Below are 72,089 nucleotides of genomic sequence, written 5' to 3'. Positions count from 1 at the left end.
AAAAAGGACCCATTGTTAAGTGTTCAACTGAATGGTTCCTAACAAATTTAGAAAGTCATGCAACCATTATCACATTCAGTTTTAGAAAATTTCTATCACTCTAAAATATTCCCCTCTGTCCTGTCGGTCAATCTCTGCAGCCCTACCCCAAAGTCCTGGCCACTCCTGATCTGGTTTTTGTCACTACAATGTTGAGTTTTCTGGACATTTCATACAAATAGAATCATGAAATACGAGTTCTTTTGTATCTGGTTTCTTTAATTTAGTGTGATGTTTTTGAGGTACATCTATGTGTTAACATGTAATATAATTGTGATATATTGAATTTTCATTTTCGTTTAGTGCAAAATACCTTTTCATTTTTCTTGTTATTCCTTCTTTGATGTATAAATTGTTTAGAAGTGTATTGTCTAATTTCTAAATACTTAAGGGTTTCCCAAATTTCGTTCTGTTGTTCATTCCCAGTTGTGTTTCATTCTGGTTGGAGAACATATTTTGAATAATTTTAATTCATCTTAACTTTTTTGAGAGTTGCTTCACCTAATATTTGATCTAGCTTAGAGACTATTCTGTGTGTGTTAAAGAAAAGAAAGAAAAAGAAAAGAAAAGAGAACAGAACATAAAAGAAAAGAAGAAAAGAGAACAGAACAGAAAAGAAAACAAGAAAAGAAAAGAAAGGAAAAGAAAAGAGAAAAAAGAAAAGAGAAGAAAAGAGAAGAGAAAAGAGAAGAGAGGAGAAGAGAAGAAGAGAAGAGAAGAGAAGAGAAGAGAAGAGAAGAGAAGAGAAGAGAAGAGAAGAGAAAGAAGAGAGGAGAGGAGAGGAGAGGAGAGGAGAAGAGAAAGAAGAGAAGAGAAGAGAAGAGAAGAGAAGAGAAGAGAAGAGAAGAGAAGAGAAGAGTGTTCTGCTATTACTGGATATAATCTATAAATATCAGTTAGGTCATGGCGGTTGATAGTGATGTTTATTTGTGCCACTTTCTGTCTAGTTGTATCAGATATTAAGAGTTGGATATTGAACTCTGATGCCAGCGGTTACATTGTTGATTTAGCCTTTCTTTCCTGTCAGTTTTCGCTTCATGTATTTTGGATGCTCTTCTTTTAGGTGTATAGATGTTTATGAGTATTCTATCTTCCTGATGACATATTGAAACATTTGTCACTATAGTATGTCCCTACCTCTGGTGATAAATTGTATCGTAGATTCTATTGTTTTTCTAGTATTAATATAGATGCTCCTGCTCTCTTATAGCTACTATTTGCATACTATATATACCTTTTGGTCCCTTTACGTTCAGCCTATTTGCGTCGCTGATTGAAATGTGTTTCTCTTGTAGAGTGTTGGATCTTGATTTTTTTTTTTTTTGATCCAGTCTTACAATCTCTGCTTTTTGATCAAAGTGCTTTGCTCATTCACATTTAATGGGATTATTTTTTAAAGTTTGATTTATTTATTTTGAGAGAGAGAGAAAAAGAGAGATTGGGGGAGGGGCAGAGAGAGGGAGAGAGAGAGAAATCCAGGCCGGCCCCACACTGTCAGCACAGAGCCTGATGTGGGGCTCCATGCGGGGCTCCATGTGGGGCTCCACGTGGGGCTCCAACTCCTGAACCATGAGATCATGACTTGAACTGAAGTCGGCTGCTTAACCGACTGAACCATCCAGGCGCCCTGATCTTTAATGTGATTATTGATTATTGTATTGTTGGCTAATTTGCATGAATTTTCTATTTGTCCGAATTCTGTTCCTCTTGTACTGCCTTTTATTATGTTAAAATTAATTTTTTGTACAATTATAGTTCCTGTGAATTTTTTTAGTTATTTTTAGTGGTTGTTGTAGGGATTGCAATATGCCTTTTTTATTTGTATTTATTTTTTTATATTTTTTAATGTTTATTGATTTATTTTGAGAGACAGAAAGAGAGACAGAGAGAGAGAGAGAAGGTCAGGGAGGGGAAGAGAGAGAGGGAGACAGAAACTCAAGCAGGCTCCATGCTGTCAGCACAGAACCCAATGGGGCTCAATCACACACTTCGAGAGATCATGACATGAGCTGAAATCCAGAGTCAGACGCTCAACCAACTGAGCCACCCAGGTGCCCCAACTTTTAACGTTTTTATACTCCACTTTAGGTTAATAATGACTTAATTCCAGTAAAATATAGCAACTTTGCTCCAGTATAACTCTTTTCCTTCCCATTTCTTATAGCTGTGATTGCCATACATATTACATGTATCTATGTTATAAAACCATAAAAGTAGCACCATAATTTTGTTTATGACTTTAAAAGAAATGTTTAAGTGAACAACATAGTTACATATCCTTTTATATTTATCCACATATTTTCCATGACCTATGCTCTTGACCTCTTCCCCTTGATTCGAGTTATCATTTGATGTGATTCTTTTTCAGTCTGTAGGACTTTCGTCAGTAGCCCTTCTAGAGTATTTCTGCTACTGATCAGCCACAGTTCATCTAGGAGCACCTTTATTTTTCCTTCATTTATGAAGTTTTACTGGAAACAGACTTTTTGGTTGACAAGTCTGTTTTTGTTTTGATTTGCTTTGAGGACTTCAATTTTGCCATTGCCCTACCTTCAGGTCTCCGTTGTTTTTGATAAAAAGTCAACTTTTAATTATACTGTCATTCTGTGTACAGTTTTCTTTCCATCCTTTTAAGATGTTCTCTTTCTCTTGGTCTTTCAACAGTTTAATGATGATGCGGCAGGTGTGGGTCTCTTTGAATTTATCCCCTTTGGTTTATTGAATTTGTATAGTAATTTTTTCATCCAATTTTGGAAATCGTAAGCATTTATTCTTTCAATACGTTTTCTTTCTTCTTCCTTTCTTTCCTTGGTAGGTTGGTAGTTGTCTCATAAGTCTGATCCTCTGTTCATTTTTTTTTTTCAGTCTTTTTTCTCTCTGATTTTCAGTTTGGATAATTTCTACTGTTCTGTCTTTAGGCTCACTTATTCTCACTTCTGCCATGTCAAATCTGCCATTGAGCTCATGACAATTTTTCCTTTTCAGTTATTATACTTTTCCACTGCAGAATTTCCACATGGCCCTTTTCATAGCTCCCGTTTTTTATTGCGAGCCATATTTGTAGATTCATGCATTTTTGAGCATGCATATATGGTCACACAGCTCTTTTGAGGACTTCTCTGCTAAAACAAACATCTTTACCCACTCTTAAGAACATTTTAATTCTTGTTTTTCCTGTGCTTTAGTTCTTATCTAGCAACTTTTCTGTTGTTTGGATGTTCTATAATTTTTGGCTGAAAACACCGAAATATTAGGTAATTTATTATGGCAACTCTGGATTCTGGTTATTTGCCCATGTGAGTTTTTCTTCTCTGTCTTTTGTTTTATTTTATTTTTTTTTCAAACTTGCTTGGACTATGTCTGTGTGATTATTCTCTCCCTACAGTGTCTTGTTTTGTTTTGTTTTGTTTGCTTATTATTATTTTTCTGTTTTCCTCTTACATCCTAAGGATCACCCCTATGCCTGCATAGTTGAGTGGTTAGGCGATCCTTTAGCCAGATTTTGTGCTCGAATACTTCTCACCAGTCAGGCTTCATCCTTTCCTGACAGATTGGTGTGTGACTTAGGGAGTGTATTTAAGTGTCACGCAGCCTCCGAATCGGTCAGACGCACGGAGACAGCTTACTTAGTGCCTCTATGGCTCTCTGACGTGTAAGATGTCTTGATGGTATGCCTGGCTGGTGTACCATTCTGTGGCTCACACCAGCAAAACTCCACCTTCTAGTTTATCCTTCTTGTTTCCTATTGAGTTTGCTGCTTTTATTGACGATGCCCCCCCCGCCGCCCCAGGGTGGAAATTTCACCCTGTACCAAATCAGGTTAGGCTCCCGTAGCAATAAAACTGCTCATTTTTACAACCAGTCCTGCCTTCACAGCCCTACAACCTTAACTGACCTGCGGGAAGGGGGAAACGGAACATCCTTTGGCAAGAACCCCCCGTAACCACAGACTCCACAGCTTATATCTGGAGCACAGGTTTTTCACGAAGGAATGTTTCTCTATGTGTTGTTTACTTCGGGTCATTTTCCAGAGCTCTGAGGTGGTTGTCTCTGATAATATTGTCCAATTTCAGACTTGTTTAGGGTGGAGGGAAATTGCCAGCATATCTTCACACTAGAAGTCCTCTGGCCTTGTCCACATTTACAGACATACTGATCTGGAAGCTTCGATATAGAAAACATCATATATTTACTAGTTATAACACTCAGGGTGAAGCCTATCTAACATCTGACTTTACACTCTCTCTCTGCTTGCTGTCAAATAATAGGACAATTATTTTATATATTTGAAATGACCAACAGCTATGTGATAATTTGAGTGAGAGTCTTCTAGTGCTGCAATGCCTATAAAATAAATTGTCTACCTACCTTAATAAAGCCACAGTGGTCTGGACTCTGTAGAGATGTTTAAGTCAGATCACTATTAATCAAAAAGCAGTTCCTGAGCGTTGTTGTCATTGTTGTTGTTGGTTTGTTTTGTTTTCAGTTTGATGTTCTCTGGGAGAAAGATACTGGGCCATAACTGTCCTCCTGGCGATGACCAAAAATGGAGGTATGAATGGAACACATCTTTCAAGTTCCTGTAGCGTCCCTGCTAGAAAAATATTCCTGTGTTTAACACCAGTAGCTCTGCTCTTGGGCACCTGGCAAGTGAGTAGGACTATTATTTCAGAATCTATAAGATAGGTAAGGAAGGAAATACCTCAAACAGAAAGTTCTGGACCAAATCTCTTAGCAACGCTGTTGGTGTTAAAATGGGCTCGTGTGTGTTTGTTTTCTAAAGGTTGTAAACAGAGAGAAAATCGTGACTAAGAATTGTGACAAATTTGGATGGCAGAGCCTGACAAGAGGCTTTTTTCTCTCACAGGAATGAGGAGACATTACCGTTCGGCCTTATGGTAGCAAACTGCTGGTTCTCACCAGCCTCTCAGTAAAAGGACTGACTGCAAGTTTTCTGAATTCCTTTAAGACAGATGAGGAGGACATTTATGTGAAGAAACAGAAGGATGGAGGTGCTTGCTGACAGATGGTGGCTCTTGAGGACATTGTCGGACATGATAGAGCAAGGGAGGTTGGCAGAAAAAACGGAGGTGAGGGGAGAATTTTCCCAACAATAATATAACCTGAGGGTCCGACATTTGGGAATGAGGGTCAAACTACAACAAAAAATCTTCTCTTATCCAAAGACAAGGACACATCATCACAAGAAAAAAAAAAAAAAAGCCACCGTATTTACTTAAATACAAAGTGCAGCTTTGAGGGAATCAGCAGATAACTCCAAATTAGTAACTAACCTCGTCGTCATTATCATCACATTCTTATTATGTTAGGTGAATCATTGTTTTGGAGGATTTAAAAAACCTGGTGTGACTAACCAAGTTTACTTTCACGTTTTGATATATATTGTTAATGTCGAAACACAAATGTATACCTGGAGAGGCTTCCTTCTAAGGTGATACCTCTCTACCACCTGTCTCACAATTCATTGTAGCCCTGGGGCATTTTTTGGAGTCAGCTATTTGTAGTAAAAGGGAACTAATGAATAGTGAAAATGCCACTAAAAAAAAAAAAATTAGAGTGCCTTTATCAGAAGGCACAGATGTTAACTTATCAGATGCAAGGAAAAGAAACTCTTGCTAATTGGATCCTATTTTCCCTCTGTCAGTTTCATTTAAGGAGACATTTAAATGTACACAGCTGGAATTTGGAAGTTCTCCTTAAACAAGACTACATAAAACCAAGCTGGTTTAGAGTACTTCTGCGTCTACTTCCTGTGTCTTTTTTCCCCCCCTTAGCTTGGCTCATCTGTTGGCATGAAGGTGTTAGGAACATTGGAGTAAATTATTAAGCAAACAGGAAAAAAGTGTCCAAAGGATAGGAAGCATAGGGTATTGACATCAAGCATGTACATTGTTGAATCTCCAATCACAAACTGATTCGCTCTAGGCAAGGTAGAGTTCCAAGCCAATCTCCATTTGCGGCTGATTTTTAAGAGAACGGTAAGACTTCAGACTGGAACGTGATCTTAGGTACTATTTAGCGCAACCATTCATTTCATAAGCCAGAAAATCGAAGCTCAGGCAAGTTAAATGGCCACATGAAAATCATAGAGTCGTATCGGTGACAGGCCCTCACTGGGATCAAGCTTCTCTGAGTCTCAGGTTAGTGCTGCCTTAATATATCATCTTTCCCCACGGTCAAATCGCATGAGATTAAGATGTTATTGATTCTGATCCAAATTCTAGTGTGTGTGTAGGGGGTGTTCCCTACACCAGCAAGCAACTCTTCAACACCGCTGGGTGCCCTAGAACTCAATCCTGACATTGTCTATCTATCTGGAGTTAGCATCGGATCCCACGGGCTAAGGACGCAGTGCCACAAGGCTTAAAGAAAACACCACAAAGCTTAACATTGGCCTTTAAATAAAAGCATTATGAAATTCTACATGTAATTCAAGTGCAGGCTGTATGCTTCTCTATCTCTATATTGGTAAGAAAGATGGAAAAAAAATCAAATACATGAGACAACTTTTTCCAGATGAAAACAACGGAAGTGTTAGAACTCTCAATTCAGTCACACACACATTACCTGAAGTGACTTTGTTACTCTGTTCCCCCAAATCAAATAATTTATGGTTACCCCAGCCTGCTAACTTTATTGGATACTCAATATGCCATATATCATACTGGACCTTTCAGTGACGCAGGTACCTATGACAGGAGGTTTTTCAAAGTGTTTTGTGGCCCTTCTACAACTCAGTTCATGTTTTCCTTGGCAAAATCTGATTTCCCTGCTCTGGCCACACATAACCGAATATAAACTTCCTGAGAGGAGGGGCACCTGGGAGGCTCAATCAGTTCAGCGTCTGACTCTTGATTTCAGTTCAGGTTATGATCCCAGGGTTGTGGGATCAAAATCCCCACGGGGCTCTGCACTGAGCATGGAGCTTGCTTGGGATTTTCTCTCTCCCCCACTGCCCATCCCCCACTCACACGTGTGCTCTCGCTGTCTCTCGTTCTCTCTCTCTCTCTCCAAAATTACAAAGACACTTCCTGAGAGAAGTTTAACCTAGCACAGCGCCTAGCACAGTATCTGACGCGTGTAAGTTGCTGTCTCCTTCCTTGGATTCATGTTCCCCAATTTTCATGTTCATTTTGTGATTTAAAAAATACTGTATTGGGGCACCTGGTTGGTTCAGTCGGTTGAGCCACCGACTTCGGCTCAGGTCACAATCTCACGGTTTGTGAGTTCGAGCCCTGCGTCGGGCTCTGTGCTGACAGCTCGGAGCCTGGAGCCTGCTTTGGATTCTCTGTCTCCTCTCTCTCTCTCTGTCCCTCCCCCACTCATGCTCTGTCTCTCTCTGTGTCAGAAATAAACATTAAAAAAATTTTTTTAAAATAAATAAATAAATAAAAATAAAAATAAAAAATATTGTATTCACCAGATGTGGTACTCACATGTTCATTTTTTGGACAATAATCCTAATCCCTTTATTCTTGTTTAATTATTTTTTATTTTATTTTTTAAGTTATTTTTGTGTAATACCAGGACCTTCTTGAAAATTTGCTAGGAACAATTTTGAAATTAAAAGTGAACACTCCTAGTGTAAAAAAAAATACTCTAATAATAAAGAACTTTTGAGAACTCTACTCCCAGCTCTTTTAAAAGCTAATGATTTGGTAAATACTAAATAGCTAGAACTCTGACAGAATCCTCAGGAGTAACAGTCGTCTCTAATAACTTCAGTGATGATACACAGCCAACCAATGGAAATGACTACTCTCCCACATCTCCAAAGATCGAAATGTGTACCTAGCTCAGTACCTGGACAAATATATCTGGAAATGCAAACTACCAGACTCCGGGGTTTCATTATGATTCTGAGAACAGTGACCACTGAAGGTGATGGTTTCTGTATCCAATGTGGAGAAATTGGCTCTCCTAACTAGCTTGGAGACTGGAAACTTCAAGCAGTTTTGTGTAGCAGTCAGTAAATTCCCATGATGATACAAAAGCCAGAAAATGTGCGTTAACTACCATTCTTCTGAACTGCACTGTTTATGGCTTTTAGCAGTTTCAGATGTGGGTGTTGCATATGGAATTCACTACTTTGGATGGACTGCACAACTCCAGAAATGCAGCTCAATTTCCTTCCCTACCGGTTTTATTGAGATATTATTGGCATAAAACATATGTAAGTTTAAGGTGTATGATATGATGATTAGCACATGTATATATCACAAAATCATAACCACAATAAGGTGAATTAACATCACCTCTTTACATAATTACAAGGTGTGTGTGTGTGTGTGTGTGTGTGTACGCGTTGAAAACATTTAAGTTTACTCTTTTAACAGATATCAAGGATAGGCTTATTTTGTTGATATTGTGGGTTTGGTTCAAGACCACAACAATAAAGTGAGCCAAATAATTTTTTATGATTTTCCACTGCATACAGAAGTTATGTTTACACTATACTGTAATCTACTAAGTGTGCGAAGGCATTATGTCTAAAAAATCCGTGTATACACCTTAACTAATACTTTATTGCTAAAAAATGTTAACCATCATTTGAGTTTTCATCTAGTCATATCACTGGTCACGGATCATAACAAATATAACAGTAAAGAAAAAGCTTGAAACATTGTGAGAATTACCAAAATGTGACACAGGGACACAGAGTGAACAAATGCTGTTGGGAAAATATGTACCAGTAGACTTGCTCAAAGCAGAGTTTCCAGAAACCTTCAATTTGTACAAAATGTAATATTTGGAAAGTCCAATAAAGCAAGGAACAATAAAATGAGGGTTGCCTAAGTATAGCCCAGTATTGTTAGTCACCGTGCTGGGCATCAGATCCTCAGATGCTATGTAATTTATAGCTATGAGGACGTGCCCTTTGATCAACACCTTCTGACCACGACTCTTTATTTCCATGAGGTCATCTTTTTTATATTCCACATATAAGTGAGATCATACAGTATTTTTCTTTCTCCGTCTGACTTATTTCACTTAGCATGATGTGTCAAAGTGTACATACATATCCCATATCTTATCCATCCCATCCATTGAGGGACATTTAAGTTGTTTCCAAATCTTGGGTATTGTGAATAATGCTGCAATAAACATGAGGGTGCAGACCTCTTTTCAAGACGGTGTTTTCATTTCCTCCAGATACATACCCAACAGTGGACCTGCTAGATTACACAATCGTTCTATTTTTAAACTTTGGAGGAAACTCCATGCTGTTTTCCATAAGGGTGGCCCCAACTTACATTCCGGCCAAGAGTGCACAAGTGTTCCCCTTTCTCCACAGCCTTGCCAACACTTGTTATTTCTTGCCATTTTGGCAACAGATATTCTAACAGGCGTGAGGATGTAATTCATGATGGTGTTGATTTGCATTTCTCTGATGATTAGTACCTATTGGCCATTTGGATGTCTTCTTTGGCAAAAAATGTCTATTAGACAATTTTAGTCCTTATTGCAATTAGATTGCTTGTAGTTCTTTGCTATTGAGTTGTGGGAGTCCTTTATATATGTTTGGATATTAATCCCTTATCAGGGAGGTGGTCTCCAAATATTTTCTCCCCTTCCGTAGTTGCCCTTTTATTTTGCTAAATGTTTCTTTTGCTCTGCAGATGTTTTCTGGTTTGATATAGTCCCACTTCTTTATTTTTGCTTGTGTTCCTTGCACGTTTGTCGGGCTGGTGTCTTGATTCTGGTGTCACAGAATCTACTTGGGTCACCGGAGGTGGCTCACCAGGGTGAGGGAGGGGCCTGGGTTAATAGAAGCCTGCAGGGAACCACCTACGGTTGTGAGAGTTGGCCTGGTGCTGGTTCTGGGGTCACAGTGAAGTCTGACACTCACTTTCCTCTCTTTCCCTCATGGACTAGGTGTCTCTCCTGGCCGGGTTGCCCACGCTTGGTGGGGAGGGCAATGGGAGTTGTGTGGATCTAACTTTCCTACCCTCCTCAACGCATCCTTTCTTATTTTTGTGCTTCGTCCAGGTGCTATAATCCAGCACCTGCGATCCTTGGCTTTTGTGAAGGAATCTTTATGGATAGATACTTGTTCAAATTGGTGTTTCCAGGGAAAACAAGCGTAGAAATTTCTATGTTACCATTTTGCTGACATCAGTTTTTTTTTTTATTTTTTTTATTTTTTTATTTTTTTTAACGTTTTATTTATTTTTGAGACAGGGAGAGACAAAGCATGGACAGGGAAGGGTCAGAGAGAGGGAGACACAGAATCTGAAACAGGCTCCTGGCTCTGAGCTGTCAGCACAGAGCTTGACGCGGGGCTCAAACTCACGGACCGAGAGATCATGACCTGAGCCAAAGTTGGCCGCTTAACCGACTGAGCCACCCAGGCGCCCCGAGTTTTTTTTTTTTTATTAGATTGATTTTATATTAGCTTGATTTACTAGTATCTCTGGATTACTGCTTTGAAAATAATAATATTTCTAATAATATTTTCTAAATCATATCTAAATTGTGTCATTTAAATAATAATATTTTCTAAATAATATCGAAATTATGTTATCAAATAATAATATTTCAAAGTTCTAAATACAGTAAAACCTTGGGTTGCAAGTAACTTGTTCTGCGTGCATTCCCCAAGATGAGCAAACATTTCTAATAAAGTTTAACTTGATAAACCTGCGAGGTCTTGCCATTCGAGTAGTACATGATGCCGAATGTCACATGATCACAACCGAGCCAATGGTTCTTGAAATTCGCTTTGATATACAAGTGCTTTGGATTAGAAGCATGCTTCCAGAATGAATTATGCTCGCAGACCAAGGTTTTAACTGTGTTTCATTTATCCCGTAGATATGTTTGAATACGTGGCTCTCTTCTAGCAGAAAAAGTGATGAGAACTTGGACTCACATTTCCATATCCACCCACGGTAGCTTTCCAGGCAGGTAACGTGGCAGGAGACTCAGGTTGGACTGTAGATTGGACCAATATCTCCGTAGGTGAACACAAAGTCACCCCCCGCCCCCGGCATTCAGAACGACAAAATAAACATCCCAGAGCTGGTTGCCATGAAAACACCTTTAAAACCAGTGAGCGTACATCTTAGGTAAATATTATGGTTTTACATGCAATAGGAAACTAAATGAATGAAGCTAAGGACCAGGGACAGCGTTTATATTGAACAAGGATCACTAGAGCCTCCAAGCTGTCCATTCAAGGGGGGGCCACGTGGGGTGAAGGAGGAGGAGACCGGAGGAAGTAGGTTTGGGAGAGCTTAGTACTTCTCAGGTGAGATCTCTGCGCAGGATAGCTTAGGGAGACCCCAGATAGGGTCACTGAAGCAAATGATCTCTCTTATAAATTAGACTTCAACTACTAAAAGCTGCTGAAGTGAGGGACCAGCCATGCCATTCCCTCTCCTCACCACCCCCCTCCCTCCTCTCCCCTCCAGCCTCCCTTCTCCTTCCTCCCTCAGTGGGTATAGAATTCAGTCTTTCATGGAATCGGAATGAGTTGATATAAACAATAGGAGCAAAAAACAACATCAAAAGAAATTACACCCACCATCAAACTATCTCATAATATCATTAGTGACCTAAATTAAAGCAAGATGATTGCCCCGGCAGACAACAAGCAGCCACGAAGAATACTAATAACACTGAAAGCGCATGTCGACACTCCGCCAGGAGCCAGGCGCCGCAACAGTCCTGCAATTTTTGTGCAGATCGACTGACAAACCTTTTGTCTCGAGTTTAGAAAAAGACAACCGACGAAACTCACCTGTCTGGTTTTTTGTTTTGTTTTGTTTTCTGTTTCTTGGTTTTTAGGATCCTCCTCGTTAAGGTGACAGAAGCAGAAATGGGACCCTTGAAAGGTCGGCCACATTTTGAGTAAGCCACTGTCATAGAAAACCCGAGAAATGCTGAATAAGCCATGGCTGTTGTGAGAGAGCGAAACCAACGTGATTTCTGACATATAGGTCAGTGGCACGTTGGTTGTGCTTCACTTAGTTTTCTGTAATAAGTTGGGTGAGTAATTTAACCTCCATTTTTTTGACCACCTAATAATACCCATTTTAACATTTGTGTTTCATATCAGCAACTTGTGGGCATCCCGAGGTTAAAAATTGATGAACACTGGGGACCCTGGGTGACCCAGTCGGTTGAACATCAGACTCTTGATTTTGGCTCAGATCATGATCCCAGAATTGTGGCATGGAGCCTGCCTAACATTCTCTCTCTCTCCCAACCTCTCTTTGCCTCTTTCTCTCTCTCTCAAAATAAATAAACATTTAAAAAAAAATTATCCTGTCCATATTATCAATTTTGTGGTGGGGGAGAAAGCCTGAACTGAATCCACATTCAAATTCCCAAGTTATTTCTCTTCTACTTATAAAAATAATTTGTTCTGGGCCACCTGGGTGGGTCAGTTGGTTAAGCCTCCTACTCTTTTTATTTTTTTTTTTAATTTTTTAAATGTTTATTTATTTTTGAAAGACAGAGAATGAGCAGGGGAGGGGCAGAGATAGAGGGAGATGCAGAACCCAAAGTAGGCTTCAAACACTGAGCTGTCAGCACAGAGCCCAACATGGGGCTCAAACCCATGAACCATGAGATTATGACCAGAGCTGAAGTCGGAAGCTTAACTGACTGAGCCACTCAGGTACCCCAAGCCTCCTACTCTTAATTTTGGCTCAGGTCATGATCTCACAGTCTTGTGAGTTCGAGCCCCACATAGGCTATGCCCCTTCACCGCTCACACTCTCTCTGTCTCTCTCAAAATAAATAACCGTAAAAAAATAAGTATAAATAATGTATTCTTACTAGTTTTACCTTCATAATCATTTTTAATTCATTTTCTCTAAACAGTATATGAAGTGGGTAGTTTCAAGTGTAAATAAATAAGAATTGGTAAAATTAGTTTGGTTGTGTTTCCTTCTTTTTGATTATTTGACATTACTTGGTTCAAGTTTAGGAAAAGTAGGTCCAAAGAAGAACTTTATTTGAAAACTGGGGGATATTTTTTAACCTATTCATTCTCCAAAGTTAGTGAGGGGCCCCTGGATGGCTCAGTTGGTTAAGTGTCCAACTCTTGATTTTGGCTCTGATCATGATCTCAAGGTCATGAGATCAAGTCATGTGTTGGGCTCCACACTGGGTGTAGAGCCTGCTGAAGACTCTCTTTCTCTCTCTCTCTCTGCCCCTCCCTTGCTTTCTCACTCGTTCTATCTCACTCTCTCTGTCAAAAAAAGGTGGGGGGCTGAGTGGCTCAATGGGTTAAGCATCTGATTCTTGATTTCAGCTCAGGTCATGATCTCATGGTTTGTGCGCATCTGGCTTCATGCAGACAGTACAGATCCTGCTTGGGATTCTCTCCCTCTCTCTCTCTGCCCTCTCCTGCTCTAAATAAATAAATAAATAAATAAATAAATAAATAAATAAATAACTTAAAAAAAAAGTTAATGAGCACCAGAAACACCTGGAAGTCTTGTTAAAATGCTCCTGCTGGCCCTACTCCCAGAGTTTCTAATTCAGGCAGTCTGGTACAGGGTTGGAGATTTTGTATTTCTAGTCAACTCCTAGTTGGCGATTCTGCTGGTTGGGGAATGTCACTATGAGACTCACTGTGTCAATGTCCTAATCTCATCATGAGGTTGGGTGTGTGGTCTGTTTTGTTTTAAATTCTCCCTGCTTTGTTTTGAATAGGATAAGCAAGCCAATAGCCATTTGATTTTGATGAAAACAGTTAAGTGGATCAAATCAGAGCCCAAAATGAACCAAAAAATTCTATTCTTTAGACTGTTTTGTTTAGCATGCCAGCACATATTAATAAAGTCTTCTGGGAATGTCATAGATATGTGGAGATCACATTCTTCCTGCACTCTCCAACCTTTCTTACGTCTAAAATGGGTTACTATTGATTCAATGACATGTTAGACACTTAGACAACTGCCAGTCTGACGTTAACAGAGTTAACTACAAAAGAAACATCCATGTCGGTCCTGTTTATTACTTTTGCAATTAGATTTGCATACCATCGACCCCTGTACCCACGCATGCATTTGTGTTACAGAAAAGGTAAGACAAAAACGAGGCCAGATCTATGGCAAGTTCCCACATACCCTACTTTTTCCTCTCTTGCTTACATGTGTTTTCCTACCCTGTGAATCAGAAGAAAAGCAGGAAAAACAAGAGTAGGCAATAACAGTGCTTGCTCTAGCTGGAAATTTCTAGTCCACAACAGCAGGCCTGGTTTTGATTACATCTAGTAATCAAGCTGTGTACTTGTATGACTTGACTTAATGTCTCAGGAAATGTTAATCTGCACCTTGGAAAGCTTGATTCTAAAGATTGTACGATCCATCCACTTGGACAAGATGTCACAGTCCGTCACGTTTTTTTGTTTTTTTTGGTTTTTTTATTATGTTACTATTTTTGAGATAGAAAAGACTCTTTAGAATAATTGAGTAGAAGGTTAATAATTAGGTAATATTTGATTTCGAGGCATGGGATAGAGGAAAATATTTTAAAAGGAAAGCAACATCTTAATGTTGCTGAATTAAGTGAGGTAGCAGTGAGTTCTGTTATATATCAATTATAAAGTCCAGCTGAAATTAACTTTGCATTTCAAAAGAGTAAATTAAATGTCCACGGATTTTACTCAGTTTATACCCTTTTTATATATATATATACCTACAATGCACGGGCCTTGAATTCTGTGAGAGAGGAGGGTATAGATTTCATCACTTTGTGATAATTTAGGGGTCCAGATAAATGACTGGTTGGTGCTAAGCACTTTCAAGCTTATATTAGGACAATTCCCAATTGTTATGCCCTCATGAATCTGTTTGAAAAGTCAGGGAACAGGGGCGCCTGGGTGGCTCAGTCGGTTGAGCATCTGACTTCAGCTCAGGTGATGATCTCGCAGTTCGTAGGTTCAAGCCCTGCATCAGACTCTGTGCTGACAGTTCAGAGCCTGGAGGCTGCTTCCGATTCTGTGCCTCCCTCTTTCTCTCTTCCCCTCCCCCACTCACACTGCTTCTTTCTCTCTCTCTCTCTGTCTCTCAGAAATAAACATTAAAAAAAAAAAAAGTCAGGGAATACTTCACTGGTATTAAGCCACTATATAGATATACACATGTACATGTGCATTCACACACACCCACACCCACACACACACACACACACCATTATCTGTTAAAATACATAACGAAGAATATAAATATTTACTTATTCCAAATACTTAATTCTGAAGTTGTTAACTCAGTGTTAAGTGAGGTCATAATCCAGAGCATATGTTGGATTCATTCATTGATTTCTTTCTTTTTTTTTTTTTTCTTTTACTCATGATATATGATATATATCGGATGTTGGCTTCTGTTCTAAATGATGCTACCCAGATTCCTACTGGCAAATTCATCTTTATACATTGATATGTCAACTGGAATTAAATGATTCAAACAATTGCTTTTTATATCAGTTAGCTAAACAACTACAAAATAATAGGCTGACTTCTAAAGTCCTATTTGACCCCATGAGTTGACTGAAAATGAGTACCAATGGAAGATTATGCAAACATTTTACAGGACTGCTATTCGGAGCAGTTAGTAAGCATTCTTATTTTACATATCATAAACTGCTCAAAAATATGGCCTGTGAAAAAAATTATTGATTCTAAAAATTACATTAGCAGCAAGACAAAGATCCAGAATAACCAAACAAAAATCCCAGGCCATTTGAGACATTTCAGCAGTATTTACTCATTCTCAAGGGATCATGTAAAATCATAGACTTTAATACTAAAAGTGAATTAAAAAATCACGGTCAAGAGAAAAGTTTGAGGTTATGAAATCCTTTGAGGCAAACAGAAGCCTTCTGGGGTTTGAAAAACTCAGGTTGGAAACACTTGACTAGGATAATACTTTAACACAAATTTGAAAATAGAAATAAAATTAATCCTTTCATTTAGTACTAGCTCTGTGCCAAACCTTACAATAGGCACTGCAGGAAAAAGAAACAAGAGTAGGAAACCCTGATCCCAATAACTTAGAGACTGATGGGTGTTCTCTCTTACATGGCCTTTATCATATCTATTAATTTAAAAAAAAAATTTAATGTTTATTTCTGAGACAGAGCATGAGTGGAGGAGGGGCAGAGAGAGAGAGAGACAGAGACAGAGACAGAGACAGAATCAGAAGCAGGCTCCAGGCTCTGAGCTGTCAGCACAGAGCCCAACATGGGGCTCGAACTCACAAACCGTGAGATCATGACCTGAGCCGAAGTAGGTCGCTCAAAGGACTGAGCCACCCAGGCACCCCTCACATCTACTTAGACGTCAGTCTCCTAAAAGGAGAATGTCATACTGGTGTTCATGTCTCACCCAGGGAGAAAAAGGAAAAGTCGAGTCAGAAATACACCTTTTTTTTTTAGAATGCATTTTTTGAGAAAATGAGACAGAGATCACTTGACTTTGATCATTACTTTGCCTAACTACAAAAACTCCTTGACTTCTAAGTGAAATAAGTCAGAGAAAGACAAATATCATGATTCCACCGATACGTGGAAATGAACAAGGAGGAAAAAAGAGACAAACAAAAAAACCAGACTCTTAAATATAGAGGGCAAACTGATGATTACCAGGAGGAGTTGGGGGGTGGGGGTGGGGGGATGGGTAAAATAGGTGAAGAAGATTAAGGAATGCACTTGTGCTGATGTGCACTGGGTACAGAATTGTTAAATCACTGTATTGTACACCTGAAACTAATATACATTGTATGTTAACTATATGGAAATTAAAAATTAAAAAATTAAAAAAACTACTTGACCTCTAGCGTTAAACTTTATCTCACCAAGAAAGAAAAATAATGCTTGAATATGTTTTAAGAATTCATAACACAATGAAAATAAACTCTCGTTGTATATAACAATTTTGTCAAATATGAATAAATAAGACAAGCCTAGGATGGATGATAAGATGCCTCTTTCTGCAGAACAAATTCGAGTGAGATTAGAAGCGGGGAGAAGGTGTTACATCAGAAGTCTGCTCTAAAAACATTACCCCTGGGGGTGCTCACCTGTTCAGGTGATTTTGGGGAATGGGATTCAACAATTTTGATGCCTCTTGTTGAGTAAATAATTAATGTTTTTAAGAGTGGTCACTAACATCCCATCTTATTTCATCTAATTTAGAAATGATATTTAAGTTTCTGGGATGGAAGAAGCATTGGTGGATAGGAGTAGGTCACAGAAGGTGAATGTTCTATTGCCTGGGGAGACCATCATAGACTTTCTAGACTTTCATAGACTTACCTAGAGGGTAAGCTGTTACACTGGACCAAGTTTCATCACCAAGTTTATAGCTAAGGCTACAGATTACAAAGCACACTGAACACAGAAAACCTTCCTCTAGTCTCTAGGCATGCTGATCCAAGAAGAACACATTTCAGGCTACGCACTGGGTAGCCCGAATGGGTCATGCATTGTCAGTGATAAAAATCCTCTGGAAGCCTGAGAAAAGAAGGATAGCTAGGATAGAATACTTTCTGAGAAAGTGTAAAGATAGCATCAAACTTTACCTTGTCTGCAGGTGAAAGTTGTTTTTCTCTATAATTCCTTAGGTTAGTGTTTTTGAAATGCATGACCTAGGGGCGCCTGGGTGGCTCAGTTGGTTGGGTGTCCAACTTCGGCTCAGGTCATGATCTCACAAGTTTGTGGGTTCGAGCCCCACGTCGGGCTCTGCGATGACAGCTCAGAGCCTGGAGCCTTTTTTGATTCTGTGTCTCCCTCTCTCTCTGCCCCTCCCCTGCTCTCTCTCTCTCTCTCTCTCTCAAAAAAACAAAACAAAACAAACAAAAAAAAAAACATAATTTGTTTTTAATTTAAAAAAAAAAAGAAATGTGTGACCTAAACAGATAATGTGTCTCTAGAATTTTGGAGTCAAGACTGTTGTCCTCTTGACTCTATTTTCTTTGGCCACCTCTTACTCCCTCACTTTTTGGACTGTTTCCCCACCATGTGTTTAAAGGACACTGTATCTCGGGGCGCCTGGGTGGCTCAGTCGATTAAGCCTCCGACTTCGGCTCAGGTCATGATCTCACAGTCTGTGAGTTTGAGCCCCACGTTGGGCTCTGGGCTGACAGCTCAGAGCCTGCAGCCTGCTTCAGATTCTGTGTCTCCCTCTCTCTCTGCCCCTCCCCTGCTCATACTCTGTCTCTCTCTGTCTCAAAAATAAATTAAAAAGTTAAAAAATAATAATAGTTTTTAAAGGACACTGTATCGCAATGAAAAGCCACAGGTAACACTCTGGCTCTGGCATTGTATTATCGCTTGTGTATGCATGCTCTTTTCTTCCCAGCTCTCACTGTACCAGACAAAAGACACAGGAACGTTTATTTTAGTCTTTTCTTTTTAAATTGGATCTCTATCTACGATGCAATCAAAGGCTACTCCTCTACACAACACTGTCCACATTACACCAGCCAATTTGGAGAATGGATTCCCATGGAAATGGGAAATGACCTGTTATTTTCATAGCAAATGTAGCAAGTCGGTTTGAGTCTTATTTATCTACAAGCTTTTGTAAAGTTGTAAGCTGAACTCCTGATACTCTCTTTGGTACAAATTATCATTTTCTTCTACATGCACATTCTGCTTTTTCTGCTCTCCGAAATCCCTTTGAGATGAACAAATGATCCATATGCTGAAAAGGTAAATGGATTGTGCACATGAATGATGCTATGGCTGTTAATTTACCATAGGATATCAACACTAAAATGAGAATTGGCATTTGCATGGGAAACACTGTGATTTTTTTTTTTTTTTAAGTGAGGGGGATTTTTAATCTTTGGAAAAAAAAATTCTTTACTCAGAATGTAACGGCTAAGCGTGTACAATCCAATGTTTCCAGGCTTTTCTCTCACTTGTAAGCCTATACTCAAGTGAATTTTGCCTTTGGTTTAAAACAAGCCATTTACTCCTCTGCCCCTTTTTCCTGCCTGACTGAATTTAAACAAACCTGTCTCTACAATATATACAAATCAAATTCAATGGGACCTGAAAACATCTCAGTAGCCTTTTATTCAAGTCAATGTTGCCACTCAAAAAAAATTAGTGAAACACAAATTATTGCACTTGGAGAATTATGCACATTTTGTTCAATTGTGTATAAATGAACGTAGAGGGAGCATAATTTCGTAATTTTCAAGTAAAGAACAGAGGTGAACAGGTTTCTAAGCATTTGACTAATACAGTGCTTATGCCAGCGGCACACTTTTATCTCCACAATTACGGGGCCATAATATATCCCTTGTCCTATTGAGCATTTCATTAGTTGCTATATTTGAAACTTTTTTTTAATCTAAGAAAATTTCTAAATGTGGACTGTAGTTAACCTTTTAGTGCAAGCCAAACTAAGAATATGAAAAAAGAAACTGTTAGAAGAAATACCTCTACAAAGAAATGTTCTGGGAGGTACTTGTCAACTATATTCTAAATGAGATAGATAAATTTTCAAGTGAAGACTTTTTCCTCAGAGACATAACCCCCCAACTTGGTTGAGCTTCAAAGAACTGTAGAGCGCATAGCAATTCTGTAGACATCATAAGCGTATGACAACTAGCTTATTGAAATAGGAAATTATGGGAGCACCTGGGTGGCTCAGTTGGTTAAGCATCTGACTTCAGCTCAGGTCACGATCTCGCGGTCCGTGAGTTCAAGCCCCGCGTCGGCCTCTGGGCTGATGGCTCAGAGCCTGGAGCCTACTTCCGATTCTGTGTCTCCCTCTCTCTCTGCCCCTCCCCTGTTCATGTTCTGTCTCTCTCTGTCTCAAAAATAAACATTAAAAAAAAATTAAAAAAAAAAATAGGAAATTCTGTTCTTTAGAACTATAGTAACGAAATTATTTTTCTAACCAACTTAATATGTTTTCTTTTTTTGTTGTTTTTTAAGTTTGTTTGTTTGTTTATTTGGAGAGAGAGAGAGAGAGAGAATCCCAAGCAGGCTCTGCACTGTCAGCACAGAGCCTGACGCTGGGCTTGAACTCATGAACCATGGGATCATGACCTGAGCCAAAATCAAGAGTCAGATGCTCAACCAACGAAGCCACCCAAGCACCCCAATACATTTTCATTCCAAGTGGCTTAAGCCAGTCAATAAGACATAATTTAGAAAACATCCTCTTATTTTATATAGAAAGGACCTTACACTCAAATGTGGATTGATTGACTTTCTAATTGGTAGTTGTGATATTGTGATATAATAAGAATTATGTGTTTGATCTTGCTTCCTAGTTCCAGGCATAAGAGCTTCTAAAGCCCTTGCAATTTCCTGATGGGATGAGAGGACCATCGTTTGTTATTCAAAATAAGGCCCTGTCGACCACACCTGAGTTTATGCTAATGAGGTGACCTTGGTGGACCTCTGGAAAGCTTCAGTGTGGAGGCTGGTTGCCAGAGAAACCAAATCCATATTAGAGGTTTGGGACATTTAGGCTCACCTGAGAACTCTAGAGGCTAAGAGACTAGAGACTGAATGAATCATCAAAGGTCAGTGATATAATCAATCATGCCAAGTAATAGTACTTTCATTAAAAACCTGAAAAGATGAGGTTCAGAGGGTTTCCAGATGGGTGAGTGCAGAGAGATGCTGGGAGGGTGGTGTACCCCGGGAGGGCATGGAAGTTCCATGTGTCTGCCCCGCTTACCCCACCAAAATATGGTGCCCTGGACATTTCTTCCATTTGGCCATTCTTGAGCTACATCCTTTGTAATAATCCAATGATAGCAAGTAAAGTGTTTTCCTGAGTTCTGTGAGCCATTTCAGCAAATTACTGAACTTGAGGAGGGGAACATGGGAACCCTCAATTTATAGCTGATTGGTCAGAAGCATAGAAGGCTTGAGACTTGCTAATGACATCTGATGTGGGGGTAGGGGCAGTCTGATGGGACTGAGCCATTAACCTGTGAGATCTGCTCTCATTCCAGATAGTTAGTGTCAGAATTAAATTGAGTCCGTGGACACCTAACTGACGACCAGAGAATTTGAGAACTGGTGGTCGGTGAGGAAAGATCAACACATTTGGTGTCAGAAGTGTTGTGAGTGGGTAACAACAGATCACAGAAATTGCCCCTAAATAGCTTCAAATTACAGAGAAATAATATCTTGAACTTCTTATGGGTTCAAGTTGCCAATGATTCTTAGGAGAGAAATAAGAAATTGAAAGCAGTGTTTTTAGCACCGCCTACAATCACTACTTTTCCCCCAAGAGAGGCTAGAATGTAGACTCCAGAATTTGTATCTTCTTTGTAAGTGTCCTGTCCATCAATAACTTGGCAACTTTGGAGCAGCATGACAGAGGGGTGCTAGAGCAGGGTATACACAGAGCCCTAACATGGCATGTCCTGAAATAGACCTGTCCGTATAGGCGGAGGGAATATGGATGGTCCTATATCTTATATCACATTCCAAACGGGAGAAAAAGTAAGCAGTTGTGCTGTGGAATGTGAAGTTTCTGCAAAAGCAATATGGATTTGCAAAACTCTAAAACTGATGGATTTTATTGTGATTTGTTCTACCACACACACTTAAATAGCTCCCTATACACATCAGACAGATAGTAGATCTAGTTTTGCTCTTTTGTTCTTCCCTATGAAATATTTCCATTATTTCATTTCAACAAATATTGCATGTCTGCTATATGCTGAGCACTTCTTTTAACCTATAGGTTGCCTTTATTGTTCAGTTGTGCAGCCACCAGATCAGGAGACAACTGTCATTAAAAAAAATAGTCTGTTACTTCCAGATCCCAAGAGAAGGAGGGACAGTCCTGGTGGGGGAGGAGAGTGCACATGGAGAGGCTCCAGGATCAGTCAGGAGGCAGAGGTGATAGGAATACTTGGGTAAGAAACTTCATTGTGGTTTCTGTGAGAAAGGATAGGTGAGATAGGCTAAGCAGAATTAGCATTGGCTAGTTTCAATAATTTCAGTTGGCTCTGGGGTATGCAGGCTGTCCCTAGTCTGGTACCTGGACTGAATACCCCAGAACCAACTGAAATTATTGTGATTAGGGCAGGGGAATAGTGTCCCAGATTGTAAGAGCTCAATAAAAGAAGTAGTTGGGGTATAGGATCTGGGTTGGCGATTTGCATGTGAAGGGCACGCTCTCAAGCAAGCTTTTTGATATATCTGTAGGAATTAGCCAGCCCTGGGAGGGGCAGTCCCTCGGGGGTCAACAAACCCCCAAGAATGTCACACCATCAAGAATACAGAATAAAGAGGCATAACTGATACAGCACCTTGTTAGGCACTTATGCTGTAAGAGTTAATAAGGGTACAAAGAAAAGAGCATCCAGCAGGGAGTTTAAATCTCAGCAAGATGTAAATTTACATAAACTGTGGATCTCCTTGAACCTATTTTTTTTTTCTTGTTTTCAAAATAAAGACTATATGCACCTCCAGGGTTGTTGCAGGGATTAAACAACTATATTTGTGGGTATCTATTTTACATACACATGTAAAACTACAGTGCCTGATATATAGTAGATGTTTAATAAATGCATGTTTTATTTCTTCCTTAAAGCCGTAGAAAGCCAGAGAGATTCACCATAATGGAAACCTAACATGTGACGGTAATGGGGTTGTTGGCTCACCGCCAGTGACCACAAACAAGGAAGAGGTTGAGTCTACAGGCACAAACATTTCATCATGAATGGAAGGGGGGGTGGAGAAGGATAAAAATATCTTACCCCTTGGAAACATTATGGAGTCTTCCAATATTGGCATACTCAGCTACTTTCATTTGTAAAGATAAGTTTGCACGTCCATTTTTTTCAGCAAGACTTTTAAGATCATACAATTTCCATCAGGGCAGGAAATTTTCTTTTTCTTTCTTTCTTTCTTTCTTTCTTTCTTTCTTTCTTTCTTTCTTTCTTTTTAATTTTGAAAGCGACTATTATTTACCATTTTTTTTCTTTTCAAATTTTTATTTCAATTCTAGTTAGCACACAGTGCGACCTTGGTTTCAGGAAATTTTAAGAAGGAAAAACCTATGAGTTTTTGCTACAGCAAATAAAAGTGAATCTATATGCAAGAATACGTTACGCATGTACAGTCCACACTTGAACAGCCTTGCCTAAATTTGAATGCAAATTCCTAATAAATATCACTAGTCCTCGGCAGAATGATGATTATCTGTTTGGGACCCGTCACGCGTCCCTTCCGATCCCCTCAGCCATCTCTTACTACATCTACCACCACAGCAATAAGACAAGTGGGCTTTACCCGGGTTTTCCCAGGGGGCACCTGAGAGAACCCCGCAGAGAGGTGGCCAACTACCTCTTGCTTCCTAGTAAGGACTTCTCTAATCTTGCAGCATGAAACAGCTCTATGAATTCATTCTGCGTTCCTACAGGCCCAGCATCACCAAGTGGAGGAGTCCATGCCTGCACCACCGAATTGACCAACAGAGCTTGGGATCTGATGCATCAATGTGTCTCCCTTTTGTCCTCAGAGTGAGATACATTTCATAAAGCTCCTCAGAGGAACCCGCAGGAATGAGAGCTCATCATCCTGAGTGGGCGGTACAATCAGGAACACATCCTTGTGTTAGCTGCCCTTCTTCCCTGTTTAACCCTGTTTTTCATTCCTAATTTCTAAAATGTCTTTACACATGAAGTGTCGGCACCCAAGCCTTTGTCTGAGCCTCTCCTTTTGGGAGACACAAGGCTAAGACCGTTGGTACTGGACGTGACCTCAGAAAAACAGACCTTCCCAATGAAATGTTGGTGCTGGATTTATGTGCTCGTCAGACAATAGGAATCCTATTGCGGGTACATAGTGGGTGGTGATCAGTGGGGGCAGGCACTCACACCTGAGAGTCACACCTAAGGTAGATTGGAATGAGGTACAAGGGCAAGGTGGAGTGCTAGGTTGCGTAATAGCTGTGATACCCTAACAGTTAACATTTGCCTTTGTTGCTTTCTTCTATTATTCAGTTGGTTTCCATTTTATTGACTCTTATACTTTATTTGGTTTATAGTTTGATTTGGGTTCTTTAGCTTTCCAAAGGGATTCAAGAGTTTTCTTTGTTCCCAGTACATTTCTAAATTTTTTTTAATGTTTATTTATTTTTGAGACAGGGAGAGACAGAGCCTGAACAGGGGAGGGTCAGAGAGAGAGAGAGGGAGACACAGAATCTGAAACAGGATCCAGGCTCTGAGCTGTCAACACAGAGCCCGACACGGGGCTCAAACTCACGGACCGTGAGATCATGACCTGAGCCGAAGTTGGCCGCTTAACCGACTGAGCCACCCAGGCGCCCCCCAGTACATTTCTAAAGCTAGAAACTTTCCTCTAGGCACGATTTTAGCCACATCCCCAATTTCATTATGTTGCATTTCCATTTCCATTCAGTTTGAAGTATTTTCTCATTTTCCTTTATGATTTCTTCTTTGATTTATGGATTATGCAGACATGTCTCCTTTATTTAATTTCCAAATAATTGAGGTCTTTTTAAATATCTTACTGTTATACATTTTTAATTACATTCTACTGGGGTCAGAGGACATACACTGTAAGATCCCCAATCATGTTAACTATATTGAGACTTTTTTTATGGCCCAGCATCAACCTTGATAAATATACTGAGTGCATCTGAAAACAATGTGTAATATGCTGTTATAGTCTGTGGTGTTCCCTAAATATCTTGGATGAAGGTAACTAATAGTGTTCATATGTTCTGTGTATTTTCTGATACTTCAAATAGTGTCTCTTTATTCTATCGATTGCTGAGAGAAAAGTATTAAAATTTGTGGCTATAATTGTAGATCTTTATTCCTTTGATTCTGCTGAATTTTGTCCATACTCATTTATGATTGTTGTATTTTCCTGATGAATAGATACCTTATTTTTTTAAGTTGACTTATTTGAGAGAGAGAGAGAGTTAACCACTGGAGGAGGAGTAGAGAGAGAGGAGTGGGCCAGAGGATCCAAAGCAGGCTCTGTGCTGACAGCAGAGAGCCTGATGTGGGGCTCAAACTCAGAAACCATAGAATGACCTGAGACCAAGTTGAATGCCTAACTGAGACACCCCTACACTTCAACTGTTGTGAAATGTTTCTCCTTTTCTCTGGTAGTACACTTTACCCTGAAGTCTCTTTTATCTTGTAGTAAAACCGTCATTCTAGCCTTATTATGCTTAGTATTTACTTGCTGTATATTTTTTCACCTATTGACTTTCAGTCTCTCAGTATTATTCCCAGAGAACTACTTATGGGATATACACATCCTGTCTTCACATTGTTGACCTCCACTAGGAATAGAAAGTCTGGTTCCAAAGGGGGAAATGCTTCCACAAGGAAACACACTAAGTTTTCTACTGAGCTAGTAATGATGATTACCACCTAGTCACTTTAGTCAAGAAAAATGATCGTTCTTAGTACTGGGATAATTCACTCCAATAACCATAACAAGCTAATATTGCTACTATACCCTGAGGACAAGGAAGGGTATAATTATAACCTGTAGAGTTCACCAGAGTGTCTTTTGGTGCTTCTGTTCCTGATGATAAATGACATTGCAGGAACTCTGGTCAAAAAAAAAAAAAAAAGGCAAGATGTGATGATCTTAACCTATTCAGGAATGAATGTTTGGGTTTTCTTATCAATCAAGCTACCAAGTGAAGTCTAAACATTGGTGAAAAGTGAAGAAATTCTACAATAGGTGCCAGGAGAAGGAGATGATAAGCATCACTAATGGCTTCAAGATTAGCTCAAACAATAAGAACAAACAAACAGTTTGTTCTATTAAGTCTCTTAAAAATACCTTCGCATTTGTTGAAAAGACTATCTTTTCCCCAATGTATATTCTTGGTGCCTTTGTTGTAAATTGATTGACCATATTTGCATGGGTTTATCTCTGAGGTTTCTGTTCTGTTCCACTGATCCATGTGTCTGTTTTTAATGCTAATCTGATACTGTTTTAATTAGTATAGTTTTGTAATATAGTTTGAAATCACGGGAGTGTGATGCCCCGAGCTCTGTCCTTTCTCAAGATTGCTTTGATTACTGGAGATCTTTTTTTGGTTCCATATAAATTTTAGAATATTTTTTCTATTTCTATAAAAAATGTGCCATTGGAATTTTGATATGGATTGCAATAAATCTGTACATTGTTTTGGGTAGAATAGACATTTTAATAACATAAATTCTTCTAATCCATGAATATGGGTTATCTTTCCATTTATTGGTGTCTTCCTTAATTTCTTTCTTTGGTGTCTTATACTTTTAAGCATAGCAGCATTTCACTTCCTTGGTTAAATTTATTTCTGGGTATTTTATTCTTTGTGATGCTATTGTAAACAGCATCATTTTCCCCTTTAATTTCTCTGATAGCTGTTAGTGTATAGAAAGGCAACCTATTTTTAAAAATATGGAGGTTTAGTTGACATACAGTGTTATTTTAGTTTCATAGTGACTTGACAATTCTGTACATTACTTAATGCTCACCACAATAAATATAGTTACCATCTGTCACCACATAATGTTATTACAATATTATTTACTATATTCTGTATGTAGTACATTATATCCCCATGAGTTATTTACTTATTTACTTTATAATCAGAAGTTTGTACTTCTTAATCTCCTTAACCCCTTTGCCCATCCACTTACCCACCTCCCCTTTCATTTATCATTTGTTTTCTGTATTTACGAGTCTGTTTCTTTTATGTGTTTATTCATTTGTGTTGTGTTTTAGATTCCATATGTAAGTGAAATCATGTGATATTTGTCTTTCTTTGTCTCACTTATTACACATAGCATATACCTTCTAGGTTCATCCATATTATCACAAATGGTAACATTTCATTCTTTCTTATGGGTGAGTAATATTTCACTATATAAATATATCACCTCTTTAACCATTCATCTATGGATGGACACTTGGATTGTTTCCATATCTTGGCTATTGTAAATAATGCTTCAGTAAACAGAGGGGTGCATATACATTTTTGTATTAGTGTTTTCATTTTCTTTGAATAAATACCCAGTGGTGGAATTACTGTTCATATGGTATTTATATACATATGTTTTTTTGAGGAAACTCCGTGCTGTTTTCCACAGTGGTTGTACCAATTGACATTCCCACTAACAGACTTTTGCATATTGATTTTGCATCCTGAAAGTTTACTGAATTGTTTTTAGTTCTAACAGGGTTTTTCTTTTTTTTTTGGAGTATTTAGGGCTTTTAATACATAATATTATATCATACACAAATAGACAATTTTACCTCTTCCTTTCTGGTTTTGATTACTTTTATTTCTTTTTCTTGCTTAATTACTTTGGCTAGGGTCCAGTACTATGTGGAATAAAAGTGGTGAGAGTGGGCATCCTTGTCTTGTTTCTGATCTTAGAGAAAAATTTTCAGATTTTCACTATTGAGTCTGATGTTAGCTGTGGAATTATCATATATGATCTTCCTTATGTTGACATACATTCTCTCAATACCAAATTTATGGAGAGTTTTTATCAAGAAGAATGTAGACTTTTGTCAAATTCTTTTTATGCCTCTGGTGAGATGATCATATTATTTTTACCGTTTATTTTTTTAAATGGAGTATATTACATTGATTTGAGGATGTTGTACCATTGTTGAAACTTTTGAATAATCCCACTTGATTGTTGTGTATGATCCTTTTGATGTATTGCTGTGTTTTATTTGCCAATATTTCTTTGAGATTTTTGCATCTATATTCATCTGAGATATTAGCTTGTAAATTTCTTTTTGTGTAGTGTCTAACTGGTTTTGGTATCAGGATAATGCTAACCTTGTAAAATAAGTTTGGAAGTATTCCCTCTCATATTTTGGAAAGACTGGAGAACAACTGGTATTAATTCTTTTTTACATTTTTGGTAGCATTTGCCAGTGAAGCCATTTGGTTCTGGACATTTCTTATTGGGAGGTTTTGATTACTGTTTCAGTTTCCTTATTCATTATTGGTCTTTTCAGATTTTCTATTGCTTCATGATTAAATCTTGGTAGGTTGTATGCTTCTAGGACTTTATCCATTTCTTCTAGATTGTCCAATTTATTGGTGTATAATTATTCATAGTAGTCACGTAATCCATTGTATGTGTAGGTTATCAGTTGCAATGACTCCTTTTTTATTCATAATTCTATTTATTTAAGCCCTTTTTCCTTTTTTCTTGGTAAGTATAGCCAAACATTTGCCTATTTTGTTCATGTTTTCAAAAACCCAGATCTTAGTGTCTTGGATCTTTTATATTATCTTTTATTTTCTATTTCATTTACTTCCATTCTGATTTTTGATATGTCCTTCCTTCTGCTAACTTTGGGCTCAATTTGTTCTTCCTTTTCCAGAAGGAAATGAAAACAGAAACAAAAAGAGATATCTGCACTACTATGTTAATTGCAGCATCATTCATAAGAACCAAGATATGAAAAGAAGGAAAGTGTCCATGGATGACAGATGAATAAATAAAGATGTGAAATTATATTGTACATATATATGTGTACATACATACACACATATATATTAATATATGACATATAATATAAAATATAATATTAATAATATATAATTATATATAATATATTTTAATTATAATATATAATTATAATATAATATATAATATATAGTGTGTATGTGTGTATATATGTATATGTGTGTATATATATATATGTATATGTATATATATATATACACATATATACATATATATATATACACATATACATATATATATATATACACACACATATATATATATATATATATATATATATATATATATATATATATAAAGAGAGAGAGAGAGAGATTTTTCAGCCACTAGAAAAGGGACATATGCAATTTGCCACAACATAGATGGACCTTGGGATCATTATGCTAAGTGAAATAAACCAGACAGGGAAGGACAAATATTGTGTGATATCATATGTGAAATTAAAAATGATGAACTCTTAGAAACACAGACTAAAATGGCAGTTAGCACGGGATGAGGGGTGGAGGAAGGGGGGAGATGTTGGTCAAAGAGTACAAATTACCAGTTATAAAATAAATAAATTCTGGGGATCTGATGTAAAACATAGTGATTATACTTAATGATATTGTATTAATATTATTAATATTAGTAATAATATTGTATTATATAATTGAAAGTTGCTAATTATAGTTGTGTGACATGATTCAATGTTAGCTGACTGCTATGTTGGTAATCATTTCGCAATATATAAGTGTATTAAATCAGCATGTTTTACACCTTAAACTAACACAATGTTATATGTCAATTATGTCTCAATAATGCTGGGGAACAAAAACAAAAATAAAAATACCCTTGTGGGGATTATAGTTGTCCATCTATTTCAAATGGATTTCATTTTACAATGGATTAGACTTAGTGGACAGCCAGGCATCTCTGAATGGTGGGGATGCTGTATTGGACCCCTTCTTCTCTCCTATTAGGAATCACTTACCAATCAAGGTCCTGCACACAAGTCTTGATCTCAGGCTCTCTTTGTGGGTGTGTGTGTGGGTGTGGTGGGGGTTAATTGGGGATAGAACACAGGTTTTATCAGAGGCTCATATACATTTTTTTTCCCACCATGATAAACTTATGAGTTAGGTAGTAGTATGATCTTTATAAAAATGGAACTGAAGTTTGGAGTTCCTGGGTGGCTCAGTTGGTTAAGCACATGACTTCAGCTCAGGTCAGGATCTCAGGGCTAGTGAGTTCGAGCCCCACGTAAGGCACTGTACTGACAGCTCAGAGCCTGGAGCCTGCTTCCGATTCTGTGTCTCCTTCTCTTTCTGCCCCTCCCCCACTCACATTCTCTCTCTCTCTCTCTCTCTCTCTCTCTCAAAAATAAATAAGCTTGAAAAAAATTTTTAAAAAATAATTGAAGTTTATAATATTCTCCAAGTTTCTTGCCTCAACTTAAGCAGAGCTATGTTCTGAAAACACAACCTATAATTCATCCTTCTTGGGAATGACTGCATTATCCATTAATTCAACGATCCATTCATTCTATATCCTTAAATATTTAATAAGCAGCCAATAAGTGCCAGATACTGTTCTAGGTATAGAGGTACAAAAGTGAAAACAAAACAAAAAAAAAACCTCTTAAAGGATCTCTTCTTTTTTCGGTGGGAGACCAATAAAAAAAAAAAACTAATTAAAATAATTCCAGGCAATGATAAGGGCAGTGGTGGATGCTGTGCACTTGCTTGCTCAACATCTATTGCAGTGACTTCTAGTGCCTTTTCTCTTAGATCATGAAAAAACAGAAAGCCAAAGATTATATCCTAGATTCACTTGAAGTAACATTGCTCATGTGACTTTAGGTTTTATAAGAAGTGAGATCAGAAGACAGCAAGTGAGAGAAAGACTATGAGGCATTTATTTCACGGGTTCGAATCACAGCACAGCTACACGGTTCCCAAGGTGGAAACCTTAATGCATTGTCAATATTCATCAGGGGGCAGATGGCTTTGGTTGTGACAGCAGATCCTTTGTTGGCCTGGTCGTAGTGGTAGTAAAATGCCCTCATGTAACCCCTCAAAGCCAGAATTGTCATGGCTTTATTTGAAATTAATTTAAGTCACTACATATTTTGAGCTCCTACTTAATGTAAAGATCCTGGGTAAAGAACTGAATGTCAGAAAGGTAGGTTGAGGTTCTAGAAAACGATACAAGAGTTTTTTGTAAAACTTTGCAAGAGTTTACCTGCCTTTGCAAGAGTTTACAGGCTAACTCTAATAATTCAAGATTATCCATACAACAAATAGAAGCTCAAGAACTCTGCCCTGGAGCAGCACTCGGGGAGGAATAATTGTTTGCCTCTCTATGTTCCTGGACATCTTCATCACCCCTCGTGACTGACCTCTTCACAATGGTCTTTCTATTAAAAACAAGATAGCAAATTATGACACATGGTCATTACGTTACAACATCACTATTTCTCTTGCATGTGCCATATCTAATCACATATGCCAGTCATTAAAATACCGTCTCTAGTAAGCCCGGGAGAGGAGCAGGCCATTATTTTGACTCAAGTCTTAAGGATACACCATCCTGACTTTATGTCTTAATATCTGGCATGATGTCCTATTTTCCTCCCTGTCAATCAGTGCTCCCAGGACATCTGATATGGGTCAAACTGTGGAAAGTTCATATTAGATTACTCTTCTTCTCACTTGTCCTGTGATGCCTGACAGTCCCCTTCCAACTAGGTTCTGGTTTGATGAGCTCTCCATAGCCTTAGGAGCCAACAATCTGGAGATGCTCCTACAGCCATTGTCAAAGACTATAGAGGTTTTCACTCACTCACACTATGGAGTTAATTTGCCTTCACGACCTGTTAGCCTCTAGAGATCACCTAATGTCATCTCAGTTGTGACGTGGATCTAAGAATGACAACTACTCCCAGCCAGCTAACCGCATCACTCCATCTTTTCTAATGGACTTCAGGAAGATAGGTCCTACTCTCACCATGGCCATTTATGTCCAGAAAAATCAATCACATATTTTTTTTAAAAAATTTTAACATTTATTTATTATTGAGAGACAGAGACAGACAGAGCATGGGCATGGGAGGGGCAGAGCGAGGGGAAGACTCAGAATCCAAAGCAGCCTCCAGGCTCTAAGCTGTCAGCACAGAGCCCAACGTGGGGCTTGAAGTCACAAACCGAGAGATCATGACCTGAGCGCAAGTCAGACACTTTACCGACTGAGCCACCCAGGCGCCCCTCAATCACATATTTTTTAAAGATGAAGAAGCAATTGTTAAAATGATACCTTCTTTCCATTATTTTGGTGACAATTCAGTTGCTGGAAATCCTACGTAATTTTTTTTTTCATTGAAGTATAAGTGACATACAATATCCTATTAGTTTCAGGTGTACATCATAGTGATTTGATACTTTTACACACTATGAAATGATCCCCATGGTAAGTCCAGTTACGATCTATCACCATACGAAGTTACGATATTATTGACTATATTCCCTGTGCTGTGCGTTATAGCCCATGACGTACTTATCTTATAGGGGAAGTTTGTACCTCTTCATTTCCTTCACCTATTTCACCTGCTTCCCAATCCCTCCCCACCCTGCTAAACAACAGGTTGTTTCCTGTATCTATGAGTCTGTTTCTGTTTTGTTCTGTTTGTTCATTTGTTTTGTTTTCTGCTTGTCTTTTAGATTCCACATACAAGTGAATCATATAGTCTTTCAGATTCCACATATAAGAGGAATCATACAATTTTTGTCTCTCTCTGACTCATTTCACTGAGCATAACACCATTCATGCATGTTGTTGCAGATGGCCAGATTTCACTCTTTTTATGGTAGTATTCCATTATATATATATATATATATATATATATATATATATATATATATATCTCACATCTTTTTTATCCATTCATCTATTCATGGACACTTAGGTTGCTTCCATATCTTGGTTGTTATAAATAATGCTGCAATATGAATAGATATATGGGTACATACATCTAATCAAATTGATGTTTTTTGCTCTCTTTGGACAAATACTCAGAAGTCGAACTGCTGGATCAGATGGTATTTCTATTTTAAAGTTTTTGAGGAAACTCTAATATTTACCATAGTGGCGGCACCGATTTATATTCCCACCAATACTGTACCAAGGTTCCCTTTTCTCCATATCCTTACTAACTTTTGTTATTTTTTGCATTTTTGGTAAAAGTCAATATGACAAGTGTAAGGTGATATCTCATTGTGGTTTGGATTTGCATTTCCTATAATTAGTGATGTTGAGGATCTTTTCATGCGCCTGTTGGCCATTTGTATGTCTTCTTTGGAAAAATGTCTACTCAAGTCCTCTTTCCATTTTTATATGGGGTTATTTGGTTTTTGATATTAAGTTGTATAAATTCTTTATATATTTAGGATATTAACCCCTTATTGGATGTGTGATTTGTAAATATGTTCTCCCACTCAGTGGGTTGCTTTTTTTTTTTTTTTTTTTTTTTTTTTTTTGATAATAATGTCCAGTAATTTTGGTTGTCTTATAGGGAAGGGTACACAGTGTGAACAAAATAGGGAAGCAGATCCAAAATATTCCTCTGGGAAGTTTTCAGTGGTGGCCTATGAGATAATTACTGAGTTTATCATTGGCCAAACCCTTTTCCATACATTATCTCAATGAATTATCCCAATAACCAATGCTATAATTATGTCCTTCATTTTTAACAGAGTAGAAGTTCTGGTAAGTTAAATCACTGGCCTAAGATATTATAGCAAGTGGTGAAGCTGGACAAGGAATTTTTTTTTTTAATGTTTATTTTTATTTTGAGAGAGAGAGTGAGAGAGAGCAGGGGAGGGGCAGAAAGAGAGAGAGAGAGAGAGAGAGAGAGAGAGAAAATCCCAAGCAGGCTTTGCACTTTCAGAGCAGAGCCCAGCGTGGGTCTGGATCTCTCCAACCATGAGATCATGACCTGAGACGAAATCAAGAGTTGGACCCTCAAGGGACTGAGCCACCCAGGTGCCTCTAGACAGGAAATCCTCGAGACTTTCAGGCTTTCTTTCCTCCCTTAGCTTTAGGTAACTCCAGTTCCCAATTCTCACCTCAGGCGAAACATCTAAATACAAAGAGAGAATATTACATGGCTCACCTTTATATATATATATATATATATATATATATATATATATATACATATATATATAACAATCTCTTATTTTTTTTAATGTAATTTACTGTCTAATTGGCTAACATAGTGTGCTCTTGGTTTTGGGGCTAGATTCCTATGGTTCATCGCTTATATACAATACCCAGTGCTCATCCCAACAAGTGCCCTCACCAATGCCCATCACATATTTTCCTCTCTCCCCCACCCACTTATCAACCCTCAGTTTATTCTTTGTATTTAAGAGTCTCTTATGGTTTGCCTCCCTCCCTCTCTGTAACTATTTTTCCCCTTCCCCCATGGTCTTCTGTTAAGTTTCTCAAGTTCCACATATGAGTGAAAGCATATGATATCTGTCTTTCTCTGACTGACTTATATCACTTAGCATAATACCCTCCAGTTCCATCCATGTTGTGGCACATGGCATGATTTCATTCTTTCTCATTGCCAAGTTGTATTCCATTGTATATATAAACCACATCTTTATCTATTCATCAGTTGATGGACATTTAGGCTCTTTCCATAATTTGGCTATTGTTGAAAGTGCTGCTATAAACATTGGGGTATAAGTGCCCCTATGCATCAGCACTCCTGTATCCCTTGGGTAAATTCCTAGCCGTGCTATTGCTGGGTCATAGGGTAGTTCTATTTTTAATTTTTTGAGGAACCTCCACCCTGTTTTCCAGAGTGGCTGCACCAGTTTGCATTCCCACCAACAGTGCAAGAGGGTTCCCATTTCTCCACATCCTCACCAGCATCTATAGTCTCCTGATTTGTTCATTTTAGCCACTCTGACTGGCATGAGGTGGTATCTCAGTGTGGTTTTGATTTGTATTTCCCTGATGAGGAGCAACGTTGAGCATCTTTTCATGTGCCTGTTGGCCATCTGGATGTCTTCTTTGGAAAAGTATCTATTCATGCCTTCTTCCCATTTCTTCACTGGATTACTTGTTTTTTGGGTGTTGAGTTTGGTAAGTTCTTTATAGATTTTAGATACTAGCCCTTTATCCAATATGTCATTTGCAAGTATCTTTTCCCATTCCGTTGGTTGCCTTTTAGTTTTGTTGATTGTTTCCTTTGCAGTACAGAAGCTTTTTATCTTGATGAGGTCCCATAGTTCACTTTTGCTTTTAATTCCCTTGTTTTTGGAGATGTGTCAAACAAGAAATTTCTACGGCTGAGGTCAAAGAGATTGTTGCCTGCTTTCTCTCTAAGATTTTGATGGCTTCCTGTCTCACATTTAGATCTTTCATCCATTTTGAGTTTATTTTTGTGTATGGTATAAGGAAGTGGTCTAGTTTCATTCTTCTACATGTTTCTGTCCAGTTCTCCCAGGACCATTTGCTAAAGAAACTGTCTTTTTTTTTTTTTTTTTTACCATTTTGCCATTGCCATTTCCTGCTTCATCAAAGACTAGTTGGCATTACATTTGTGGGTCTAAATCTGGGTTCTCTATTCTATTCCATTCGTCTATGTGTCTGTTTTTGTGCCAACACCTGTATGGCTCACTTTTTATAGGTTGTCAGGTTCTATTGGTCTATCAGAGTCACTGAACTTCACAAATTCAAAACTGAGCTTCAGATTATTGGCTTCTTTTAAAAATCTGACTTTAAGTCAAGAGATTTTCATTGAAATAATGTTAAATTTAACCATCACTTTTAGAATTCTATTGAGATATATTTTCTGTTTAATAATGTTTACTAAAATGAAATCATGATGAGATTCTATATACATCACTGAAAGTGTGTTGCTTTTATTATGGTTTTAAAAACTCTGCTTTCCTACAATCTCTTTCACTCAAGGTGAAGGGTAGCAACAAGCATACCCCAGTAGATTCATAAAGGGCTGGAAAGAATGCTTTCAGGGTTGATATGGTAGGCGAACTATTAATCTTCAATGAATGTGTCAAAACATGGATGGATGAAGAGGCAAATGATTAAATCTCAGATTCACCTCTTGAACTGGGCCTGAAACCAGTTTAACTTATTGTCTCTATTCAGTTTTCAGAAAAAAGATGCCAGAATTTGCCACCATATCTATGGACATAGTTCAAATATATATAGAAAATGGCCTTATGTCCCATTAGAATGTTTGAACAAGGGAACACTAATGCTTGAAAGAAAATGAGGGTCCTAAAATTTTGTAAAGGAAAAAAGTGTTTTGCAAATTTTATACATGATAAGTTATAAATGCCACTGATGTGAAATAAACCTAGATAGATAGATAGATAGATAGATTTAAATAATGGTAAATTAGAAAAAGTAAGTGGTCTCTATGTTATTAAGATCATGCTCTGGTTGTTTTGAAGGGTTAATATATAATACAATACAAGCAGATCATGTTGAAGGACAAATTCAGTTTCCTTAGTTTTTCATTTTGGTTCTTTGTTTAATGCTTTGTACAACAGGAAACAGATCCTCAACTAAACAAATAATTAATTTGCTTGTAAAGAATTGTGAGGTATTTCCACCTTTTGTCTGAATAATCTTCTAATTATGTACATTAACGAGTATTGAGTGCAAAATTTTATGCTTTACACATCTTTCGCATTTTACCTATATATTCCTAATTGTTAATGATCCTGTTTGAAAATGGCTATTATTCCTGTGGTTATATCTAAAAATAATGATGTTGATACTTTTAAATGCCCATTTGTTGAACATTATGAAATGTCAAGTGCAAACTTATTAATTACATATTAACATATACTATATTTTACATATATTATCTATGATGCCTCTAAAACCCAGCTATTAAAATCCAGGCTCAGAGAGGTTATGAACTTGTCAAATGGCATAACAGTAGGAGAGGACAGGGCTGAGATTCCAACGTTATAGCATGCTTTCTACCCGTATACACCAGTTAGCAGATATCTGTGTACTAACATATATGCTAACAAACAACAAATATAAAAATAACTAAAATTAATTTTGCACTTTAATATTCAGAGCAACACTTCTAAAATAAAGATCAATACAGTTTTATTTTTTAATGTGAACAGCTCATGTATTTATGGGTGAATAACCTAATTTATGGGAACTCTGACATCAGTAGTACATTGAATTACATCACTTTTATGAAAGATGAAATAGTATAATTTGAGACATATTTTCACGTTAAAAGCAAACAAAGTTACATGTTAGAATCAAATTGCTCACTAATTTTAAGTCAAAAAGTACCTGTAACTTTCCTGATGTCATTCTATAATTTTTATTGTGTTATAAAGACAAGTAGAGTAACAGAGATGGTTTATTGGAACTCTCTTTTTAATGGAATTTTCATTATTAAGGCAAATTTTGTGTTTGTCCAGCATCTTATGTGTATAAGTGATATCACGGTCATGAAAACATACCAGTCATGGGACTAGTTAATGAAAAATATCCTTCTACTACCTTCTGGACATTGAAAGCAAACTTTGAAACTAGACCAGGAAGACAAAGAACTGACCTTGGCAATGAAGAGACCATAACTAAACAGTATAGGGGTTATAGAATAAACTGGAATGAGCAAAGTGGGTAGCTACATTTTCTACCTCTAGATTATTTTCCCTGAGAGCTATTTTCCTCATATCTAAAACGGTAAGCTTACGTAACACGGCTGCATAGTAACACAAAAAGTTGCTAAGAGAGTGGATCCTAAAAGTTCTCATCCCAAGGGGGGAAAAAAACCTTTTTGTAACTCTATCAGGTGATGGACATTAACTAAATTTATCACAATACTCACTTCACAATATATGTAGGCCAACTCATTGTGTGGTACAGCTTACATTTATACAGTGTTATATGTCAATCATTTCTCAATAAAACTGAAAAAATAAAATACAATGGTAAACTTGCACCTGATACTGTATGTTCAGGTTCTAAAACTGTGAACCTAAATATAATGGCAGTGGCTGTTTGACTAAGCTGCATTCAGGGCTCTGACCTTTCAGTGTCCCTAACTTTCTTTTTAAATAGATGATCGCGTGTCTTTAAAGTGTTTTATGGAAGGCACACGTTGTGAAAATGAGTTCTAGACTTGTCCCTACATTGCCAAGTGTCTTCTAATAATAATATTGTTTTCCTATAAACATGTATGCTATTTAAATATGTTCATTTTTGGGGCGTCTGGGTGGCTCAGTCGGTTGAGCGCCCGACTTTGGCTCAGGTCATGATCTCGCGGTCCGTGAGTTCGAGCCCCGCGTCGGGCTCTGCGCTGACAGCTCGGAGCCTGGAGCCTGTTTCAGATTCTGTGTCTCCCTCTCTCTCTCTGACCATCCCCTGTTCATGCTCTGTCTCTCTCTTTCTCAAAAAAGTAAAATAAATAAATAAATAAATAAATAAATAAATAAATAAATGTTAAAAAAATTAAATATGTTCATTTTTGGTTTAGGCCATTTTTGTCAAAACAGGTTTTGAATATATATTTGGCTTCAACAATTCCTGCTTTAACAAGTACTTGTCTTAATATAAATGTGGGGCAGATCCATGTGGATCTACACATTACTACTCAAAAGAAAATATTTTTTAGTATTTAGTATTTAAAAATGTCAATTATTATTTTAATATATTCAAAGAAATACTTAAACGAATACTTCCACTTATGTCTTTTTATTTTTTTTTTTAAGTTTTTTTGGCAAAATAGCCTTTTTGGTTTTGATGCAATCACTTAAAATTGTATATGATGCTTCAGTTCCAATATTTGTATTCTAAGTTTGTTGATGTAAAAGATTGTGTCGTCCATAATATTCTAGTGACCCTGGAGGCATGACGTTTAGCTCAAGATTGTGTTTAAAGGTTTCAGTCTTGAAGTTGACATGGTAATTCTACATATTCAAGGCAAGGTTGTACTTGCTAAAAATACATTTTGATATCAGTTTCTTGAGTAAATTTTAATCTAATAGGTATTTGAATTATCTATCAAAGAGAAATGAAAATGTTTAAAAAGAGGAAATAAGAATGGCTGAACATGGTCAAAAGTAACAATACAACTGCTTTTAACAACTTTATCACCAGCATCAAACAAAACATTTAAAACACTGCTCCCTAAGAAATTTTTAACCTTGTGAGATTGGCACCTTCTGAAAACACTTTGAAAATGTTTTGAATAACAATTAAATGTTAAGGATGCTTGTGCTTATTTGAATGGACACGATAACAGGTAGGCATCTTGCGTATGATAAACCACCTTATTTTTCAAAGCAAACTGTATTTATTAGGATGGGGTAGAGAACCATGGCAGGAGCTGGGGTAAAGGACATGTTTAGATGAATTGAGTTAGAAACTTACTTATCTTAGAAATTTAGCACTTTAAAAGTCTTAAACTAACCATCTTCTATTGGAGTTTGATTTTCCAAATACTCATGGCAGGTTTGTACTTAACGACTCAAAATGAACCCTTAACACCCTTCCCCCTGCTGGGGCATCCACTGGTCTGAGAGTGTGTGAGTGCATGTGGGTTTATGTGGGATACACAGTAAGTTGAATGTTCCTCAAGAATTTTATTAAGTATATCATTAAGGACTAATTAGTTGCTCTTGAATTCTACTTTTATGATCTTATTATGGCACACTTGACTGAAAATGAGCCTGTTTGTATAGGTTGGCTCTATGGTCTCCATTTACAGCTGAGGAAACTAAGTCATGGAAAGGATAAAGGAGCTGAAGTTATTAAGGGAAGTTACTAAAGCCAACACAGGCTGAGTGCAACATTGTAACCGTTGTGATTTCTGCTTAATAGTCTAGGCTATAATAGAAGTATATTAAAATACGTATGCAGAAATGACAACAATGAGTTAGAATAAGGACAAAGCATGGATGCAGTAAATCTTTGTCAATCCATAATCTGGTATATCCTAGTCATATCCAAGAGTGAAAGACATGTCCAAAGCCTCAGCCTGGAGAATAGTTTCATTTGAATTTGAATTTATAACTATGTTATAAAAACATCTTGTTACGAAAAAAAAAAAAAAAAAAAGAAGAAGAAAAAGAAAAAAAAAAACTGATCAAAGTTTTCATCAAAAAACAAAAAAAAGTTCCCAGGGTGCCTGGGTGGCTCAGTCGGTTAAGCATCAGACTTCGGCACAGGTCATGATCTCGCAGTTCATGGGTTTGAGCCCCATGTCAGGCTCTGTGCTGACAGCTGAGAGCCTGGAGCCTACTTTGAATTCTGTGTCTCCCTCTCTCTCTGTCCTTCCACTGCTCTCTCTCTCTCTCTCTCTCTCAAAAATAAATAAAAAATTTAAAGCAATTTTAAAAAGTTCCCTTTCTCAGTCTCTTTCTCCTTCTTTAATAAGACAGAATCGAAATAGCTCTAGACTTTGAAGTGTGTTTCCAATTCAAAACCCTCTATAGGAATTCCGGGCAATTGTTTCAAACCTGGAGATATAATGAAGCAACAATATATCTACTACACAGCCTTCTTCTATATATTTATCCACTTTACCCAACCCAGAGGGATTTTGTGTCTTTTGGTTTTGTATATTCCATTACAAGTTTCTCTGGTGCTTAAGGTCATGTTCTCCTAACTGATGATATGACCTTTAAGATAAATTTGGCATTTGTTGGTCTACCTACATGTTCACTTATCTTACTCCTTTTTATATTCTTTCCTTATTTGAGACCAAGAGCCAAAGCACCTACTTTTTACTTTAAGGAAAAAAAGAAAGACATCATCATAGATGTAAATACTGTTATTAAATCATCTATCCATTTCTTGTTTTACTGCTAAAACTTTCCAATTCTTCATACCCTTTACCAAAGGGATTATTTCCCAGTTCTTTCCTCATTGTTATACTCTTTTGGGTTTTCTCCAAGTTTTATACATCCCACCTACATAAAATGTTGTATCTGATGCTTAATACATGGGTCTAGTCTTGTGTAATGTGCCTAGCGTGGTGTTTGAATGTGATCGAATACTAGTATAATATTAAAATCTAGCTTTACCATCTACACTATTATATTAATGCATACTTAATATTCCTAATATTTTATTAGTATTTTAGATACTGAAAATATAGAAAATAAGTCTAAAACTGCCATTCAGGTTAAGTGGAAATTGGTTCTATAAAAATACTGCAAATTTATTTCTTTTTCCACAGGCTAGGTAAAATATACATACTCTGGATTGATCATTTGGGGCTGTGTTGTGGCAGAGATAGCTAATTGTTCCCAAATATCCAGTTTCGCATTCTTCCGTGGGTAATAAAGCCCAATGTTTTTTGGGCACTTGGACGCTCAGAATAAAGACTACATTTTCCAGGTGCAGCAACAGCAGCAAGAAATTGGCATCTGACCACGTTCTAGTCTATGGACTCCAATTAGCACATGCACGACCTCCTGATCTCACCATTAGATGACACAACGCACTGATGGAGAATGGGGCAGCCATCTTTGACAAGGATGCTGCACGTCAAGGAAGCCAGAGTGAAAAACAGAAGAACCACAAGAGCATGAGACAGTATCAGTCTTACGTTACTCACTTTTAGACTATGGCAAAGGGATAAATTTTTATTCTGTTTGCACCACTCTGGGATCTTCCTTAGAACAGGCAAACATCACTCCTACCTAATACGCTACGTAACAAAACAATTGTCTTTATCTCCGCATTTTAAAACTTTTATTTTTTCATGTTACTGCTGCTTTGAAATGGCTTTAGAACAGAACTAAAATTAGTCAAGAGACAATTAATTTTTTTTTTTTTTTGCTTTTTGGAATTGTATACTATACTTTTACTTATTTATTTAATTTTTAATTAAAATTTTTAAAAAATGTTTATTCATTTTTGACAGAGAGAGAGAGACAGAGCATGAGTGGGAGAGGGGCAGAGAGAGAGGGAGACACAGAATCCGAAGCGGGCTCCAGGCTCTGAGCTATTAGCACAGAGCCCGACACAGGGCTTGAACTCACGGACTGTGAGATCATGACCTGAGCCAAAGTTGGGCACTCAACTGACTGAGCCACCCAGAAGCCCCAATTTTTTTTATTGTTTTAATCTTTATTTCTTTGTGAGAGAGAGTTAGAGAGTGAGCAGGGGAGGGGCAGAGAGAGAGGGACACACAGAATCTGAACGAGACTCCAGGCTCCGAGTTGTCAGCACAGAGCCCAACATGGGGCCTGAACTCACAAACCACGAGATCATAACCTCAGCCAAAGTCGGATGCTTAACCGACTGAGCCACCCAAGTGCCCCTATTTATTTTTATTTGTTTATTCTTGAGAGAGAGAGAGAATCCCAAGCAAGCTCTGCACTATCCGTGCAGAGACCCATGCAGGGCTCAAACCCATGAACCATGAGATCATTACCTGATCTGAAATCAAAAGTCAGACACTTAACTGACTGAACCACCCGGGCATCCCTGTGCCACACTTTTAAAGGTTTTATCCTTCACTTTAACTCTAGAACAATTTGAACAAGAGCCTGTAGAGGAACTAGGTTTATTTTGTACCTTAGTGTTTGGCACACAACTTTCAAGATGTAACACGCTATATTAAGATGTTGAAAACATTTATTTACAGCTCTCATAATACAGGTAAAAATGGAAAACAATTTGCAACAGCTTCACAAAATAACAATTTGCAGTCTTGGAGCAGCCTTTTGGTGAATAAAGAATAAACCGTCATAATTGCTTTCCTGCAGAAGCAAAGGAGTGTATTAAATTTTTTATTCAAATGTACATTTTGTTGCCTTTATAATAATAAATGTGCTAAATTCTATTGTTCCCTCATAAGATTAAAACCTCATAAATATTATTTATTCCAAGAAAACTGAAGTGTCTGAAAACACCTGTGATTATAGGCATTTGTTTTACTGCAATTTTTCTTTGGATATTTGAAAAACTATTTATTAACTTGTAGTAAAGGAGTTCTCCTGCATGTAAATTTTGGCTGGAGAATGCGCTATTCCTCTTGGGAAGAAGGGCTAGAAGTAGCCACTACTCACAGAAGGTACTTCTTTGAGCTTATTGGTTGAAGGTTTCATTAAATTACAAAACTTTTACTTAAAAATGTCTTTACTGGCACCTGGGAGGCTTATGAGTTAAGGGCCCAACTTAGGCTCAGGTCATGGGCTCGCGGTTCATGGGTTTGAGCCCCACATCGGGCTCTGTGCTGACGGTTCAGAGCCCGGAGCCTGCTTCAGATTCTGTGTCTCCCTCTTTCTCTGCCCCTCCCCTGCTTGTGCTCTATCTCTCAAAAACAAATAACCATTAAAATTTTTTCTTTAAAATATTTCACAATAAAGCGCATAGATGTGATTTCCTTATTATTTCAGTTTCCCTAGTCCTTAATTGTATTAATTTTTATACTTTGGAGACCATCCCTAGATGTAGAAAATAACTTTCAAAACTCATGGACTGCCCATAAAATATCCATGTCTTATTCCTAAAGCAATTTTATTATTTTGTTATGTTCAGTGCAATTATGTTATATAAAATAATTGTGCGATGCTAACTGATTTATTTTTTGAAGCAGTTTTGGTAGTTTTGAATCTGACATATATAATTTACATTGAAATGTGGTTAAAGTACTCAGAGTTTCAAATCCTAGACTTAGAAAGCATCAGAAAAAATTTTAAAGTTTGAGTGTCCATTGAAATAACAACATATATACATATCTATATCTATCTATCTATATGAAGAATTAATTATATAATATTTTTGAATACTTTTAGAGCAATTCCCTGCACTAAATGTACTCCAAGGCATTCTCTGTTAATTAATGTGGAACAGGAGCTAATTCTTTTTCAATGGTTTTTATGCCAAAAGGCAATCAACAGCCCATAGGCATTAATAGAGGCCATTTTGGGGTCAAACAAATAATAAGCAGGCTACCAAGCAGAATGAGGTCATGGAGAACGGATTCTAGCCAGTAAGTCTGCTGGCATAGACAGCTGAATGCATTCTCACTGTAATCTACAGGGCTCAGCCGTGATTATTCCTCACCTGCTGTTATAGTCATGTCTGAATCTCTCTTCCTCCTCTCTCTCTCTCTCTCTCTCTCCTCTGTTTGCCTCTGTCTCTGTCTGTCTTTCACACGCGCGCGTGCGTGCGCGCTCACACACACACACACACACACACACACACACACACTAACTTAATGAGTTGCACCTGTAAGCCAGTTTCTGTGTTGAGAACTAGGGCTATAAAGTAAATGAGGAGCCCTACTTTTAAGGATTTAAAGTTTAATGATGGTAACAGGTTGGAGGTTACACTATGTTGTAAAATCAAATGCATGTACCATTTCTTTACTCTCTCATCTTGCCTGCTTGTCTACCAGGACTCTGACATCATTAGAAAACTCTTGTAGCAAGCAATATTTGGCTCTGAAGTCATTCTCCATAGTAGCTAATAATTATACACATATTAACGGAATGCTTATTATATGACAGGCACTGTTCTAAGATCTTTAAAGGCATTGACTCATGAAATCATTATAACAACTTTAGGAGTAGTCACTATTATTATCTCCAGTTTTCAGATGAGGTAATTGAGGCACATAGAGGTGAAGGAAATTGTCCAGGGTCAAGTGAATAATATGTGGAGGAGTCAGGATTTGAATTCAGAAAGGTTGGTTCACTGGGGCTCCTGAATGGTTCAGTTTGTTAAACATCCAAATTCGGCTCAGGTCATGATCTCACAGTTTGAATTTGAGCCCCATATTGGGCTCTCTGCTCTCAGTCCAGAACCTGCTTCGGATATTCTGTTCCCCTCTCTCTCTTCTCTTTCTTCGCTCTCTGCCCCTACTCTTCTTGTGCGCTCTCTCTTTCTCTCTCTCTCTGTCAAAAATAAACATTAAAAAAAAAGGAATGCAATTTCATGGAAAGAAAGAAAGAAAGAAGGAAAGAAAGAAAGAAAAAAAGAAAAAAAGAAAAGAAAAGAAAAGGAAAGTTGGTCCACAACTTCTTCCATTATTATCCTTTTCTTTACTATGACCTTTCACTTAGGTCATGAACAGAACTACTGCTTATGTGTTGTTTTCTTATTATATTGATCTGGAGAGTGGATGTTACACAGCTCTAAATTGAATGTAATAACAAAGATCACAGCTTTATGTGTTGGTGAAGTAGCTAAGCAGTATTTGCACATTTTCAAATCTATATCTGTATCTATCCATAGATAGATCTATCCACAGTAGATAGATATAGATACAGATATAGATATAGATAGATATAAAAAAGATACATAGATAGATATACCTTTTTGCTATAAAGAGCAAAGCCTAGGGGTGCCTGGGTGGCTCAGTCCATTAAGCGGCCGACTTCGGCTCAGGTCATGATCTCGCGGTCCGTGAGTTCGAGCCCCGCATCGGGCTCTGTGCTGACAGCTCAGAGCCTGGAGCCTGTTTCAGATTCTGTGTCTCCCTCTCTCTGACCCTCCCCTGTTCATGCTCTGTCTCTCCCTGTCTCAAAAATAAATTTAAAAAAAAATGTTAAAAAAAAATTTTTTTAAAAAGAGCAAAGCCTAAAATCCCTAAATATCTCATTAAAAATTTGACACATCAGTTGTAACAATCTTACACAATGTAACTTGCTAATTTTTCTTTTTCTCATTTATCACTGGCAATTAGTGTGCTCCCAGCTCGTCAAGAGCACATTGAGCCAGGTAGAAAGGAACCTGGAACCTGTGAGATTCATTCCCAACTACCACTTGTAGAGACCTGCTTTTCTTTCACTGATGGAAGTGTTGTGAATACATACTTCACATCCTTGGCCCACTGGTTACCTCAGATCTGACTTGGTCATTGGACTCATACCAATTAATTCATTTCACTATTCTCAGTTGTTTCTTCCTTCCTTGTTTATGATCTTTTCTAATTGCTAATGAGCTTCTGGTACGTGACAACTTGATCATTGGTATTTTTAAAGGTATATTTAATGATATGGCAGCTTCATTTCCATTCTTTTTAAAATGGTTGATTAGAAGGGCACCTGGATGGCTCAGTTGGTTGACCATCCAACTCTTGATTTCAGCTCAGGTCATGATCCCAGAATCAGGGGATCCAGCCCTGCATCAGGCTCTCACTGAGTGTGGAGCCAGCTTAAGATTCTCTCTGTCTCTGTCTCTGCTCTTCTCCCTCCCTCTTGCTCCTTCTCTCTCAAATAAAAAAAATGAAAATAAAAAATAAAATAAATGGTTGCTTAGATAGTCTGACAATTTTAACTAAAAATCTGTACAAATATGGGATATTCAACAAGACACTCATCTTTCAATGAATATTTGAACTTTCAAGATGTAAAGGAATACAACATTAAGATTGAACCCTGATATGAACTATGGGCTCTAGGTGATAATGATGTGTTACTTTCAGTTCATCAATTATAATAAAATCCTCTAGTGAAGGATATTGATAGTGGGGTATGGTGTGCAAGCGTGGGGACTAGAGTATATGGAAAATATCTGTACCTTCTGTTCAGTTTTGCTGTATAACTAAAACCACTCTAAAAAATGAAATTGATTACATAGGATATAAAGGAAATCTTTAGAGATCATACACTACAAAGGAACTGAAAAATCACAATGGAGAGTTCATGCTAATTATATTGCTCTACTGAGGAAATTTGCCAGTTGAAGTAATGAAGACGCTTGAATTTTAATAATTACACGGCAATGGGAAAAAGGGCCATAGGCCTGCCAAGATGGAAAGCTAGAATGGAGACACACTCAACACGCATAATCCTAAACTTCTCTAAATACTATTCTTCCTGAAAAGAAGTATTAAAAATTGAAGTCTCAGCCTGGGCTCTAAGCAAGAGAAAAGGATCTCCTAAGAATTTTGATCTATGGACATACCTTCAGATGCATCGGAAATTCTAATGTATACCACCTTAATGACTAAAGAAACACAAAACAAAAAAATAACTCAACTTAAAGCAGACTTATTTTTAGGTCTACTCAAAGCACTTTAAAGTAATTGTGGGGTAGCTGATAACAGCGAATGCCAGTTCTCTCAGAATAAATATAGTGATGCAGGTTTCAAGGATTCTCACAGATGAAGCTCTGTCAAGAATAAGCTCACAATCCAAAATTATAAAACACAAAGAGAAATGAATCACGATGAGCAAAGGTCAGTAGCACTGGACACCAAAGGATTTGTGATAACGCAGTTAAGTTCTAGGTCCAAAAAATACGTATCATTCTTAAGAACCTTGACAAAAACTCTGATGCTAAATAAATAAATAAATAAATAAAACATGTTTTGAAATTTATCAATACATTTCTCCAAAATCAAAATCCAAACATGGAAATGGAAACATGAAAACACCTAGAGCTGATCAATACCAAGAGAGTATCTCTGAAAATTTGACGGTTATTATTAGAGTCAAACAGTGGAAACATTATATGAAATTATATACTAATCCAAGGACATGCACTAATCCAAAAAAGTAGAAAAAAGAAAATCATGAAGATTAGAGCAGAGATAAATTGGAAAGAATCAACATAGCCAAAAGTCAGTTCTTTATAAAGATTGAGAAAATGAATAAACTGGCAAAAGAGAGAGGGGAGGGGGCAGAGAGAGACAGCACAAGCATCTTAGTATTAAGAATCAAAAAAGGTGAAACAAGCACAGAGAAAGTAGAAAGTATAAAAATATAAAGATAATACAATACAGGGATGAACTTGATAAAGATAATTTGAGATTTTACTTCAAATAACAGATCTTCTTAAAATATAACTTGCTAAAAATGTGTCAAGAAGAAACGGACACCTGAAAGGGACTTATAAGCGGAAGTTAAATTAACTGTAAAATATACACACACATATCAATTCAACCTCCAGACCAGGTGGTTTTAGTGTTAGGTTCTACCACACTTTCAAGGCAAAGTATACTGCTAATACAGAGTGTCTTAGGTAATAGGTGCCTGGGTGGCTCAGTCGGTTAAGTGACTGACTCTTGATTTCAGCTCAGGTTATGATCTCATGGTTCCTGAGTTTGAGCCCCACATAGGGTGCCACGCTATGACAGTGCAGAGCCTGCTTGGGATTCTCTCTCTCTCCCTTTCTCTTTTCCTCTCTCTCTGCCTCTCCTGTGTGCTCTCTTTCTCTCAAAACAAATAAGTAAACTTAAAAAAAAATCTTAGAAAATAAAGAGTTAACACTGAATAACTTAGTGTATAAAGATTAATAACATTGACATCAAAACTTCATAAGACCAGCCTAAGAATCACTAGTGGTCAGGGCGTCTGGGTGGCTCAGTCGGTTGAGCGGCCGACTTCAGCTCAGGTCATGATCTTGCGGTCCGTGAGTTCGAGCCCCGCGTCGGGCTCTGTGCTGACAGCTCAGAGCCTGGAGCCTGTTTCAGATTCTGTGTCTCCCTCTCTCTGACCCTCCCCCGTTCATGCTCTGTCTCTCTCTGTCTCAAAAATAAATAAAGGTTAAAAAAAAAATTAAAAAAGTAAAATAATATAAAATAAATAAATAAACGTTAAAAAAATTAAAAAAAAGAATCACTAGTGGTCAGTGTCTTTATTAATAAATATACATTCAAATATTTTAAAATATGAATAAAACTGAATTTATCAACTAATATGCAAATATGCAAATTTATATAGACAACTTTGTGTTCAGCATAGGAATTCAATGATGTGTATATATTAAATAACCCAGTACTGAAATTTACCACATTAACAGATAAAAGGAGGAAAAACCACTGGGCTTCTCAAAGATGCGAAATAATATTTCAATACAATTGAAATCCCACTGGTGGGATAAACTACTTCATGAATTAGGACAAGCTTTTTACATATACACATAAAAACTTCCGACCATTGTCATTCACTGTTACACTTCTTGAAAGAACAATTTACATTTAATCTCTTTGTTTTCTAATAGCCTATTTATTCATTAATATATTTGAGTTTCACTTCTGGTCCATTGCTTTCTATCAAATTATTCATTATTATTATTTTTACGGAAGTACAATTGACACGCAATGTTACATCAGTTTCAGATGTACAACATAATTATTGGACAAGTCTGTACGTTACGCTGTGCTCACTTGTGTGGCTCACAAGTGGTGGCCATCTGTCACCATCCAATGCTATTACAGTACCATTGACGATATTCCCTATGCTGTGCCTTTCATCCCTGTAACCTATTCATTCTGTAACTGGAAGCCTGTACCTTCCATTCCCCTTCACCCAGTTTTGCGTATACTCTCACCCTTTTCCCCTCTAGCAATCATCGGTTTGCTCTCTGTATTATTAATATTTACTTTATATGACTTCTTGGTGGCATTTGACATTATTGGCTATTTCTTCTTTGAAACTCTCCCCTGCTTTTCCATGTCATGCCAGTCTCTTGTGCTTTTCCTCCTCAACGACCAGCCACATTTCTTCTCTACCTGACCTCTACATGTAGGAGCTACTCCCTCTTTCCTTTCTGTGTTCTCACACTAAGCTATGCCGACCCCATGGATTTAAATTTTGTATTTATATGATAATTCCTAAATTTAGGTGTCACGTCATTAGCAAGGTTTATGAATAAAATGAATAGCAAAAATATTATTTGATTTCTAGATTCCAAGAAAAATTTAAGTGAAAAAAATTTAAGGATCCAATTTAAACATAACAACAAAGAATATATCCAACAAGATATGTGAAACAACTTGGCACTGAAAATTTTAAACTTTATTGAGAGAGATTAAAGATGACCTAAATAAATGAAAAAATGTATAGCTTGTCATGAATAAAAACACTCAACAGTGAAAGTATGCCAGTTTTACCTAAATTCATTTTAAAACTAATTTCACTTCACTCAAAACTCAAACATGTTTTTGTGGAGGGAGGGCAAGGGATCAAAATTGCAAGCATTTCCTATAGAAGAGCAATAAAGCCACGACTGTTCAGAATAAAAGGGTAAAGGACCATGCCTGCCATATATCAAGACTTACTAGGGTCATCTGGGTGGCTCAGATGGTTAAGTGTGGACTTTAACTCTGGTCGTGATCTCGTGGTTCATGAGTTCAAGCCCTATGTCGGGCCCTGTGCTCACAGCTTGGAACCTGGAGACTGTGTCAGATTCTATGTCTCCCTCTCCTCTCTCTCTCTCAAAAATAAAAAAAAAATTAAAAATTAAAAAAAAAGACAGTATAAATACATAATGGGTAAGATGGTAAGGTCAGTCTGCATAAAGAACACAGTAGAAAGCTTAGAAACAAAACCTTACAGATATGCAAGAGATCGCTTATGACAAGCTTTTACTGCACATCAGTGGGGAATGGATGGACTATTCAACAAATACTAGTTAGGTATATATTTATTAAATCATTACATATACAACACAGCTACCCACCAGCTGGGGAATGGATACTTCAGTGAACTATTGTTATAAGATAGAATAACACACAGCAGTACAAGTAATGAGCTAGTACTCAATATATAAATATGGTCAAATCTTGAATTGAGCACACAAACATCAGTAGGTTATGTGTGGCATGCTATAAGAAATTTAATTCATAAAACTGTGTATGTAGGAAGCTTATGTATACTTTTACGTAAAAGCTTCCTTTTATGTAAAAGTATAAAGTATGGGAATGCTGACATTCGCAAAAAAAAAAAAAAGAAAGAAAAAGAAAACAGTATTATCTGGGGATCACACTGAAAGGGTGGCAAAGGAAATTTCAGCTCATTTTATGTTTAATAATAACTTTCATACATGAGGTGTTAGGAACACGGATTTTATATTATTCTTCAATCGTAATTGTGACTCTAAAATATTTTAAGAGATCTTCAAGTTAGTTTTTAAAGGAGAAAGGAGAGAGGGAACAAACACTCATAGTACTCATAGCAGAGAAAAAGATGCATTTGTCTAAACCGTGAATTTTTTTAAAAATCAGCGGAATGAGAGGAAAAGGTGAAAAGAAGTGAACTCTGAAATCAGGAAACCTGGGCTCAAAAGTTAGCTGTTGCAAGTAGTTTTGTCATTAATACAGATCATTTCTTTGCTGTGGTAAGTTTATTAATTTTTCAAAAGTTTATTAGGTGTTGTGAGAGTTGGGAACCAGGGGTGGGCATTCTCTATTCTCTATTATCCCCAAGTTTTCTTCCAGCCTAATAATTTATGTTTTTTCATGCACTAACTCTTTTCTGGGTACTATAATGGATACAGTAAAAGCCCATCAATGGGTTTCTATCGCCTACTTAAAAAAAATTAATTTTGTCCGTAAGCCACATATTCTCATCTCTTATTATTGCCGATAGATGATTATAAATATACCATTTATATAGGAAATTTCAGCAAATCAACAGAATCCTGAAAATCTGAAAACTGCCATTAAACCTGTAAAGAAACGTAGCTGCAATGTGTTTTTTTTTCTCTGACCAGAAGATTTTTTAAAAATTATTTCTTCTCACCTTTCTAATGTCATCATACTCTTTATTTATATTTTTTCCACTTACTCTGTCATCCCTCAGAAACAATCAGGGATTGAGCTTTATCTAACTGTATAAACATATGCACCGCATCCCTGAGGCTGAGCGTGTTACAGAAAGAGAATTGCCCTCTCAATAGCAAACCAATTTCCACCTGTTGGGTAGCATTGTGCCTGTGGCGTGTTATTGAACTAAAGGACTTAGGTGGGAAATTTCCAGATTCTAAGTGGATGTTGAATCCTAGTTCAGCGTGGGAGTCTTTTCCACAGGTTGATAACTTAGGCAGATGGCTCTCCCGGAGCTGTCGAGCACTCAGTTAAAAGACATCGTTTCCCTCCCAGGCTACCGAAACTAGCAAAAATTCTAAGAAAGAAAAATAAACCCCACAGATCAACACAGTCACACCCAAGAGTCACTCTAATTAAGAAACAGTTCTTGCGACTTATACACTAACATGGAATGGCTAGATCGTATAACTGCAGGTAAACGCAATGAAATGTGAGACAGACTATTTGAATGAGCTACACATTTTCCCTCAAGAACCGAGTGTGTTCTATGCCACAGGTGTTTCAGTAATTGCAGTACATTAGGAATATATCATGTTTAACAGACCTTGTACACACATTTCCACCTGTGCGATGTGGTGGTCTAATTTCGATACTTCGAGCTGAGTATCAGATATACATGATTCCATGTTGTTTAATAAGGCTTAGCCCGCTCTCCAAGTGCTGTAACTCTGGTCTCCTCCTTATTCTGCTATTGATTAGCCGTAGGATGGAGTAAATCACTTGGCCTTAGCGTGTCTACATTTCCCCACGTAAAACAGCTCGATATCACAGAGGAGTTTTGCAGACCCTTTAGGAGAAGTATAACTGATTCTCCCTCAACCAACTGAAACCCCCCAAAAATGGAAATGGAAATTCTTGAGCCCAGAAAAATGTTTCTGGGGGGCTGACATTTGAATCGATAGTTCCAGAAGGGAAGTGAATTATAAAAGTACAAAGGAGTTTGAGTATGGCGCCATTGCATCTATTGGATTGCTGTAGGAACCTTCAGCTTGAGTTATTCCACTAGAAGTCAAGGGCCGATGACTCAGAACGTGGCCTTAGATGTCACAGTATCATAATACAGTGTATAATCCGCCTGCTTTGGTAAATGACTTAAAATCAATTTATGTAAAATAAGAGATAAGATCAAATGATTAAAAATTCAAGCTCAACATCACAAAAAAAATAAGAAAAGAAGTATACTTATATAAAAAAAACCATGATATATCACTTTGTATTTGTTGGCAGCTAAGGCACAAGGGTGGTAAAAGTGGGTATATGATTCTCACCGCCAGACAAAGGGAAAACGCGTGTTTTTATAAGTGAAGCAATCACATTATCAGGGTGGTTGAGGTTTGTCATTTCATTGTGTTCCCACGCAAGGAACGTTGAGAAGTCTTCTCTGTGAAATTTCCTTGATTTACAATATCATTTAAATCCGTATTTTGTGATAAAGCGAAAAACTGGCTCCAATTCCCCACCTGTTCTTAAATTCCTGCCTTTGGCCATGTCAGTCGGAAGGGCTCTTCTGTTCTAACTCTCGCCTCAGCCATGGCGTTGCTTCAGCCACAAGACTCTTAGCAAATGTAATACACACAGAGGATTGAAAAGTGTTTGCACGATTGGGTGTGATCTCTCTTGAACCTCTGCCATTGCCCTGCGAACATGCCTTGGCTGGAAGAAAGACACAAAGAACAGGCCAAGATGCTCTAGTCTCGCCAACCAGGATCTCTGAGATGAGCCACCGGTGATCCAAATCCTGGACCTATTAAGGGCACAGTAGCCAGTGTTGGTAGAACTGTCTAGACAACTACCCGGGATGTTTCAGCTTACTACTTACTGGATGCCACTGGGGTTTCTGTGTTAAATAATTTTACTGTATGTTTTATGGATGTCTGAGGTATGCTCTCCTCATAATCATGGACACAGGACTTTATTTTAAAATTTATGAAAGCAGCCCAAACACATTTGTGTTTTAATTCGAACACTGCCTTTTCTCAAAATGAGCCACCATCAGATCTTGCCCTCTGAGTTATTTTTTCAGTCTATGCTGGTGTTCTTGGATATTTCGCTTTTGTTTTTTGTTTTTGAGGTTTTTTTTATCCAGACGACATCAGCCGGGGGGTCACTGAACAATAACCTAGGGGACATTGACTGCAATGGGCAACAGGTTGTTTTCCCTACTTCTTTAAAGTATTACTTTCCAATGTGCTAATTGATAGTACTTTTTATTCTGGGGTGAGGTTTACGGGGGACGGCTCTAGGGGTGTCTCTCAGGTAAGTTAAATTCATAGAAGAATCTATTAAAGGGAGCCCATAACCATCTGCACATTGATATACACATTCTTTTCCACATGGAGATAGGGAGGGATCTTGGCCAAAGTCAGAGACCTGGATAATGTGTCTGCTATTCAACCTGAATCATTCAGGCTGCTCTTCTATTTAATAGATCGGGTCAAGCCGACTGAATGGTTACCATTTGGAGATAATATAAAGGGGATTCTGTCTTGAGAGGTATGTGGACATAAGTTAACGCTTCCCCACAATGGCACACATAGAACAGAATAATACTTGTTCACTGTATATAGTTAACAGGAATCTGTTCATGTGGAGAAGCCATGTGCCCATAGGATCTGAAAACCAACAAGTGCCATCTCACGGCCCTTGGGGAATAAGAATTCATATATTGGTTCCAATGTTAGCTGTTTACCTAATTTTGGTTGAGAATGTCTGGAGTAGATGACTCCAATGACACTTTTGACTTTCTGGTTCTGTAACCTGAGACACTTATGTTTAATGAGAAGGTACGATGTAGAGAACAGCTCATGATGTTGGAAGTTTTGACTCTTCCCCAAATGGCCACAAGATTCTTTGAGCAATTGTTTAACCTTTTGGATTTGGGATTTTCATCTGAAGAACGGGAGAGCTACGAAAAAGTGGTCTTTAAATGTCTTTCCCTTTGTTAAACATTATACTATCAGTGTGCGTATTAGGGCTTGAATATTGCCAACAAGGTTTATATGTTTTGGGTTTGGGAGAAGGAAGCCTAAACACTCCATAAAGATCTGATAAATGATTATATCATAACCGTCTTAACTTCCTAGACATACTGTTTCTAGGTTATTGATGATGAGCCTTTGATTAGACGCTAGGTGTCTGTACCTTGCTAAAAGTCAAAATAAACTAATTTTTGAGGACCAAAACAATCATTCTCTTCTACGTGTAACTTTTCTAAGACCAAGGTCTTTACCTTGGGTCATTACCACTTAGGTCATTACCACTTGAATTCAGAATTGTAGATAATTAAATTGAAATATTTATTCAAAATATTTAAATTCACTATGTCACATTGTGTTAGGGTTAAAATACACAAATATGTAAACATCCTACATCTTCACATCTTTCATGTTAAGTATATATTAATAATTTTAATAATTTTAAAAGCAGTCACTGAAGAATTTGGATAAATGTAAGGTGCTAAGGTTATTAATACATAATTCCTACAACCATATTAAATTTTTAGAAGACAGAAGGAATTTGAATTTTAAAATATCAGGATTCAATATTTATTAATATGCTATGGGTTTCACTCTATGCTTTAATAAGTAATACTAAGATTTCTTATTGCTTATCTAAGAGTATTACAGTTAATTGTTGAAATATGGAAAAAAAGATTTTGGATTTTTATTTTTATTTACATTCCAATTAGTTAACATAGAGTGTAATATTAGTTTCAGGTGTACAACTTAGTGATTGAACAATTCCATACAACACCTGTGGCACCACGGCAAGTGCCCTCCTTAATCCCGTCACCTATTTCACCCATCCCCCCACCTGCCTCCCCTCTGGTAACCATCAGTGTTTCCTCTGAGATTTCAGATTTTTTTTTAACCCAGTACATGGTAAAACAAAAAGAATGGGTAGGAAGTTAGTAAAGAATTATTACTGAAAGCACACCGTGACTTAGGAAGAAATTAGATTTAAAAATAAACAATACAATAAAATTAATGTCATCTTTTCTGTTATTAGTAGATTTAGCTTAAAAAGGTGGAGATTTAAAATTTCAAAAATGTATCCCCTGCAAAAGCACTCCCCAGACTATTTACACATAAGGTTTGCCTACATTTATCATGTGCATGTGTATTTGTATGACATGAACATTGTGTTGGGAACTCAGACTCTTTCCCTCTTCCTGTCTTTAATTGAGCATCTGCCTTGACCGTGCAATTTACATTTAGATGGCTGCAAGACTGGATTGGTGTGTGTGGGGTTTAGAAGAGCACCCACTTTTCTAAAGTTTAAAGTTTAAAACTTAAAACAAGTATCCAGAGCCTATTTTGATCCTGGAAATTTGCTAGGTAACTTATAAACAGTAATAATATTTTTTGTCCCAAGAAGCATCCCATGCATCCATTCATTCATTCACTCATTCAACTCTATTTCCTTCCTCTAACTTGCCTTTTCCCCAAGACTCACAGCGCTGGCAGGGATGGAAACTCATTAGGATGCAGTCTCATCCCTGGGGTGGACACTGATGTTTATTTCTTGTAATCCACTCCTTCTTCCTCCACTATTTACAGAACTCTGACTTTATTCTGTTAGAAAAACTGACTTTCCCCCTGCAGCGTATGATGATCACGTGACTCCGTTCTAACCAATGAGGTGTAAATGTAACGGGTAGCCCTCAACTGGGTCAAGCTTCTGGAAAAGTAATGTTTTCCTGCCAAAAAGGCAGAATCACATAGAGGCAGACACACGCACATACACCTTTTTACCATTACCATTAGCATTTCTCCTTCTTCCTGCCTGGAATGCAGCTCTGAGCAATTGGCTGGCCACATCTAGACTTCCCGTGATATCAAAAATATACAGCATCACATTCCTCATGTACTCTTCTTTTCTCAGGATAGATTCCCTGACTATACCTACCCCTTTCCTTTGATTTATAGGATTTTTTTTTTGTCTCAAAGTTTTAAAGGACATAAGTGGGCACTTTCTGGTGAACACAAAAGATGGAAAGAAATAACTGATATGAGGAAATTTTAATACGGGGACTTGCCTAAGACCAGTAGTAGGTCGGGGAGGAAAACAAAAGTTCTAAAAGTCCATTATGTTAGCTACTTGAGTGTACCATTCACTTTAAAAATAATACACCCGTATATAGTGTAGACAAGACTGATGAATTTAATCACCCAAATTAGTTAAAATTTATGTAATGTTAAGATGTAAGTCAGCTGTGCTGTCATTATCACCAAAAGGAAAGAATGGGTTTTCTCTTGGCCTTCACTTTTGTGTAATCTCGTCCTGCAAATGAGGAGGAGAAACAGAAAGCAAAACACATCCGCACACAAACTCTCGGTAACTGAAAAATTCAAACATAGTCTTTATTGTACCTTTAAAACGACTATGTCAAGTTTCTCTTGGGTAATTGAATAATGTCGTATCTAGAAAGCTGGTCCTCATTTGTTTATGAAATATTGCAAATCTTAATGGAGTTCTATTGCCTGTATCTTTAGGAAGCAAATACGTGTTTTGGTAAAACTGATATTTTGGACCCAGAGGGTCCTTGGCTCAAGTTCCATCCGAGAATGCTTATTCTGTGCACCTTCATATGTCATTGGTTAGCCTGCTTTAATTTTCTTTTCTTTAAAAACTGATCTTTTTGGTGACCCAAAGGCCTTTACTTGTTTTTCTAGTAACATAAGGGGAAGAATGGGGGGAAGGTATGTGGGAAAGGGGAAAGTTTCTGGCTTTCTTCAGATTCTTTCAATACAATACATCCCTTCCTAGGATTTCCTTTTCCTCCTCTTTCATAATCTGAAATTTTTAACTTTCACGATCTTGGACAAATATTTTTAATTTTGGTTAGTTACTGATGCAGTGCCTTTCTACATTATTATTATTATTTTTGGCCATGATTATAAACATTCTAAAGTCACAATTTTGTATGAACAGTTTACGGAGAGATTCTTAAAAAAAAAGATAGAGGGGTGCCTGACTGGCCCAGTCAGTAGAACATGGGACTCTTGATATGGGGGTTGTAAGTTCGAACCCCATGTAGGATGGAGAGATTACTTAAAAATACAATCTTTAGGGGCGCCTGGGTGGCTCATTCAGTTAAACGTCCGATTTCGGCTCAGGTCATGATCTCGCGGTCCGTGAGTTCAAGCCCCGTGTCAGGCTCTGTGCTGACCACTCAGAGCCTGGAGCCTGTTTCAGATTCTGTGTCTCCCTCTCTCTCTGACCCTCCCCCCGTTCATGCTCTGTCTCTCTCTGTCTCAAAAATAAAGTAACGTTAAAAAAATTTTTTTAAAAAATACAATCTTTAAAAGAATTAAGAAGAAACTATTAGCATTTATAAACATTCAGAGAAAGTTACAAGTTTAATTGTTTTATTATATATTTATCAATTAGCCCCCCAAAACTGCGCTTTAAAAAAATGACTCTAAAGTTTTGTGGTAAGTTTCCCTTAAATTATGTTAATAATTCTAGTTGTGAGTTGTGGGCATGTGTGTGTGGAAACAATTATCATGTTAACACATGATTCATAGCATATATGTTTGCAAATACCTTCAATACTAATATGTTATTTCTTCCGTATGAGGTTTAACATTCCAGACTAAGTGTTTAAAAATACATAAAAGAAGTAATAGGGAAAACAGATGTTCATGCACCTTGCTTTGCATAACAATTAATAAAAAAAATAAGAAATATAACCAAATAAGATCAATCCTGGATAGTGCTAATTATTATTTGGTGTATAACAGTCAACTATAGGAGAAAAATATTTGGGTATTTAGACTGACAGTTTTAATGCTGCAAAATAGATACTTAGTAGGTAAAACACCTGTTGCTAATGTTGCCAATTAATGTAACTTTATGTGAGATCTTTATGAGTCCAAACCTAACACCTTTATATTGCCTTACGTGTCATTAATACCACAACACCAAAGACAGTCAACATTAACACTGATTTACAAGGTCTCGTATAATGCTTCAAATAGTCACTTTGTCAATTTTATTTTCCTTTTTGTCTCCTATCCCTAGTCTTTCTTCTCTTCCCTCTCTTTCTCCCTTTTATCTCTCTTCCCTTCCCTCAGTCCTTACCTCTTTTCCTTCCTTCCCTTTTTCCTTCTTTTAAATGTATCAGCCAAGCCAAGTTATAACTTTCACATACAGATCTTAAAGATAAAATAATACTCTGCATCACTACCACTGAAAAGCAAACTGTGTGTTACTTTTTATATCAAAACGAGGCTGTATTTTGCTTTGGTAGATCTATGTTTCTTGTATCACAATAATATTAAATTGGGTATACAGAAGGACAGTTTAGTGAAAATGGAATTTCACAATTTAAAATGCATATTGATTTCTTTACTTGTTCCTTATTTTGTTTTTGTACTTAGAATCTTAGGAAGAAAAAAAAATCTGCTAGATAAAAATTCCAGACATATATTTTTTAATCTAGATATTGAAATCTGTTACCAGCTAATTGGAAATTTTCCTATAATTCAAAGAAAAAACCTAGAAATATATTCCATACAATGTTTGAAGAAAGGTTTTGGTGCTCCAGTGTTCAGCTTCCAAAGCCAGTAGTACATTGGCAATGGAAAGTAGAGAAGTAATTGTCTCAATTGTGACTGTATCCCCAAACCAATCTGGTCTTGAATTTGGTTATTGCAGATCAAGCAATTTTGGTTTGTTTTGCTTGAGCAGAGACGCAATACAGTCTTGGACAGAATGGAGAACCCAAACTCAGTCTCCCAACATCTTTCCTTCCTTCCTTCTTTCCTTCCATCTTTCCTTCCTTCCTTCCTTCCTTCCTTCCTTCCTTCCTTCCTTCCTTGTTTTCATTTTAGTTTTGCAACAGCACTGAGAATGTGATGCTGGTGGTTAATTCTTTGACCTGCGTGTTCTGTGGGCCAAGCTTCCTTGGAATCTTCTGTGGGGAAGAAAGTCCAGTCCCAAAAGCCACACATGCCATACTGCCATACATGTCCCAGTCAGATCCGCAGAGCGAACCACAGCAGTAGAATGGCACCGTGTAGCAAAATGCACGAGTTTCAGGCTCCGGAAGAATGCTATGGGAAGAGGTTGTTGAATAAAATGTTAAGAGCCAAAGGAAGAGAATCAGATTTGGATGATAGTTACAGTAAAGGGTAAAAATAAATAAATAAATGAAGAGTTTCATGATTGCTCAAAATCCAAGGCCCTGCTTCATAGATACTCACTTTCTGGCATGGGTCCAACTATTTAAATACGTGCAAAATAAATTATCTGCTCTAGTTAATAAAAGGTTCACTTAAAGCAATTTAAAGGCACAAGCAAACATAAATACTTTGGTTCAGAAACGTGGCCGCACAATCCATGACGAGAGCATGGTTTCATGATGTTCTCTTATTTCCTGACTGTAACCACTCACATCACCTTAAAAAAGCATGGTATGGGGGCGCCTGGGTGACTCAGTCAGTTAACCAAAGAACTCGACTTCGCTTCGTCTCAGTTCATGATCTCCCGGTTCCTGGGTTTGAGCCCGTCATCAGACTATACACTGACAGTGCAGAGCCTAGTTGGGATTCTCTCTCTCCTCTCTCTGCTGCTCCCTCCCTCCCTCTGAAAATAAATAAATTAAACTAAAAAAAAATAGTGTGGTATCATAGTTTGTCAAATCGTAAATGCTGCCAGCTCTAAACTGAAGGAGGGAAAAGTAGATACTACAGGAAAAAGCATAGGTTAACTGTTTTAATTATGAATTAGTATGTGGTCATGGCTTTCATGAAAAATAAGCTCCTGTTAAGTAATTTTCATGGGAAATACAAGCAGTACCTTAATCTCTTTCTGTGTGTTCATGTGGGTGCTATGCATTGAGAAAACATAACCTAAATGCGATTCTTAGAAATTGTGCCACCTTAATGAGTCACTGAAGACCAACAGGTAATACAGAGAGTCTCTGATTTACATGCAATCATGGTGTTAGAAGGGATTTATTTTGATTCCTCTTTCATAAGCTTAAATGTTCTTCTGCTTTTATATAAAAGAAATCTTTTATTTTTTCCAGATTTATTGAGATGCAGTTTTGTACAGAAAACTACCTATAATTAAGGTATACAATTGGCAAGTTTGGACATATGCACATACTCGTATCACTATTGCCACAATCCAGATTAATAAACACACCTACACCTTCTTTGTATCTCTCTGGTTTGGTTTGCTTTTCTGGTGTGTGTGTGTGTGTGTGTGTGTGTGTGTGTGTCCGTAAAGATCATTTAACATAAGATCTATCCTCCACAATTTTTTAAGTACACAACACCTCATTGTTAACTATAGGCACTATATTGGGCAGCGTATCTCTAGAACTTATCTTGTGGAACTGCTATTTTATACCCATTGAACAACTCCCCATAGACACCTCTCTCCATCCCCTGGTAACCACCAATCTATTATCTACTTCTCTGCCTTTGACTCTTTTAGATACCTCATAGAAGAGTAATAATATGATGTGTCATCTGGTTTGTAAAGCTGCTGTAATTAAGAATTCAACACAATTGTCTCCTCTAATTTCAGAAAGCTTTAATTGATTAGAAATAGTTCATTTAAAAATATTAAACCTTTGTTTCTATGGCTTCTATTCTATTCTATTCTATTTTAATTCTGCCCAATGAGACCATCTCACAATAAAGAAATCAGTGACTAGTTAAGATCTCTGTCCCCCCCCCCTCTCTCTCTCTCTCTCTCTCTCTCTCACACACACACACACACACACACACACACACACACACAAAGCATCAGGTCTGGTGAATATCTATTAATCCTTTTATCAAGACCAACCTTATTCCCAAGAAAAGTCTTTTCTGCTTTTCTTTAGATGTTTCCTCTTTATGTGCACATAAGATCCTATGTTTCTTCTCTCATAGAACTCTCAGCCTTATCAAATACAATTAACTATTTCAGGTTATGTCTTCTCTACGGAACAATAAACACTGCAGGAGAGGGAAAGATGTTTATATTGCTCGTGAAAATGAGTAAACGCAGGGAGCAGGGCATGAGTAGTGGTTGGTTAAAAGATGCTGGATCAGAGAACAAAAAGACTTATATGCCCCTCTATTGAGTTTAAATGGTATTCTTCCGTTAATGGGGAATCATGGAAGGTTTCTGAGGAAGGAATACAAGATAGGAGGATGCCACTCACTGAGTGGGACCACGCCCATTTAATCCACCACCTATATTAAGAAATAGAACGTCATCAGCCCACAGATGACCTTCTTCTACCCATCTTAGCCAATGCCACCCCTCCTTCCCAAAAGTAATCACTCTCCTTGATTCTAACACCATGGAGTCCTCTGGCCCTTACTCGAACTTTGTGCAAATGGAATCGGGCAATACACCTGACTGGCTTTTTTGTTGAGTACTTTTTAGTGGGATTCATTCAAGCTGTTGTATTTTCAATAGTCCATCCAATTCAGAAAGTCATAGAGTATTTCATTGTATATGTAGAGCTCAATGTACCCATTCTACTGTTAATGGATACTGTTCCTGTGGGTTTGTGGTTTTACTACCACAATAGGACTGGCTTGTTTCAATTCTGGTGATTCGCCCAAAGCTTTGCATCTATTAATAGCTCCTAGTAGAAATCCACGGAAGGTATGCTCCATAGTTGGTTTAACCATACATCCCTTTACTATTTTTTTAAAGTTTATTTATTTTTGAAAGAGAGAGAGAGAGCGTGTGCCAGGGAAGGGTGGAGAGAGAATCCCAAGCAGGCTCCATGCTGTCAGCACAGAGTCCAATGCGGAGCTCAACCTAGAGATCACGACCTAAGCAGAAATCAAGAGTCAGACGCTCAACCGACTGAGCCACCCAGGCACCCCAAACAATACGTCTCTTGAAAGACATTTTGGTGGCTTCCAGGTTTTGGCTTTCACAAATTAAAGCTTCTCTGAACATTTGTGTACAGGTTTTTGTGTACACATAATTTTATTTTTCCTCTGGGATACATGCTCAGGAGTGCAATTGTTAAGTCGTATGGTAATTGCATGGTTAGTTTTTAAGAAAGTGTTAAACTTTTCCGAGTGTTTCATTGTACGTTCTCACCATCAATGAATGTATAGGTGAACCAGTTTCTCTATGTCTTACCCCAAATATATTATAATGTGTGTATACATATATATGCGTATATATATATATATGCATATATATGTATATATACACACATATATATATACACGTATATATATATGTATTAGCCATTTTGATAAGTATGTAGTTATAGATTATTGTGGTTTTGATTTGCATTTCCTGAATGACTAATGATGTTGAACATCTTTGCATGTGATTATTTGATATCTTCAGCAAAATGACGCTTCGTGTCTTTCACACATTTTCTAATTGGAGTTTTGTGTGAAACTGTTGTGCATGAGAGTTCTTTATGTATTCTAGATATTAATTCTTTATTTTGTAGGGGAAAGGAATTTTACCTTTACCCTTTTAGGGTTTTTTGGCCAGGCCTGACATGAGACTGATTGGCAGGAAGAAGGCAGACAGATTTATGTAAATTTTACATGGCACAGAAGCCCTCATAAGGAAACAAAGACCCAGAGAAATGGTGAAAAATACAGACTTTTTCGGTTGAACGAAGGGAGGCAGCTTGTGAAGAAGGAACTGAACAATGTGAGAAAACTAACAGAAAATGAGAGTTATGTTCACAAGGTCTGTTTCTATAGAATTTTCTCAGTCTCCATTCCTCCTCCTTGATGGTAAGAATGTTACTTTCTTTCTAGGACAAAAAGGACACTTTCGCATGGATGTGTTTATCTCCTGTTTTCAGGACGAAGAGTGGAGATCAGAATGTCCTTTCTGCATCTGCTGTTTTTTAAGTGCCTTTAGCTCAAAATAATCCTTAGGTCAAAAAGCACATATATTAAGGTGGCATATTCTATCATCTTTCAGTTGCATGAGTGGTTTGCAGATTTTTTTTTTCCCACTTGGAAGCTTTTTTTTTAATGTTTATTTACTTCGTGTGTGTGTGTGTGTGTGTGTGAGAGAGAGAGAGAGAGAGAGAGAGAGAGAACCTATGTGAGGGCAAGTGGGGGAGGGGCAGAGAGAGAGAGAGGGAGAGAGAGAGAGAGAGAGAGCGAGCACCTGAGGGCAAGTGGGGGAGGGGCAGAGAGAGAGAGAGAGAGGGAGAGAGAATCCCAAGCAGGCTCCCCGCTGTCAGTACAGAGTCTGACTCAAGGCTCAATCTCACAGATACAGAAATCATGACCCGAGCAGAAATCAAGAGTCCTTTTGCTTAACTGACTGAACCACCCAGGCACTGTGGGATCTTGTTTTTTAACTTTTCCACATGGGCTTTCACAGAGCAAAAGTTTGATGAGGTTTTATGTATCATTTTTCCTTTTTTGGACTACACTTTGAATGTCAAATTTGAGAACTCTTTGCCTAGACTTAACTCCCGAATAGTTTCTCTTATTTTCCCCCAAAGTTTCAGAGTCATCTTTTACATTAATTTCTGTGGTCCATTCTGAGATGACTTTTGCATAAGATGGGAAGTTTAAATAGAGGGTGTTTTGTGTGTTTGCTTTGGTCTCTGGATATCCAGTTGCTTCAACATCATCTTCAGAGCTACCTTTCCTTCTCTGAACCTTTTGCAAAATCAGTTGAGTGCATTTACGCACCATAATTTCTGGCTACGCGATTCTGTTTCAATGATCAGTGTGTCTTTCCTCCACCAACATTACACTGTTTTGGTTACGGCCACTACTTAGTAACCTTTAATATTAGTAATCTTTAAGTTTCTTGTGGACATCTGTTCATTTCTTTTCAACAAATAGCTAGATGCTGAATTGACTGATGATAAAGATGAAGTATATTTAACTTTACTTCTTTATGGCTTTTAGTTTTTCATGCCTTATTGTACATCCAGTTTAATCTTGAATGAAAGTAATAAAAACTGATATTTTGGGGGTGCCTGGGTGGCTCAGTCGATTGAGCGTTCGGCTTCGGTTCAGGTCATGATCTCACGGTTTGCGAGTTCAAGCCCCGGGTTGGGCTCTGGGCTGACAGCTCAGAGCCTGGAGCCTGGTTCGGATTCTGTGTCTCCCTCTCTCTCTGCTCCTCCCCCACTCATGCTCTGTCTCTCTCTGTCTCTCAAAAACAAATAAATGTTAAAAAAAATTTAAAAATAAAGTGTTTTTATATGTTCATTGATGTTATACAGAAATGCAATTGGTGTGTGTGTGTGTATGTGTGTGTGTCTTGAATCTTACAACCTTACTGAACTCACTTATTTCTTAGAGGTGTGTGTTTGTGTGTGTGCACGCGTGTGTGTGTTCCTTCAGATTTTTTATGTCACAAATTGGGTTAGTTTTATTCCTTCCTTTCCAATGTCCATTCCTTTTATTGATTTCTCTTGCCTTGTTCTGCTGATTAGAACCTTCTACTACTATGTTGAGTAAAAGAAGTTAGAATGAGCATCCTTGACTTGCTCCTGATCTTAGGGGAAAAAACATTCCACTTTTCACCATTAAGTATGATTAAATATAATGTTAAGTGTAGGTTCTTTTGTAGATGTGCTTTATCAGTTTGAAGTAATTCTCTGTTCCTAACTTGAGAGTTATATATGACTTGGTATTTGATTTTGTCAAATGCTTTCTCTGCATCAATTTTTATGATAATATGATTTTTCTTCTTTAGCTTTGTTGAGATAATGGATTTCATAAGTTGATTTTCAAATATTGACTTAGTTTTGCATACTTGGAATAAATTCCACTTGGTCATGCTATATAATTCTTTTTTATACATAGTTGGAGTCAGTTTGCTAATATTTTGCTACTGAAAACCATCTGGGCTTGGAGTTTTCTTTTTTTAGGAGCTTTATAATTACAAATTCTAGTTATTTGGTGGTTATAGGAATATGCAGATTGCCTACTTCATTTTGGCTGAGTTTTGATAGTCTGTGGCTTTTAAGGAATTGGTCCATTTCTTCTAAGTTTTTGAATTCACTTCCAACCCACATACATCATTGAATTTGATGTGGTTTTCTTGTAAGCAGCATACAGTTGTATCTTTTTTTTTTTTTTAATCCACTCTGCCAATTTGTCTTTTGATTGGTGTTTAGACCATTTGCGTTTTCAGGTAATTATTGATATGTTTGTGGTTACATCTGCCATTTTATTGTGTGTTTCTTCTTTTGTTTTCTCCTTTTTGTGCTCATGTTTTTCTTGTGTATCTGTTAGTATTTATTGTTGCGTATCTGTTGTGTATCTGTTGGTATTTAATTATTTAAACAGGTTTCTGGATTCCATCTTGCTTTACATATAGGCATACCTCAGAGATACTGTAGGTCCAATTACAGACCATTGCAATAAAGTGAACACCGCAGTAAAGAGAATCAAATATATTTTTGGGTTTCCCAATGCATATAAAATGTATGTTTTCACTATACTGTAGTCTATTAAGTGTGACATAGCATCAGGTCTAAAATAAAACAATGTACAGGGGAGTGGGAGGTACAGGCTTCCAGTTATGGTATCAGTAAGTCATGGAATGATAGGTATGGCATAGGGAATATAGTCCGTGATATTGTAATAGTGTGGTGTTGCAAGCAGAACGTAATTACACCTGTGGTGAACACATCGTAACATGTAGAGTTGTCGAATCACCATATTGCACACTTGAAACTAATGTAATATTGTATGATCACTGTACCTCATTAAAAAATGAGATAAGTTTATAAAATTAAATTTGCTTTTCTTTGACATTTATTTCCCCAAAATGACTCTAGGCCAGATCATTTATCCTAAGAGCTACAAGTGAATTTACTGAGGAAACAATTATATTTTAGACATTTAAAAAGTATTTTATGAAATACTGTATTTTATTTTCAGATGAAACTTACAATGCTTTGAAAAATATAGAAGAAATAGGGGTGCCTGGGTGGCTCAGTCGGTTGAGCGTCCGACTTCAGCTCAGGTCACGATCTCGAGGTCTGTGAGTTCGAGCCCCGCGTCGGGCTCTGGGCTGATGGCTCGGAGCCTGGAGCCTACTTCCGATTCTGTGTCTCCCTCTCTCTCTGCCCCTCCTCCGTTCGTGCTCTGTCTCTCTCTGTCTCAAAAATAAATAAACGTAAAAAAAATTTTTTTTAAAGAAGAAATGGAGGTTCATATCTCTATTTCTTTTTAAATAGGACCAATAAAAAATCAAGAGATATAAACAATAAAATAAAACATAGAAAAACAATAAGTATACCTTGATTAAAAAATACTTCATTGCTAGGGGCACCTGCGTGGCTCAGTCAGGTAAACGTCTGACTTCAGCTCAGGTCATGATCTCACAGCTCGTGAGTTCGAGCTCCTCATCAAGCTCTGTGCTGTTAGCACAGAGCCCCCTTCAGATCTTTGGTTCCCTTCTCTCTGCCTCTCCCCCTCTAGTTCTCTCTCTCTATCTTTCTCTCTCAAAATAAATAAATAAACTAAGAAAAGAGCTTCATTACTAAAATATGTGCTATCATCTAAGTTTTCAGCAAATCATAATCATTGATTACAGATAACTATAATAATGGAAAGATTCAGAATATTGTGAGAATTACCAACGTGTGACGCAGAGCCATGAAGTGAGCAAATGCTATTGGAAAAATGGCACCAAAGACTTGCTCCATGGAGGGTCACCACAGATCTTTGATTCGGAAAACACACAGTGTCTGCAAAACACAATAAAGCAAAGCCCAGTGAAACAGGGTAAGCCTGTAGAGTGTTTTTGAGTGTATCTCTTCATAAGTTTTCACGGTGGTTGACTGGGTATTACAAAGTGCATGACTTTTTTTTTAAGTTTTATTTATTTATTATGACAGAGAAAGAGAGAGAGATAGAATGAACAGGGGAGAGGCAGAGAAGGAGGCAGAGAAAGAGAATCCCAAGCAGGCTCTGTGCTGCCAGCACAGAACTCATGGACCTCGAACTCATGAAACAAGAGATCGTGACCTGAGCTGAAATGAAGAGTCCAACACTTAACCAACAGCCACCCAGGAGCCCCAGTATATGTACGAACTACCAAGGTCTATTGGAATCAACATTTTACTACCCCTGAAAGTGTGTGAACCTCGCGTTCATTTAGACCCACTTCCTTTTTCCTTTTGCAAATATAATTGTTTTAGAAATTAGGTCATGTTGAAATTTCTGTTTCAGTCATTACTGCTTCTTCCTTCCAGATGTTTCAAGACACCTTCCTTGACCATTTCTTCTCTGAAGAATTTACTCTAGCTGATCTTTAAGGGTGATCTGTTAAGAGACAAATCCTTTTGGTTTTTGTCTTCATTTCCTCTTTCTCCTTGAATGATAGTTTTTCCAGATATAGAATTCATACCTGAGATTTTTTTTTTTCGACACTTGGCAAAATACTGTGCTCCTTCCTTTTGGCCTCTGTGGTTGGGCATGCGAAACCTGATAGATTTCCTGGAGGTAATGACCCATTTTTCCTCTGGCTGCTTTCAAGAAATTTTGCCTTTATCTGTAGTTTTCAAAACATTAATCACAATGTGTCTTTGTTTCAATTTCTTTGGGGTTAATCTGTTTATAGTTTGCTCAGTTTCTTGGATCTGAATGTTGTATCCTTTGCCAAATTTGGGAAGTTTTCAGCCATTGTTTCTTCAAAGACTCTTTAATCCCCCAATCTTTTTCTTCCCTCCTTTAAGGATCTGCTGGTACAAATGCAAGTGTTGGCTCTTACATTGTTGTTCCACAGGCTTCTGAGGCTCTGTCCATGGTTGGTTTTTTTTGTTCGTTTGTTTTGTTTTTTTCCGAGTCTACTTTACCTCTGTTGTTGAAATTGGGTGAATTCTATGGAATTCACTAATTCCACCCTTCTCATGTATATCTTTTCCTGTTGAGACCATTTAGCAAAGTTTTGGGTTTTTATTTTGTTCTTGTATTTATTTATTTTCTTTTAGTTTTATAATTTCCAATGGATTGTTTTTAATCATTTCTATTTCTTTGCTAAGTTTCTTTTTCAGTTTTTCATTTGTTTCAAGGTAATTTGTAATTAGTGGTTCAAACATGTTTATGACTTTTAAAAGAATTTTTTAACGTTTATTTTTGAGACAGAGAGAGACAGAGCATGAACGGGGGAAGGTCCGAGAGAGAGGGAGACATTGAATCCGAAGCAGGCTCCAGGCTCTGAGTTGTCAGCATAGAGCCCGACGCGGGGCTCAAAGTCACGAACTGTGAGATCATGACCTGAGCCAAAGCTGGACGCTCAACCACCTGAGACACTCAGGTGCCCCTGTAAGACATTCTTAAACACAGAAAAGAAACTGAGGGTTGCTGGTGGGGTGTTGGATAGGGGGAAAGGCTAGATGGGTGATGGGCACTAAGGAGAGTGCTTGTTGGGATGAGCACTGGGTGTTATATGTAAGTGATGAATCACTAAATTCTATTCCTGAAATCATTATTACACTATATGTTAACTAACGTGGATTTAAATTAAACAAACAAACATATTCATGACAGCTGCTCCAAAGTGCTTGTCAGATAATTCCAACATCTGATTGATAGTCAGTATTTGTATCAGTTGATTGCCTTATCTTATTCCTATTGGAATCCTGTTGATTCTTTGTATGACAGCTGATTTTTATTGCATTCTGGACATTTTAGCTACTATGGTAGTATGACTCTGGATCCTACTTCAATATTTTATTTCAGCAGGCAGCCACCCTGTTGAGGTTTTTAGCACATGGATCTTGCCCTACATTTGTAGGCTGTGATGCTAAAGGAAGTTTATGTTTCTGAGCTTCTGGAGCATTATTTTGGCCTGTTCGTCACTTACTTCTGGCAGGACTACCAATCAATCCTCTCTGCTAAAAGGACAGAGTCCTCATCTACCCCTTCACCCCTCCCTCCAGGTTCTCCTGTTTGTAACATCTAACATTGGTATGGTACCTTTGTACAATTGAGGAACCAAGATTGATACATTGTTGTTGACTAAATTCCCCAGTTCACAATAGGATTCACACTTTGTTTTGTACGTTTTATAGATTTTTGACAAATACATAATGACATGTATTCACCTTTTCAGCATCATACAGAATAACACTGCCTTAATAACCCCCTATGCTCTACTATTCAGCTCTCCAACCCCTTCACCCCAGTAACCACTGCTATTCTTACTGCCTCCATATTTTTGCCTTTTCTGTAGTCACGTATTTGGAATCATAAAGTATGTAATATTTTCAGATTGGCTTTTTTCACTTAGCAATAAGCACCTATATTTCCTCCAAGCCTTTCTATAGCTCCATGGCTCATTTTTTTTTATCGCTGAATAATTTTCCATTATAAGGATATACCACAGTCTTTTATCTACTCACTTATTAGGACATCTTGTTGCTTTCAAGGTTTGCAATTTTTAATAAAGCTGCCATAAATATTTATGTGCAGGTTTTTGAGGGACACAAGCTTTAACTCAGATGGATAAATACCAAGGAATACAATGGCTGGATCACATGAAAAGAATATATTTAATTTCATAAGAAGCTATCTGTATCCTCAAGTTCCACTTTTCATTCCTTCTGTCTGACTTATATACGAGAGGACCCAGAAATAAACGGCAAAAATTTATAGGAAATAGAGTTTCTATTGTAATAGAAATACAATTTTTCTGAACTATCAATACTATTTAGAATGAGACCACTGCCAATGACTGGAAAAAATAAGAACATGGAAAAACTATATATAAAAAGTGAGGCCGCCTGGGTGGCTTAGTAGGTTGAGCGTCTAACTTCAGCTCAGGTCATGATCTCGCTGTTTCCTAGTTTGAACCCCTCATCAGGCTCTGTGCTGACAGCTCAAAGTCTGGAGCCTGTTTTGGATTCTCTCTCTCTCTCTCTCTCTCTCTCTCTCTCTCGTCTCTCTCTCTCTGCTCTTTCTCTGCCCCTCCCCTGCTCAGGCTCTGTATGTCTCTCTCTCACAAATAAATAAACACTAAAAATTTGTTTTAAAAAAAGAACATAGAAGAACACAGGAGGAGACTGGTAATAATGGTAATGATATCAATGTAAGGGAGGAAAACTAATTCCCCCTCTACCCTTCTGAGTCCTTTACTGAGACCCCTGTAATAAAAGACAGACAATAAGGGAAAAACAAACAGAAGTTTATTAACCTCCTGTATATGTGCAGGGATACCCAGGGAAAAATGAGTAACTTCCCAAGGTGGCTTCCAGTCAAGGATTAAATACCATATTAGTAGGCAAAGGGAAGGCAGATGGAGATCTCTTAGGAGAGAGTGATCTTCAGGAATGATGAATGGTACTTAGAAGAACAGATGAAATCTCTGACAGCTTCTGACAAGGTTTGTCTAGATGTGGTGTCAACTCCCATTCTCCTCTCCTGTTATTAGCCCCAATCTTCTCCGGCCGATGAAGCTTCCAGGGATATGAGCTATGGCGATTATGGTCCCTTTGGAGGATCTCTCTGTGGGCAGGGAAGAGAAGTTCAAAGACAGCCTCTCCCTGCATTCTTTCCCCAAATGGTTTCAGCTCCAGATAACCAATAAGGCAATAGGGCATGTTTGGGGGCAGCATTGTCTTACTGTCCTTGATCAGCAATACCAATCATCTCCATAGGACTAATAACCACGAACCCAGCACATATCACCTACTAGAAACGACACATTCTTGTCCACATCTCACTTAATTCTCAGCACGCACACTGTGCACAATCCATATATCTAGCCTGTATAAAATGAAACTGAGGAGTTCCTATTATTCCATCTTAATGGTGAAGTTATGAAGTCTCAGGGAGGTTAGCTACTTTGCCCCAAATCCCTTAGTTATGAAGTCTTAGCACAAGGATCGAACCCTGAACTCTTCCTTAGCCAGGAAGTGAGTCAGTGCTAGGGAGGGACTCTAGTCTCAGAGGTGAATATGGGGCACAAAGCAGGAAATCAGGTAGAAGCCTTGGCCCACATAGGTTGTGTCACATTGTTGGGACATGGGGGAGGGTGTTGTAGCTTTGTTGACATATAGGATCCTGCACTTGCTGCAACAGGTATACTTGGTAGTTCTGAGATAACACTAGACATCCCCACTCACCAGTGGGTATGGACCTCTATCAGTGGATCAGAGTCACAGCCGATCAGGACCTGCTCCAGAACGTGGCAAGAGCAGGCAGCAATTGGCTTTGGAACTAATAACAATTAGTATCAAAGATGATTTCATTTAAACTTTAATCTCAGGGGCGCCTGGGTGGCTCAGTCAGTTAAGCGTCCAACTTCAGCTCAGGTCGTGATCTCACAGACCGTGAGTTCGAGCGCCGCGTCGGGCTCTGTGCTGACAGCTCAGAACCTGGAGTCTGCTTCAGATTCTGTGTCTCCCTCTCTCCCTGTCCCTCCCCTGCTCATTCTCTGTTTCTCTCTGTCTCAAAAATAAATAAAAACATTAAAAAAATTATTTAAAGACTTTAATCTCATTGTTAAAGATAATAACATCATGCAAAATATAACACTGAGCAATGGCAATAGCTTATTGTTTTAAAATAATAAACTTTCAGGTTGTTGGTTTATGGAAAAATACAAGCTGAGCCAATTGTCTGACATTAAAAAAAAAACAAAAAACTTGACTTCAAGGCTTTCTGTCTTTTCATTTTGATTCATGACTCCGCAATTGTATAAATTTCACAGTTATTTTTATTTTATAAAACAGAAAATGATTACAATTTCATGTAATGTATTGTACACGTTTAATAGGATTGCACTCTCGCCGAGTACTGTAGTAACAAATAAATGCAATCGGAAATTGCTGACACAACAGGAACCTGGTAGTTCAACACAAACGCTTTCTGTAAATGAATCTGGCATAATTTCCCTATACATCTTGACTACTGCTTTCAGCTCTGCTCACAGGAGAGCAGTTGCACAGCACTGGTAAGAATTCACACTTTTGCCTTTCCTCTGCAGTTACAGCACAGTGGTTCAGACACATTGGCTACAAATATGGCAAAACTCACCAAAGG

The sequence above is a fragment of the Panthera leo genome, chromosome B2 (assembly GCF_018350215.1).
Source record: "Panthera leo isolate Ple1 chromosome B2, P.leo_Ple1_pat1.1, whole genome shotgun sequence".
Lineage (NCBI taxonomy): Eukaryota > Metazoa > Chordata > Mammalia > Carnivora > Felidae > Panthera > Panthera leo.
Note: the sequence above shows the minus strand (reverse complement) of the source record.